The sequence below is a fragment of the Monodelphis domestica genome, chromosome 3 (genome assembly GCF_027887165.1).
Source record: "Monodelphis domestica isolate mMonDom1 chromosome 3, mMonDom1.pri, whole genome shotgun sequence".
Taxonomy (NCBI): Eukaryota; Metazoa; Chordata; class Mammalia; order Didelphimorphia; family Didelphidae; genus Monodelphis; species Monodelphis domestica.
The window spans coordinates 199,979,397-200,051,485 of NC_077229.1; positions in this window are offsets into that span (position 1 = coordinate 199,979,397).

Below are 72,089 nucleotides of genomic sequence, written 5' to 3' on the forward strand. Positions count from 1 at the left end.
GCAACTTCCTGTAGTCTTGGCTACAAATGGGTAAGTGAAATATTACTGCATTTGTCCTACAGACTTGTGGGATAGAAATTACTTTAATTGGGCCCTGATTCAAGGACCTGTTATAGGTTTATTAGAATTTTTTCACATAAGACTTTGATAGTCTATATTTCATCCAGAAGTTATCTTTTCTCTTTTATTTGGATTTTTTTTAATGTTTTTTATTTCTTTTGCCAATTGATTCATATACCTCATAACTCAGCCATATATCCCTAAATGATCCCTGTGTTTTTCAACACTCTCTTCAGGAGGAAATGTATTATTATTCTAAAATGCAAAGTTTAAATTCTTTTTGAAAGTAATTTTAGGTTAAGAAACATGTTACCTCTCCAAATCCAGAAAATGAACTGTTTGGAAAAGGCACCATTAAGATGCCTGCACAGACCACACACTGCACCAGAAGATCCAGAGTGAACTTTGGGATATGGTGATTTGAACTGTGTGGGGTTGAATGCATTTGTTTTGTATGTATACTCTTATGCTGAAGGGGACTGCCCCCTAACTGGCTTTTTGTCATTGAGCCTGGCAATCATTGGTTTTGTTCTCTTTTCCTTTTATCCCCAAATTATTATAATTTAAATGTTGGTTATGCTGACAAGATCCATTGGAGAGACTAGTCTTCCATGGATCTCAGGGGGGAGGGATGTATAATTGAAAATCTGTTACCCTAAAAAAGTACTACATTTCCCAGGAACCCACTGACTTCCTGTCATTACATACTTCCTATAGACAGGGGATAAATATTGAGTGGGCGGTCATGCTCAGCTCTTTTTGGCTTGCAGGGAGCTTGGTGGCAGTAAGGTGGGGCTTTTGAACTGACTGATCAGCCATGGGCACGTGGTCTTTATTTTGTATTCACTTTATTCCTTGATTTCTAATGATCATCAATAAATCTCCTAAAATATAAATATTTTTAAGTTATTTGAGATTAGTTTTAATATTTACAGCTTTTATTGGTAAGTTTTCTAAGAAATATTGCAAAATTATCCTTGATATTTATGTTTTCTCCTAATTGTATAGTATTTCAAATTTTGTCTCATATACAGTTCTTCATAATTCTAGTAGGTGGTATACTTGAATCAAAGCAGCTGCTAAAATTTGATACTTAAAATAAATATAGACTCTATTTTCTTTCCAAGCCCAAGAGGCTGTTCTGCCTATGTTTTTCTTCCCTGGTATTCTGTTTTCAGTCTTGATTAGGAATAATGGTGACATTAGAACCTCTGTCTCAAGGGAAATAAAGTTTATATATGTATATAGTGTAAAGAATTTAAAACTAGGAGTCAGGATACTTGGGTTCTAGCTTTAGGACCTTAATTAGTCAAATATGTAAATTTGGAATAGTCTTTTAATGTCTGAGTTTCAGTTTTTCTATTTACAAAATTGGGGAGATGGGCAAGATGATCTTAAATGTCCCCTTGCACTCTAAAATTCTGTTATTCCGTAATGTCCACTGGGAAGTAGGCATAATTCTTGTTCTTTGAAAGAGCTAGCTGCAGAGGAATTGGCATAGTTCTCTTATATCCAGATGATCCATGCATTCCCCTGAGCATTTTTCCTCAGACTACTGTGCAAACTAGCCATATAGATAATTTGTCAGGGGGAGGGACAGTCACTCCCATTACTCCCCAGTGGTACAATGAGAAAATGGTTATAGATCACTTTATCAGTCTTCTCCCTATGCACAGTGAGAATCAAGCTACTTAAGTCCAAGGGAGCAGAGAATGTGAGGGAGGAGGAGGTTGATAAAGTATATTTTGCTTAAAGGGATCAGTGTCCTGTCCATTTGATGTGGAGGAATCTATATGAAGACCCTCCCTCACAATGAAAATAACTTGATAAATTGATTCTGTCAAATGGAACACTGCTCTAATCTGCTGTTATCATAGTCATGTTTTAAATCCACAGTACCTTAGGTTATAAATTAAATGTCAAAAAGAATTAATTTGGCATATGAAACATGAACTGGATGACTTTCCTTTGGAGATGACCTGACAGCTTTATGTATGTCATATTGTCATCTGCTAAAATGAGCTGTACGTGGTAGAAATTCTTATTGTGTGAGCATACTTTTCGTGTCATCTGGTCATTTTTTAGTTTTAAAAGAGTAATATTTTCAATGATTTAAAAAAAACAACAACTTCCATTTAAATTGTATTAACTATGTGGTATACAGAGCCATTATTAGAAATTTGGATCCTTGGAACTAATAAAGGCATAACTGACTTCAAGACAAGACTTTTTAGGGGAACAAGACTTTCACTAAGTGAGGGGAGGCAGAAACCAAGAACATATCAAGCCTGCTACTGAGGAGGCTACTCAGGGTAGAAATAGAAAAGATATTACCTATCAGGTATGAAGCTCTTGGAATCCCACTGTGGCCAGTTCCCAGAACTAGTGCGTTAGAGTGTAGAATTCAGTACTCTGATTTGGTGTGTTTGTACTAGAAAAGAAGTAGTCTAACTTCTTGAGTATAATCCGTTCCTACAGACTCTCTCCTCCCAACTCCAAGGAGGAGAAAAGGTTGGGAGAAGGAGGTAATCTGTAGAAGTAGGCAAAGTTGTTGCAATAATTATAATCTTTGGTTCTGTGTTGTGAGAAAAATTATCTGTGTGGCATCAGTTGGCCACTGTGGCCCTGAAGACAGTGGCAATCTTTCAAGAGTTGGCTGTCTAGGGCTAGGCAAAGGAGCTAAGGTGGTTGTGTATTGGATGAGGTGGTCCCTTTAAATGGGGTAAGCAAAGGACCTCAGGGTATAAGACCAGCAGGGAAAAGACATTCATCCTTCATGTGAGATGTAGTGAGGCACCATGGATAGGGATAGCAATCAGCTTGGTTCAATATTAAGCCTGTCTACTATAGATCCTTTTTGGATATCAGTATAATTGACCTGGTTTGTATTGTGCTATAGGAACAACTATAGGGGTAATTAAGATATAAGATCTTGAGTAATATGAGTTACTATTAATCACTGGTAAATTAATCAGGATTGCTGAGATGGTGCCTTTAAGGGTTTTGTAGTGTTGGCAGAAAAAAAAAAGAAGAGATTACTTCGTTACTCTGACATGACACCAGGACTTCCTCAGTTCAGGCATTTTACTAGCTGCTCTGTAGCTATTTCTCATAAGATATAGCATCCCTCCATATCAGCTTCTAGAGACCACACTCCACCCACCTAGGGCAGTTAATTTACTCAATTTTGGAATTCTACTTTGGGGCTAGATTGTTTCTTTTGGTGAATTAGTACAAATTTACATAATCATATTAAATCTAGCCAGTTCCATCCTTTGCTTCTTATTTCATCTGCCATATGTATTTGTATATACACATACCCACACATATATGTATGTATATACACACATTCCATTAATATTGGAAAGGGCATAACTACTTCCTTATAATTCTACTCATAATCTCTATGACTTCCCAGATGAAAAATTCCCTGGCTTGGTATATAGCTGACACTTAATAAATATTTATTGACTGAATAACTGATTTCCTTCCTTTCATCTTTTTATTTTTTCCTTCCTTCCTTCCTTCCTTCCTTCCTTCCTTCCTTCCTTCCTTCCTTCCTTCCTTCCTTCCTTCCTTCCTTCCTTCCTTCCTTCCTTCCTTCCTTCCTTCCTTCCTTCCTTCCTTCCTTCCTTCCTTCCTTCCTTCCTTCCTTCCTTCCTTCCATTGCTGAGTTGGAACTGAATGCCCATTTCTTTTTGTCTTTTGTCTTGGAAGTGGCAGGGCTGTGTTGAATTCCCTTCTGAGAGCTATCCATTCATATGGTAGTTTCAAGTACATGTCTTGCCTAGGTAAGGTTGAACCTGGGTTGGAACCACCTCTCTTTTATGTTCCCTTTCTTTAATTGGTGACTCAGCATACACCTCAAAATAGAAGGCAGCAACCTTGTGAATTTGGACGATTTAAAAGTCCTACCAGAGATCTCATCAGTACTAAAATTGTGGCAGAGACATATACCAGAGTGATCATACTTAATGCATTTGCATTGGGAGTAAAGAGACACAAGAGGAATATGGCCAAGGAATGATAGTCATTTGAGAAGATTGTTTGCAGGAGCAGGACCTCTCATGACCCTTTGAAAAGTGTTATCTATGGACTTTACTTTTGTATTTTAAATTTGAGCCAATTCTCCTCAGGAGTCCTTGTGAATATAAGGAGAGAACATGTTCCAGATTTGAAGAGAATGTTTTGAACCAATTGTTCTTGCTATGTTTTCTCAGTCAATCCCTTTTCTAATAGTACCAATCTGTTTATTATTGATGGAGAATACACCAGTGGGGGCTCAAGAGCTATAGTATAAGCTATAGTACAGCAACTCAGGACTTTAGGGAAATGAAAATTAAAGCCTAGTTAATGGGCACTCTGTTATAGAATCATAACAGTGGAGATCTGTGGTTGGTTTATTACTAGAAAATTCCAAGATCTCTTTATTTCACTAGAGTTGAGAGTGCTTTGCATTTTGGAACACCAAGAGTTGCTGCTCATGGGTGGCTGCTTAATCTTCAGCAGCTATTGTTTGGCAAGAAGTTTGTTTCAGATAAAACAATGTTGAAATGCTTTCAGCACCTGAGGCTGACTTAAGTGGTTCATCCTCAGCAGAAGACTCCTAGATTGGCCATGTGGGGCATGATAGCAGTTAGTCACAGATATTTAGTGACAGAGCATTTTCCAGATGCCCTCAGCAATGTCCTTAAAGAGACAACTCAGCCTGTCACTGCTTCTGAAATATATTTGGAACCCTCTCTACATATAGGCAAAGTGGGTATAGTATGCAGTTCTCCATATGGTGTTATTTTAGGGGTTCCGTAATGGTCCTGCATTCCCCACAAATATCACTTCTATTTCCTTTCCTATAGTTCCATCATCTGTTACTACTAGACCTGAAATTATAACCATTGAATCCACTTCTTGAATTTAAACAACAAAGGAGGGTATATTATTTCCAAAAGATTATTGTTCAAATGTATCCATTTCACCTAGGGACGGGAAGGGAATGAAGGAAGGGCATGACATTGTTCTTGTTCAGTCATCTTAGTTGTGTGTCTGACTTTTTATGACCCCATTTTAGGGTTTTCTTGGCAAAAGTAGTTTGTCATTTCCTTCTCTAGCTCCTTTTACAGATGAAGAAACTGAGGCAAATAGAATCAACTGACTTTCCTATGGTCACACAGCTAATATATGTTTGAGGATGTATTTGAACTCTGGAAAATGAGTCTTCCTGACTTCAAGCCTTGCACTCTACCCAATGAACCACCTAGCTGTTCTAGGTATAATATTACTGTCTAATAAACATTAATTGCTGATTAGCTGTTAATAATGATTAATTGATCAGATTAACCAGTTATTACCTAGGAAAGTAGGACCATGTTGAGTTGGGAAATGAAATGTTTGTGCAGTAAAAGGCCAGGACAAGAGATATAAGGGGCAGAATGGATGACTATATGGCAAGGAAGAAAGATCCAGATATGTAAGTGAAATGGGAGTACTGAGGGCAGTTGGAAGATAGCATGAAATCACTCACCAAACTATAAAAAGATGGTAGGGTATTGATAGACTTGTGATGAAATGGTTTAAGTCATACTTTTTTTGCTTATAATGCTATAACTTTTTTGATTCTTATTAGGTGGTGGTATTCTATTATTTGTAACTATAGAGATTACTAGGATAGTGTTTATGCTAAAGAAATAGAATTTCTTATAGTCAGAAGATTAAAATAATTGAAAAAAAGACTATTTGGAAAAATATCTTGGGCTTTAATGACCTAAAAATTCAATGAGTCAGTAATATAATGTGTTAGTCAAAAAAGCTAATGCAACTCTGGACTACCGTGAGATAAATTGGTTCTAACAATAGTAGTTATATCTTATTCAATTCCATCCTCATCAGACCTCATTCAGAGTAATGTATTCAGTTCTGGGTGCCATAGTTTAAGACATTGGTAATCATGGAGACTATCAAGAGCAAGAAGAGTGGTGAAGGGCCTCAAGATCATGTCATAAAGATATTTGTTGAAGGAATTGGGCATATTTAACCTGGAGGAGAGAAGACTCAGAAGATATGACAGTTGTCTTCATGTATTTGAAGGGTTGTCACGTACAGTGATTAGTCTTGTGCTGTTTGACCCCAGAGGGCAGGAGGAATGGGAAGGAAATTACAAAGAGGAAAATTTAGGTTTGATGCCAAGAAAAATCTTCCCAACAATTTGAGCTGTCCAAAAGTGATATGGGTTGCTGTGAGAGGCTGGGTTCTAGTTCCTTGGAGGTTTTCAAGAAAAGTCTAGTCAACCACTTGTCAAGTGGATAATAGCGGGGATTCCTTTCATTTGTAGATTAGACTAAATAGATAGATTCTGAGGTCTTTTCATTCATCTCTCAAATTTTGAGATTTTTGTGAATGTATTGTATAATTTCCCAGTCTTATGTCTTCTTTCTGCTTAATTCTGAGTTCAGTTTATTGTACATCTAATTCTTGTCCTTGGTATTAGTACTAATGGACCAGCCTGTCTGGCTCTGTGGCAAAGTCTAGGAAATATATTTTTCAACTACTTATTTTTTACAGTGAGGGTAATTAGGCCAATGTCTTGAATTTCTATAGATTTCCACTGAGGAGCCTTTGTAATATTTTGGGATATGATACAATTATGAGATTATCTATGAATAGACATATTTAGAGAACTTCGCCAACAATGTGGATTATAGATTTAAATTAGCAAAGTACCACCCTCTCATTTTGAAGATGGGGAAATAGAGGGCCAAGGAAATTAAGTGGAATTTCTCCTTCTCCTTTGTCTCCAGTTCTCTTTCCATTTTACCATATTGAATCCTTTTGTTTGGATTCTACACAGGAATGACACTGGCAAACACCTTGACTGAGCCTGTCTCCCTGCTTTACACCTAGCTTAATCACTGAACAAAATCATCTCTGTAATTATATCTGTAAATTAGATATATCAATCTGGCTTGTCAAAATGTGTAGACATGTGGGTAGCATTAAAGATATGATGTTAAGCCTGACCTGTCTCTGTGGAGAAAATTAGAGGCAACAGCTTTGTTACCTGGGGGTGAGGTATAGCTCAGCTCTGGGAGTGCTGGGAAAGATGAGTATTCTTTAGTTACCATGAGAAGTATTGGGCTACAATTATATCTATCCATTTCCCATCAAACATCTCCAATCCAAGGTATGTATTTGAGTTAAAAAGGAAAGCTGTTTCCCTAGTTATTCTTTTTTTTTAAACCCCTACCTTCCATCTTAGAATCAATATTGCATATTGACTCCAAGGCAGAAGAGAGGTAAGGGGCTAGACAATGGGGTGACTTGCCTAGGCTCATGCAGAGAGGAGGTGCCCAAGGCCATATTTGAACCCAGTACCTACCATCTTTAGGGCTGGTTCTTAATCCACTGAGCCACCTGGCTTTCCCCTTACCCTGGTTATTCTTAAGGGTCCAGGTAGTCATAAATTTATGCTTAGTAATTTGGCTTCTTCCCATCATATTGGAATTAAAGTGCTTATTAAAAAATCATCACAAATAGTGATTAACTGGTAAACTCATTTGTTCAAGCCAATAGTAAAAAGAAAATGGAGAAATTATGTTGATTTCAATACAAGAGAGAATGAACTCTTTATCTGGGAGCAAGATGAGATCTCATCTCAAACTATGGGAGAAAGAATAATCACCCATAGTAGGTAAATTCAAACAGTCTCTAAAATTTCCAGCTTTTTTCCCTAGAATTTTTAACAAATACAGAATCATGATAGTGCCAACTTCCCATACATGTCTACCATTACATAGTCTTTCTCTATTCCCTAGAGTATCCTCTGTCCAAATAATGCTTGCCAAGAGTTTCTGGAACCGACATGGTTAATCCCTTAAAGAGGTATGTAATTTTAACCTACATATGGAGGCACCATTGTTGAGGAGAGCCTTGAAGAGGGCTTCATTTTGAAAATCAATAAACAATACACACAGTGAACTCATGTTTGCTACTCTTCTCAGTCAGTTATATGTAATAGTTATAGGGTCTGCTGTAGAATTATTCAGTCCAATCAATAAGAATTCAATAATGTCATTGCTAGAAATGCAGTTTAGTAGAGGGGAAGGATTGGGTGGAATATGAGAAGTTCAATTTTGGATGTGTTGACTTTGACTAATAGGCAGTTGGTGAAAACAGGACTGAAGCATGGAAGGGAGACTAAGGGTAAAAATATATGTATATATAAATTTATGGGAAAATATATTTTATATATGTTTATTAAGCATATATTACAAATATCTACCCCTCTAGACCTGTAGAAAGATATTGTTGAAGAAATTTTCTCTTATTAATTGACAATAATTTTGTGACCTAAGAGCCTTTAGAGAGTTCCCTGGGGCATTGAGAGATTAAATAACTTGCTAGAGTTCCATATATAGCTTGGTTATTTTAGAGTAGGGACTTGAACCTAGATTTCCTTGATGCTAAGGTTTTCTCTGTATCTACAAGGCTGTTCTACCTCTTTCTATATATGCAAACATATGCATTTATGTATTGTAGTTGTTCAGTTTTCAATTTATTTTCTATTTTTTTTAGTAATGAGCTCTATTCTTTGTGACCCCATTTGGGGGTTTCTTGTCCAAAATACTGGATAAGTTTCCCATTTCCTTCTCCAGCTCATTTTACAGATGAGGAAACTGAGGCAAACAGGGTTAAGTGACTTGCCCAGAGTTACACTGCTAGCAAGCATCTGAGGTCAGATTAGAACTCAAAAAGAGGAATCTTCCTAATTCCACCCATAGCACTCTATCCACCAGGGCCTCCTAGCTGCCCCCATATATATATATATATATATATACATATTATATATATATATATATATATATGTATGTATCGATAATTTCTTTTTACTCCTTTTACTAAATTTCTATTGCTTTCCCCATCTTTGACAATTCCCTAGGAATCCCAAATCTTTTCTTTTCAACTCCAGTGCCTAATCTTCTTTAGTTATTCTAAGGCACAGAGGGGGAATACGGTTATAAGAGGACAGTTGATCTATGAGAAATGGAAATGACTATGAAGTTAATGCACTGAAGGCTCTGACTGGAGAGGACTTAACACCACCTGAGAGAGAGACTAAAAGAACCACAGTTCTGAGCTGTATTTAAGTTTGGAGCCTAGAGGCAGTGTGGCCGAGGCCTTGCTGTGCTACTAATGCCTCGTACAGGCCTCTAAATGATAAATGATTGTTGATGAGGTATTCTTGGAAGTAAACTTTTTCATGCTTCTCACACATATCAAGAGTACTAGGGGGCAGCTGGGTGGTTCAGTGGATTGAGAGCCAGGCCTAGAGATGGGAGGTCCTAGGTTCAAATCTAGCCTCAGACACTTCCCAGCTGTGTGACCCTGGGCAAGTCACTTAACCCCCATTGCCTAGCCCTTACCACTCTTCTGCCTTGGAGCCAATACACAGTATTGACTCCAAGACAGAAGGTAAGAGTTAAAAAAAAAAAGTACTGCATAATGTGAAATTACTTGGAGAACATGGTCTCTATGGTCTCTTCCTGCTCTGAATCTGTTAATCCTCTTGTTCTCTATCATATGCCTTTAGTTGCTATATTCTGATGCATTTTCTGGATTTAGGAAGCAGAATGCAGCATAGAAAGTAAAAAGAATTCCGTGTTATAGTCAGTGAAGATAGGAGAATCAGGGCTCGCAATTTATCTCAGACAAGTCCTATGCAGTCCTTGTGCTGCTTTTCTTAGCTTCTTTTTTGACAATGAATAAATAGTTTAGAATGCTTTGTCACTTTTCTTGTGCCCTTTTCAGGAAGGAAGTCCTGTATATATGTTGTTTGGAGGCTGCTACTCTCCTTACCAAGCTTTTACTGTTACCTCCTCTGCATTCCACATGATAGCAGGTATAGTTGTTTTCCTGTTTCTCTTTTGAGTTGGGGTTAGAAGGGGTGTAAAAGCTTTATGCATGAGAAGGAGGTTGTTGCTCTTACAACAGATCAATGACATTTTGAAAAATTTGCTTCTAAAATTACTTGAGCACACAATTTGAGGCACTGTAATTGGTTTTTACTCCACAGGGGCCTACATGGGGTCCAGGTAATAGTTTATAAAATAAACACAAAGATCAAAGTCGTTTGAAATTCAGACTGATTTTCTATCTTTTTTTTTTTTTGAGAGGGGGAAGTAGTGTGTGGGGGGGGTAATGAAGGACCCTTTGAAAACACTTTCATTTAAGACCAGTTCCTGCCAGCAAGGGAAATTTAATCCACTTAAAACTACCAAACCATTGACTGTACAGTACATTTATTCATTAAAGTCATCAATCAGCAGAAATAGGGCTTTCTTTTTTATCTATATTAAATGACAAAAATTATGAGTTCATAACCATGTCTGGGAATTTTCATCTCTATTTCTTTTCTTAGGTCAGCTATTTAAAATTGTATTATTTTGTGTGGGATTCCCACTTAGTCTGTCTTTCTCCATTTTATATGTGCGTGAGAGAATGTAGCTCCCTATTATTTTTATCTTCTCAGAGTTTCCTTCTCTCTTTTCCTTTCCTCTTACTACACATATAGAGGCCTTAGAGATTGGAATTAAGGGAAGAAGACAGAGGAAACATCAAATACTAGTTGGATCACGCTGCCTCATCTTTAGAATCAAGCACAAAAACATCAACATCTGTGCATTTCGGGAGCTAGGATGCTGAGCTGTAGCTTGTGTGTTAATGCATTCATAGATCAGTTCTGGCAACTGCTAGTGTTCTGGTTTGCTCCTGCCTACAAGTGTGTCATGATCTATGCTCATTACCCCTTGTGCAGCCGGCTTTCCTATATCATGAAGAACACTTGCAAGGAAGAAAGTCACTCATGGCCCTTGCCTATCATAAGAGGATGATAAGAAAAATCAACTAGGCTGCTATCATTTTTTCTGTCCTATAAATAATGTAGATGGTTTGCTTAGAAAAAAATTCTTTTGTAGATGTTTGACATGGAAAAATACCAGTTCTACATTTCAAGTAGAAAGGAAATGTTAATGTGGAACACTGCAAAGATTTGGATGTATTTGAAAGAATTGAACCGATATTCATTTCGTCTCTGAGAGGTCAAGTTATTATTCATTTTAATACTTGAGCTGGAAATTCTCTCTCTGAAATGCTCATACTCTTCCCTTTGGTAATTGAAAAATGCTTCTTTAGGTTTCTGGAGTCACTGAGCTAGATGGAACCATGAGAACTCATTTAATCTATTCCCCACCTTCAGACAGGGCCCATGCATAAACCATTCTAGATGGATGAAAGTCAGTTTCATTATTTTACATATGCAAATACAATAGCAGGATTTAATTTAATGTGTGACCACACTCATTGACCTACTCTTTTACTTTATCTTTTATACAAATGTGCTAGGCTATTATTAGGAGGGGCTGTGTGGTTAAATGGATAAAATGCTAGACTTGGAGTGACTATGGGTAATTCACTTAATTTCTCTCAGCCTCAGTTTCCTTCTCTGTAAAATGGGGAATTGTACTTCTCTCACAGGATTATTGTGAGGACACATGTAAAACACTTTGTAAAACCTGCTATATAAAACAGAAATTATTAATATTATCACACAAAATCTATCTTTGACACTTAATGGCTTTGTGAGCACTGACAAACAACTTGAATTTTCTGAGTCTCATCTGTAAAATGAGGCTTGCATTTAAATGGGGCTTAAGGTTTGCAATATGCTCTACATTTCATTTTCAAAATCTTGTGAAATGAGTGCTATCCTTATTTTACAGAAGAGGAAATTGAAGGTCATAAAAGTTAAATTACTTGTCCAAGGACACAGAGTTATATAACTCCTGGAGGAAGGATCTGAGCCTAAGTTTTTCTGACTCCAGGTCTATTTGGACTGTACTACTCTTATGGGAAATACACTTTTTTTCTCTCACACAAATGCACGGGACTAGAGGGTAAAATGATCAAGGTGCTAGACTTGGAGGGACTCTGGGCAAATCACTTAGCTCTCAGCTTCATTATTCTCATCTGTAAAATGGGGATAATTATTGTATTTTCCTCATAGGGTTGTAAGGCTCAAATGAGATAGCATATGAAACTGAGGTACAGAAGGCATCCCTCTCACCCTAAGAGTTCTCATCCCTCTCACCCTAAGAGGACTGAGTTTTACCTTGAGGAGGCTGACCTCAAAGGAGATCAGGCTTTACTCACTCTCTCTGACTTGTTATGATCCCACCTAGAAATATTCCAGGAAAACAGTAAGGTTGCTTAGCTTGATTCATAGGTAATAAGTGTAGGGCCACTTTTTATTTCTTCTACAACAAAAGAAATCTTAAAACACAAAAGATTCCCAAGCTCCCATTGACAAATACTTAAAACATGAAACAACTTGTCAATGCTAACATATTTTCCTGAGAGACTTAAGGACTCAGAAATTCATAAATATAAAAAAAAAATCCAACCCAACTCAACCCAATTGTTGATTATATTTACTTTCCTAAAAACTTGGGAAACTCGTAAAATTGTGAATGAAATTCTATTTTTCTCCCAGTCTCCACTGCCTGAGCAGAAGATGCTAAGGTTCAGATTTTCAGGCCAGTAAGGCATTCATCAGGCAGGTGGTGATCTGAGAATCTTTTCCCAAGAAGGGTGCGGTAAAAAAAAGCATATACTGTTGCTAGTTAGTACTCAGAAAGTCCTGAACTCACAAGGCAGCCACCAAGGCTAGTCATCTTCAGATGAGATATCCAGAGTCACATAGCTCTCTTTAGGGAAAGAGCCATAAAACACATATACTCTTTGTTATCTATCAACAAATAAAGAATTAAAAAAAATTATTAAATATCATGTGCTAGCACTGTGCTAATCTAGGGATACAGTCTTTGCTTTCAAGTTGTTCATAGTCTAATGAGGACAAAACATGCAAACTACTATGTACAAATAAGATCTCTATATCTGCATATGTACATATATATTTATGCATATATAATACACATGTAATCCATACATATACAAATATAGAGATAACACAGGAAAGAGGTAGTGTATTAGCTATATATGTATCCATATATAGATAGATCTCATCTATCTGAAAAATCAGATTAAGGGGAGCTAGGAAAGGCTTCTTGCAGAAATCTGGGGGCAGGATGGGAGGCATTGGAACTTTATCTGAGTCTTGAAGGAAATCAGGGAAGTGAGGATGCAGAAACAAGCTGGGAGAAAATTCTAGACATGGAGCCAGGGAAAATAATCAAGTTGGGAAGTGGAGTGTCTTACATGGAGAATAATAATGAGACCAGAGCCATTGGACTGAAGGATGAGTAAATTGTAAGATGCCTGGAAAAGTAGGAAGGGGCTAGGTTATGAAGGAATTTGAATTCAGAGAATTTAATGTTCAATCTTGGAGGTGTTAGGTAGCCACTTGATTTACTGAATGAGGGGATAACATGGTCAGATCTGCACTTAAAGAAAGTAGCACAACTAAACAATACATCAGATAAATCTGAAAAGATATGTAATTTACTATACTCATTGACTTCCCACCTCTGAACAAGAGTGGAAGAAGGGAGAAGGCATCTCATATCTCTTCTTTGGAAATATTTTAAAACATTCACTTTCAATTATTTTGTGGTTGTTAGTCTTTCTGTTTACAGTGTTATAATCAATGTATATATTGTTTTCTTGACTCAATTTACTTTATTATGCATCAGTTCAAGTAAGTCTTTCCATAATCTTGGAAAGACTCTGCTTTCATCATAATCTTCATTTCTTATAGCACAATGATATTCCTCTGAATTCATATACCAAAATTTGCTTAACCATTTCCCAGTTAATGGGCCCCTATTTTGTTTCCATTTTATTCCTTCATAACATAACAAAATATGCTGCTATAAAAAATTCAGAGAGGAACATTACGTGTATTTTCAGATTTCTTTGATGTATTGATCACTTTTGCCAGTTTTCCCCTTTACTTCTTTAAAGATATTCTTTCTTATATGGGATGGCTTTCTGGGAGGGGGTGGTATGCGGGAGGAAATTTATATCATATAAAACCCCAAAATCAATATAATTTCAATTTTATAAAAGAAGCCTCATCCCTTAACATTAAACCTACAAAAATAGATAACCTAAAATGTTTTTTTTTTTTTAAACACTTACCTTCCATCTTGGAACCAATACTGTGTATTGTAAAGGCAGAAGAGTGGTAAGGGCTAGGCAATGGGGGTCAAGTGACTTGCCCAGGGTCACACAGCTGGGAAGTGTCTGAGGCCAGATTTGAACCTAGGACCTCCTGTCTCTAGGACTGGCTCTCAATCCACTGAGCTACCCAGCTGCCCCCAACCTAAAATGTTTTATTTCATCTATGTTAACCTAAAAATCATTGTCTAATCTTATACTTTAAAATGTAAATGACTATATTTGTAACATTTGTTTAAAAACTATATGGTGTTGGGGGGGGAAAAAGGACTGGATTTGGAGTTAAGAAGATCTGTGTTTGTATGCACTTCCAACTCTAATAAGTAGCCTAATTAAAAGTTTTTCTCACAAAGGTCTTATTCTCAAATATAGGCATTGAGTCAAATTTATAAGAATACAAGACATTTCCCAACCAATAAATGGTCAAAGGAAATGAACAGGTAGTTTTCAAAAATCAAAGCTATCTATAGTCATATAAAAATGCTCTAAATCACTATTGATTAGAGAAATGCACATTAAAATAATTCTGAGATACCACCTCATACCTATCATATTGGCTAATATGACAAAAAAGGAAAATGATGAATGTTAGTGAATATGTGGGAAAATTGGAACATTAATGCTTGTGGAATTATGAGCTGATCCAAACATTCTGGAGAGCGATTTTGAACCAAGCGATTTTGAATTATGGTCAAAGGGCTACAAGAAAGGTGATTACTATTTGATCAGCAATACTACTACTATTAGGTCTATACCCCAGAGATCAAAAAGGGAAAACGACCAATTTGTACACAAATATTTATAGTATCTCTTTTTGTATTGGCAAAGAATTTGAAATTGAAGGAATTTTCATCAATTGGAGAATGGCTGAACAAGTTGTGGTATGTGATTGTAATGGAATACTATTGTACTATAAGAAATGAGAAACAGGGTGATTTCAGAAAAAACCTGGAAAGGCTTACATGAACTGATGCAAAGTGAAGAGAGCACACCCAGGAGAACATTGTGCATATTAACATCAATATTGTTTGATGATCAACTGTGAATGATTTAGCTATCCTTAGCTATATAATAATCCAAGACATTCTTAAAGGACTTTTGATGAAAAAATGTTATCCAGCTTCAGAGGAAGAACCAATAGAGTCTAAATGCAGAACAAAACAGATCATTCTTCATTTTATTTTCTTCATGAGTTTTTTTTTTTGTGTGAGATGGTCTTCTATAACATGATGAATATGGAACTATATTTTACATGATAGCACATGTATAACCTACCAAATTGCTTACTGTATTAGGGAGGGGAGGAGGAAGAGAATTTGGAACTCAAAATGTGATAAAACAAATGTTAAAAATTGTTTCTGCATGCAATTGGGAAAAATATTACTCAAAGTATACAGAAAACGAGTGGCTTGATTTTGGGAAAATTATTTTCCTGAGCATCAATTTCCTCTCTTCCCCATTCCCATGTTGCACTGCTGTTGTAGGGAAAATGGTTTATAAATCTTAAAATACTAGGTTTTGAGTATCTGAATCTCAGTTTCTTAGAGTCCTGGAACTTGAGGGTTGGAAACAATCTCTGTGGCCATTGAGTCCATCCCATACTCAAATATACAACCTACTTGGCTAATGGTCATGCAGCTTGTGTAAAGGGAACCCCTTCCTCCCAGGGTCATGAACTTTCTGCTTATCGAAGCCATCCATTAGTGTGAGCTGGAATGCTCCAAACAGAGACTTTGATTGGCTCTTGAGATGTGATAGACCAGTGTACAGGGAAAGGAAGTGAAGTGGAGAAAGAAGATTATAAAAAATGAGACCATAGAGGAGGGGTTCTTCTTGGGAGGACTTTGGCTGGGGTGGAGGGTCTTTCTGTGATTTAGCATTGGTGGATTGGGCAAAAGACACTCGTATGGACTGGGAAGATTAGGGTGGTAGGCTAGAAAATATTTTTTATTTCCTTCCCTCCTTATTTCTTTCATAGATTATATATTAAAATTAAATTGTTAAAAGCTACTATCATCCTCGTGACGTAAGGGTTAATAGTTTTATAAATGGTGACCACAACAATAATTTTTAAACTAATATTATATTTCCAAACCAATTTCTAAATATTACATTTAGCATATTACAAACTTTTGCTTGAAGGCTTCCTTTAAGGAAGGTAAATCCATTATCTTTTAAGGCAGCTCATTATACTTTTAGACAGTTTCTTTTGTGGGAAGTTTTCCTTGACATCAAATCTAAATTGGACTCTTCACAAATTCTTCGCAAAACTCATCCTCTGTGGCCAAGCCAAACAAGTCAAATCCCTTCTATCAATGTCAGTCATGGAGAAGCTAGATGGTACTGGGCTTGGAACCAGGAAGACTCATCTTCATACAGACTAAATCCTATTAAGGCTACTAAGCCTGGGAAAATAGCCTCAGATTATCTTTGATATTCATACTTAGGCAGGTTTTAGGGACTAGAATCTGAATTGACCCTAATTTATTTCTTCTCCATCGTCCTATGACTATTACTGCTTTTAATATCTCACTACTTATTATCCCTACCACCAAAGGAATGGGCAGAGGAAACAAAAGAAGGTGAAAGAAATCAATTTTCAGATGAGAGAGAGAAATTCTATAAATGGAATAAGTAACTTTAATTTTTGTTATAAATTTTGTCTTGTGAAAATGAAAATATCTTTCTTCCACGTGTGAAATAAATCATAACTTGGTAAGATTGAAAAAAATACAATAAACCGGTGTGAGAAGCCCTCATCTAGGAAAGGTCATCTTGGAATGTATTGCAATCTTTGGTCTTAATTAGAACCAAAAATCAGCTAGGTGATGTGATGGATAATTGTAGTTGAATTCAAATCTGGCCTCAGATACTATCTAGCTATATGGTTATAGGGAAGTTGCTTAACCTCGGTTTGGCTAAGTTTCTTCATCTGTAAAGCAGGAACATAATAGCACATACTTGTCTCGGGGTTATTGTAAGGACCAAATGAGATAAGTTCAGCACTTAGTAACCCTTAAAATACTATGTAAATACTAGCTATTACTGTCACTAGTAGTAGTAGAGAAACACAATGCTAGCATTCAATAAATGCTTGTTGATTCATTTATTGAATTTTAATAATTGAATTCAATTGAAGTTGGTTCAGTAATTCAGTTGATTTAATGTACAGAAGACAAGGCATAGATTATCCATGGTAATTGTCAATGGGAATAGCACAAAAAATGGAAACCCAAAGTAACATTTGTCTAATATTTTTATGAACTGTGACTTCCATGCTCCCTTCCTAAATGTCAGCAAAAATAAATTGGCTTGTTTCATTTTATTTTACTTCCTTTGCTCCTCCTTTTGATGGGATTTCACTATAATAAATAGTGAGACATTCTCAAATACAATCATAGAGCAAAACAAGAACTTAGGATCATAGATTTAAGACTGTAAGGAACCTCAGAGGTCATCAAATCAACCTCTAATTTTAGAGATGAGGAAATTGTAGCTCAGAAAGTTTGAGACATTTTCCCAGAGTTAGTCAGCCTGTAAAATAGTAGAGTTGGAATTTAATTGCAGGCCCCTTCATTTGAAGCTTAGCATTCTATCTGCTATATCATGATATCTGAAATCAAAATGCTTGGTCAATTTAAATCCTACTGCCTAAAGTAAAATTTTGTAAAAAGAACATATTATTTACCTTTACTCCCTAAAAAAACAAACAAACAAACAAAAACCAAAACCACTTTCTATAAATCCTTGGAGAGGCCTTTTTTATGGGTCTCTGAGGACTATTTGATGGTAGAAAGGTGATTTTCATGGAAAAATTTCCAAGAAAGTTTTTTTCCTACTTGAGAATTTATTATATTGTCTGATACTGTTTGTGTGTGTGTATGTTTATGTGCATGTGTTTTAAGAACATCAATCTAATCCAATCCAATAAATATTATTTAATTTTGTCGACTATATGCCCAGAGCAGTGTTAAGGCCTAGGGATACAATTAAAGAAAAGAAAGGGAATTTCTGCCCTCAAGGAGCTCACAATATGTAGTGGAAGAGAACACACAAAAGTAGGCAGGAAATTAGGGTATGGGAGGTACAAGCAGGGACCTTCCTTGGAGATGAAACCAAGCAGGAACTATTGATGAAATAAGCAAAGGAGTCTTACCAAATTCTTTTTTATGACACAAATATGGTACTGATTCCTAAGCCAAGGAGACCAAAAACAGAGAAACCAAGCAGGGCAAAAGATGCAAAGTAGAGTGAACTGAGAGTCAGTCCAGTTTCTGCCCTCTCAACAGTAAAGCAGTAGGAAGAATCTGATACTCTCTTCTCCAGTCTTCCAGAGAGAGGGAAAAGAAGGTCAAGGGAGATCGTCCTAATGAAGGCTTGTGTTTGCCGCACAATGATGAGTTTGGAAGTGGTATCACATCTAGGTTCATTTTTTTTTGTTTTCATCTGTGGAGGAAAATGATTTTAATTTTCACAATTACAATTTAAATAAAAAATAAAAATAGTTTTTCTCTTCCACCAATATTAAAGGACTTGGATAATCACAAATAATATTATGTTTATATATTAATACAGGCACCTAGAATATTTCTAAGCCTTTAATATTTTCAAATTTCATAACAGTCTAGCCTATAAATTCTTAGCAAGTTTATACTCTTATTCTTCTTTCTGTTACCCATACAATATGTTAACATGCATTATATGCCAAAGTTATATTAAAAAATGGAAACTACTCTAAATATACAGTAAAAGGAGCATGTGAAGAAAACATTGACTTGATTTCTTGATGATCACAGTTGCTTTTATTTTTGCCATGGTCTGGTTTCTTAACTTCCTAAACTCTAATAATTTGAATGGATGTATTAATATCTTTAGAACCATTCAGAATATTTGTAAACTTATCGACTCTGGGGCAAATGAGGGATTTCATAGGTACATTCTACATTTGAGCAGGAATAACCCTGAAATATCTCTGAAAAGCAACAACGCATTTTTCACTTGAAGACCTCCACTCAGTTACCCATTCTACTTTTAGACAGTTCTAATTCTTAGAAGTTTGCTTTTCAGCTACTCTAAATCTGATTCTCTTCAAATTCTACTGATTGTTTTTTATTCAGAATTCTAAATGTAATTCTTTCTGATCACAGCAGAGCACAGTAGAACTATTATTCCCTTAATCCTTGGCCTAATGCTTCCATTAATATGGCATAAAACATTATTAGTACTTTTGACTGATGTTACACTGATGACTCATCTAAAGACTGTTCACATGAATTGCTGCTTAGCCATATCTTCTCACATCCTAAACCTGTGCAGTTGATATTTTTAACACAAATGCAGAGCATCCCATTTATTATCTCTTTTCATTTTCTTCTCATTAGTATTAGCCTATTGTTCTAATCTTAAGATCTTTTTGAATCCTGCTCCTATCATTCAACTTGTTGGCTGACTCCAATTTAATGTTATCTCTGAATATCAATCCATTTGACAAGCATGCCATATAGTTTTAAACTGATAAAATATTTAACAGGGCAGGGCAAAGGGACATATCCTTACCTTGGACTTTCTATTAGAAAACTTGCAAATTGATTTGATTCATTAATCATTAATCTTTGTGTCTTTGGATCATTCAACTAGTTTTGATTCCATCTTCTACAAGAATCATCTAGTTTAAATCTTTTCATTTTGTCCACAATATCATGAAAGACATTGTAAACTACTTTGCTGAAATTCAGGACTACTAGTTCATGATCTAATTCTAACCTGTGAATTCACAAAGGACTTTGACTCTTATCAAATCTAATTAATACTCATTCTTGATATATGAAATCCATGAATTCCATTGAATATTACTATACCTCATGCCTTTTAAAAGTTTATATTACAATAAAACATTAGGGACTCTATTTCTCAGTGCTGCTTTTAAGTTTGCATTCCTAAGTGGTGAGCATTCTGTTCTAAGATTATAGGAACCGCCTACAGTTCCTATATAATGAACCTTTGGGTGGTGACCTGAGAAGGAGAATGGAGACTGGAGGAATATGGATGAATAGATTATAGATAGAGGGAGAAAGGCAGGAATAAAGACTCAGAGACAACTAGTTACAACATGTGGGGAGTCGCAAGCTCTGTTAATACCTCTCTAGAAGAAGATAACAAGCAGAGAAATTAGAAGTAGGAGAAACAAGAGAACATGTGGGGAGCTGAGAGCTCCAGGATACCTCCCATGGGCCAGAGAGCCAAAAGATTAATGGGAGATATGTGGGGCAACTGCTTTGCACAAATCAAGCAGACATGAGGAGCAATATAGGCAAGACCAAGAGATGTAAGATCAAGGGGTACAAGAGGCAAGAGCAAGAGCAAGGGCAAGAGAGGCAAGGCAAGAGATGTAAGAGGGAGGCTCGCACGTGTTCCCCAACTTTTATTGGAGATTTTAGGAGTGTGAAGTGGGAGGTGATTCATGAATATGTGACATGACATAGGTTTTAACATTGGTTGATTTGACAATCATGAAATCAAAGAGGAAGAGATTAATCTAAGATGCACTTTGTGAAGGAATGTGGTCTGACAAGGCTTGAGCTAGGACACTGTGGCCAGCAATGCCCCACCCAGGAATTTGCTTGTCCTTTGGACTGTCTCTTTCCATACGATGATCATTAAGTGATCTGACCATGAGTCTGGTAAATGAATACATAGGATACAATATCAATATATGGATCATACTTCCAAGATGCTAACATTCCTGGTATGTTACACAGATGTAAGAATTTAAAAAAAATTATTGAAACCATTTTGGAAATTTAACTCAAGGGCAGAGTTTGAAAAAAGTGTTTTTTGTTGGTTCACCATTAACTAGTGTGGTTTTTAATTTTAACCTTGAAATATGGACTTGAACCAAAACACTTCTAGTCATCTTTCTTCCTTGGCTACCTCAAAGGTATCATATTGGAGCAGAGTATTCTGTGGGTATCTCAATAATGTCATGTTTATATAGCACTTTATAGTTTAAAAAAGTCTTTTCCATAGTAACCTGGTAAACAATGAAAGTACCATTATCCCTATATTACAGATGAGGAAACTGGGGAACAGAGGGTAAATGACTTGGCACAGAGTCTGACACATAGTAAGCACTAGATAAATGTTAATCAATTAATTGATTGGCCAGGGTTGCACATTAGGTGTTAGAGCCAGATTTGGAACTCAACCAATGTCTCAGGATTCTGAATTCACTCTTCTTCATAACACATAGTTGATCTTGACTGTATAGTTCCATACTATTCTCTTTTAAATCACTGATTACAATCAAGCACACATGCAAACACCAGGTTTTGTTAAACATTCCTTTAATTAAGGGTATAGTCCCCTTTTGGGACTCTTTAAGGTCAGTCTCCTTTGAGACTCTTAGACTACAAATTTTCTTCAGAATTCTTCCAGGGATTTCTGTCTAGCTTTGAGAGAGAAGACAGAAGAGGCTAACTCCATTTTTAGTTGCTGAAAAGGTTATGGGAAGACATGATAAGATCTGGCAGTCTATTGTGTTCCAATTTACTACTCTAGAGACTTTGGGGAGTTTCCTCTTGTGTGAAATCTAACATAATCTCTCAGCTGAGCTGAGTTATCTCACTGCCAATGGAAGAGCTCCTTCATTCTTGCTTTGTCTAGTATGTATTCTCATATGTATACCTTCTCTGATATTTTTTGTTACCAGTTTGGATAAACAGATTTTTTTTTTTGCCATTCTCTTTGTATATTCATTGTCAAACTGGTATCTGATGGGCAAGAGGTCAAGCCTTGTATGTAGAATTTGGTGTCTTCCTTCCCTCACCTCTCCCCACAATGAAAAAAGTTAGATAATATCTCCTAGACTAAACAGTTTTTAAGGGAGCAGATATATTTCTAGCCCAGTATCTCCTCTCTCAGAGGAGAACAGTGATGGCCTCTGGCCTCAATCTCTTGCTTCTTCTACTAGCAAGAGTAAAAGTCTCTCTTGGAGAAGGGTGGAGTCAATGAGGGTGGAGATGACTATCCTACTTCCCTTGGAACCACACATAAGAAAAACTGTCTTCTTTACATACCCCTACCCTAGGCCTCCTAATTAATTCCCTAGCAAGACTTTCCCAGTTCATTCCTCAATAGTCTTACTCTCTTTCTTCGTGAAAATGGATGACATTGGATTAACTCATTATGGCACAAAAGAAAGGTACAGGATTTGAAATTAGAGAATATGGTTCAAATCCTGCCATCTTTACTATTATGGGAACTCAGGCAAGTCATATAACCTTTTTAGGCCTCAGTTTCCTCATTTATAAAATGAGGGTCTTAGGTGAGATGACCATTGAATTTCCTTCCACAAAAACAAAACAAAACAAAACAATACAACCTTTACCTCCTGTCTTGGAATCAATACTACTTAAGGGCAAGGCATTTGGGATTAAGTGACTAGCCCTGGATCACATAACTAGAAAATATCTGAGGCCAAATTTGAAGCCAGGACCTTTCTTCTCCAGGCCTGACTTTCTAACCTTTGAGTCACCTAGCTATCCTTTTACCTTGCATTTTAAAATGCATTTATGGTGAAATAAGGAACCCTAGTCCAACCAAATTCTACCCTTCCTTTGAAGACTAAATCAAGTTCTACCTCTTTCATGAAGCCTTCTTTGATGATTCCAGATTATATTTTCCATCTTCTCTGAGTCTGGTTACTATTTATATTTCGAGTGACCACAGTTTAGCATTTAACTTTCTACACTCTCCTGTTGTTTTTTAATTGTGTGCTAAGTCCCCCAACTTGTTCTGCATTCCCAGCATAGTATCTTGAAGAGTGCAGAGTGCACATTAGGCATTCAGTCAATATCTGTCAGTGGATCGATCAAGCTAAGAACTGCTGGCCTCTTTTAACTGAGAAGCCAGAATCTATTTCATCTCACATAAAGTGCTATGGCTTCCTACTTTTGAATACTTTTGGATGGATACCAGTCACACAGCAGCTGGTGGAATTTGTGTACACAACTTTCTAGGATATAAATGACACGTGAGTCAGAAAGGTAATGTCATATGGTAGAAAAAAACATTGGGCTTAGAGGAAGAACACCTGGGTTCAACTCTGAACTCTTACAATACTATTTTTCTTTTTTTTTTCATCAAACTTAAAAAAAATTAATGAAGAAGCATTTATTTTCTTTATTTTTTACCTTTCCCTTCCAAATCCTCCAAACCCCTCAAACCCCCACAATACTTTTAACAAATATGCATAATCACAAACACAAAAACTTCCCACATTAGTCATGTCCAAGAAGTATGTCACAGGAACGACCTGGACTTTTCTCCTCACCTTTACCCATGAAATAGATTTTCCTAGAGACTTATGTATTAAAGTTAGTATTATGAAATGAAAAAGAGCAGGTCACATTCTGTCCATCTCCTCTCTGTTTAGAGATAGGTGGCATGATTCTTCATTGGTCCTCTAGAATAGCTTATACATTCTTTTCTTGTGACTTTGGACATGACATTTAAGACCTTCCACAGTTTGTATCCAACTTCATTTCTAGGCTTATTTCACTGTAATTTACTTCATACATTCCTTATATTAGCCTACTGGTAAGGCAAGTTCACTATATTTTGATCAGATTCTATGTCTGGAGTGGGGATTGAGACAAAACCTAATATATCATCCTTTGTGTGGTTATAGTCACCTTGTAGGCTGTTTTTTCTGTTTCTTCTGACTTGACTGTGTCAATACATTTTGTCATATTTCTCTATATCATTCACAGTCATTATTTCTTAAAGCCTTGGTTGTTTTTCTATCTCTGTATCCTCTGGTGCCCAGGACAGTGCAATGAATGAAGGGATAAAAATGCATGCATAACCTATATGAGTTTCAGTTTCATTATCTTTAAAATGGGGCTAGTAATACTGGTGCTACATGATTTCCAGACTTGGTGTGAGAAGAGTGAATTATAAACTGTAAAGCATGCATTATGTGACTCAAATTATTTAGAGAACAGTTTGAAAATTACTAATTTCTATCAGCTATTTACCCAGGCTGTTTTCTGCCAACTGACCAGCTGAGGTCACTATGGGACTGTGAATTGAGGACTTCTAGTCTCAGAATTCAGAAAATCAGAACGTTGTTGCCGGAGAAGAGAAAACGATCCTCTCCCTCCCAGCTTCCCCTGGCCTGTATAGTTTATAAAATTGAGAACTAACTGACGGATATAATTTTGATGGAGATTTACCTGTAGGCAAGACTGCAATCAAACCCATACTGTTAAGGAGAGGGTGAATGAGATAATGAATATGATTGTCTGAGCTTAGCAAAAGGATAGAGTCAAGCTAATAATACATCAATTTCCTTTTTTTTCCTCTGATGTGCCCTCATTTCTATCTTGTTATATACATGCTAACTCCAGACGATAAAGGACTGATTAATCTGTTAGTAGATTATCCAGATCTCTGATTTTTCCTCTTCTCTCCTTCTATCTCCTTTTTATCTAGTTCAACTATTTGTTATAGCTTCTACCAAAGGAAAAGTGGGTCTCAAATCTGCCAGGTGGCTCTCTTCTCAGCTTTTTTTTTTTTTTAACTACAAAAGATATGTGATTTCATTTCCGTGGTATATCCCATAGCGCTGAGAGGGGATAGGGCTTGAGCAGTAGCACTTAGGGGCAGAGTCTCCATTAGAGGTGGAAGATAGGGAAGGGGTGTCAGTTCTTGTTTGGTCACATTGAGAAGGACAAAAGAAATTTCCATTAAATTAATTTTTGTGTCTCCCTGAAATAAAAAACTCATTGCTACACCTCTTAAGTTCTTAACATTTTAGTAGTCTGTTTCCTGAGCATGCCAAACAAACATGCTGAGTTAGGTAGGTTCATTGAGGACATTTCATTTCTGGGACTATCCTCCCGAGAATTTATAGCTTACTATGACCTTTCAGAGCTTTTCTTTGTTGGCATAGTTACTGAGAACCCAGAGTCACCTCTGTTTCTGGAATGAAGCATTGGAGTAAGACTTTAGTGAAGGCCTTATATTAGCAGAAATAGAGTATTACAGTGGACAGAGCTCTAATTCTGGAATCAGAGGGTGGGTTTGAATCCTGCCTCTACTATTTCCTTTCTGTGTGATTTTGGGCAAGATAATTAACTTCTTAGGTCTAAAATTCCTCAGCTTTAAATGATAGATTTGGATCAGATCATCCCTCTTGTTGAGTCATTTTTCAGGCCTATCTGGGATCCTTCATGACCCCCTTTGGTATTTTCTCTGCAAAGATAATAGAGTTGTTTGCCATTTCTTTCTCCAGTTCATTTTATAGATGAGCAAACTGACTCAAACAGGGTTAAGTGACTTGCTCAGGATAGCTGGTAAATACCTGAGGCCAGATTTGAACTCAGGAAAACTAATTTTTCTGATTCCAGGCCATCCCACTGCATCCCCTACTTGCCTTCCCTAGATGATCCCTGCCTATTCTAAATCTGTGATCCCTTTTTAGAAACCCAAAAACAATTTTATAGGGGAGAAGGCTGAAGTTAAGACTTAAATCGGGGTGTTGGGAATTATCCATATATTTAATAATTTACAGTTAGGTTTCAACCCCCCACACCACTGAGCAGGTCTCATGGGTCAGAATGGAAATGTTTAGAGGCAGCATGAGGGGTAGAGCCAGCACATATTGTGCTAATAGCAACAACTGCGGTCTGGGATGCTCAAGGCAGTTCATGATTTACTGTACTGTATATTACAGGTCCATAATTGCAGGGTGGTTGCCCAAGTGTCCAATGTTTCTAACATAAGTGCATTCATATCATGTCATTCAAGTCACAGTTACTTTTCCAATAAACAAACCATCTTTCCCCTGGGTTCCTGTCCTCTGGCCTTCACTTGTTAAGGAAATATCAAGACAGGCAAGCTTACCTTATCTTAAAAATAGGTCCCTGCGGGTTTGGTTCTAACTTAATGAAGTACACAGCATGCACATCATTCTGTTAGGGTTTGACTGACAAACAGGGCAGGACTAGGCAAAGAGGCTATAACATAGAATCATTTGAGTGAGTGCCTAAAGATTTAGCTCTTTCTGGAGGGAGGATGTGTGTTGATCAAGACTTACCTGTCTTTCCACAGCTCCAGAACACATGAGAAGAAAGAGAAGAAACCAAGGTCAGTAATGAGTATACAAGTTAAAAATTAAAGATATTGAGCCCAAAGATCTCCCACATACATTATAGCTACATATTATCTAACCATACACTATTATCACAAAAAATTTGGAGTTGATTATGCCCAGTAAAGTATTAAACCCTAATGGGTTTAATTTTCTGAAATCATTTTCAGAGGGAGAGGGAACTCTCTCTGCCAATGCAAGATGGCTTCTTTTTTGTAACTTACAGTCTGAGACTTATCTGGAGTGGGATAGATATGACCCTTCCCCTTGCATTGAGCTCTGATGAAGAATAAATGAAAGAACAGCAAAGGAAAACTGTGAATAGGGACAGAGAGCATGGTGCGGGAGAGAGAGCTAAGTGTGAAATTAGAGCATCACAGAGTTCAAAGCCTAGTCATGATGCTGCTGACTATCTGCCAGGCTTTGGTCCATATTTAACCATTTTCTCCTTCATAAAACAAGGCTGAAGCATAATCACTAAGGCCCTCTTGGCTTTCAATCTTGTGGCCCACAAAAGTTAAAAGAAGTAGCACTGTGAATTCCAAAAGTAAAGAAAATGATGCAGAGGGAGTACAATAGGAGGAGTGTGAAATTTAATGTCAGAAATCAGCTCCTGGATCCTATTTTCCCCACACCTAGTTAAGGACTTGATTTCTGTCCCTTTCCTCCGGCATGTTGAATGAAAGGCACTGGATTGGAGATCCTGGGACAACACTTTACCCATGATTTTAAGCCCCACTGAAGGAAATGTTTGGTGCTTAGTGACCTGGATTACACATCTGAATGAATACTTTGGGAAATTATTTCAGAATCAACAGTTCTTTCAAGGACAGGATTAACTCTTGGTGCAATTATGAAGGAGTTGGCTTGTTTTTAGCCTCCCAGACTTCTTGGACTTTTCTTCCCTTAAAGCTTGTCCCTTCCACATAAAACAAGCATTCAGTGACTTCATATCTTTCCCTCTTCTCTCAAAACCTGCCTTTCAGAAGGGATCAAAAGCTTCTTCCCCTGAGATGTCAAGGGATGACCTCCTTAGAGTTGTTTTTTTGTTTGTTTTATGTTTTTGCATTTCCACAAAGATAATACATTCTTCATTTTGATATTTATTTATTTAAAAACTCCTACTTTCTGTCTTATCAGTATGAAGACAGAAGGATGGCAAAGATTAAGCAGTTGGGGGTAGTCGGGGGTAGTTGATTTGCTCAAGATTTGCTCAAGACTTCCTTCTAGGAAGTTTCGGAGTCCAGATTTAAACCCAGGTTCTCCCGACTCTGGGCCTGGTATTCTTTTCACTGTGCTACCTAACTGCCCTTGCATTTTGGTATTTAAAGCCATTCACTACCTACCTTTGCGGGCTTCTTATATATGACTCCCCTTCCCACTATATGTCCATAGAGTCCAAACAAACTGGCTTTCTTACTTTCTCTAGAATATACTCCCTTCCGAGCTCTACCTCTTTACTTTCCTGGTGTTCTTCAAACCTCAGCCCAACTACTCATTTCCTAATTCCCTAGTTTCTTCCTTTGCCCCAATTACCTTGACTTTATTTTTGTATACATTTTATTTGTCTTTTCATATTTGTCTATAATAGTGGCTATAATAGTATGTTATATTTGTACATAATAGTGTATATAATAGTCAGTCTTGGGAGAACGCACAGGGGACCTAGCATGGATATGTAGTGAGGCTGCTTTTGCAGAGTTGTGATGATGGGGGATGAAGGGACCTGGCTGTCTTCCTCAGAAAATAAGTATTCCAAGTCTGCTTCCTTCCCACCTACTGTGAAAGTGAAGAAAAGGTCCTTGGGTTGGCTACTGAGCTGAAAGCGAGAGTGCTCATTCAGAGCTCCCCCAGAAATAAATCGCTCTTTCCCAATAAGGTAGAAGGATGACTCTTCAAGTGCCCGAGGGCTGGGGAGGGAATCAAGGCCCTTTCCCTATGAGCAAATGGGCTCCTACGGCTCTAGGAGAGGGTTGCCTTCTCTTTGTGACCTCTTTCCTTCTTATTCAGGGCCCATTGTATCTTTTCTTCATTCTAGTCCAGCCGGTACATCAGTTAGACAATACCTGTGCATGCCCTGAATTGGAGAGCCTGAAGGGACTTCTTTAACTCCAAATCATTGCAGACTTCCAGAAGCAGACTGGCCATTCTCCTAAGACTGAGGCCTCATTGGCCTCATTGGTCTACCTTCACAAGACCATAGGACCTCCCTCTCCAGAATGTAAGCTTCTCCAGAGCAGGTTTCATTTTTGTCTTTGCATCTCCAGTGATTGGCCCATAGCACGTGTTTAATAAATCCTTGTGGACTGATCAGTGCATTGAATCCCAGAACAAAAGTCTGAACAGTAGAATTTCAGCCATTAGCTATAAGGTAAGGAAGTTGGGGGAGGGGGTTGGCTTTGGTGGAGGAGTGGCTTTTGAAGTCAAACTACTTAGATGGTTGCCCTTGTTTCAGTATGTAAATGTAATCACAAAATTCATCCTGCTCAAGAGGAAGTGTACTTAATTTCATTTCACTTCTGTATATGATTGTGCGGATTCAATCTCTTTCCAGCTCCAGCACGTTTGTAAGGAAAAATCACCCCTCTCTTCCATAGCTGGGCACAGAGAAGGCCCTGCTATCTGTTGAGTTCCAGGGAATGATATATTAGGCATTACGACTTGCAGCGCTACTCTCTCCTTACTCTCTCTCATTTCCCATTTTTAAACATGTAATGGATGACAAGATGATCTCTGTGTGTTAGGATATGAAGCTGCATTTTTAAAGCCTCACCCTGCTAACAATAAAGAGAGATTTATAACACATTTGCTCATATTTCATTTATGCCCAGACTTATTCCTATTATCATGTACTGTAATTCATTTTATTTAAGTGAAAAATATTGCTATATCATAGATGCAAACATAAAAGAGATTTTTCTAATTTAAAAGAATTTTCCCTATCTCTTTCTCATTTTTTTTTATTGGATGTTAACACCAGTCTGCATGATTCTAGCCACCAGGCAATGTCTGCCACACAGAGAGAAGAACAGTGACTTATATTTATGTTATAGCACAGACTTGGTTAATATTGTCTGCACAACTGTGTGTTTGTCACGAGGTGAGCCAAATGTGATGTGAGGTTTGGGGAGAGAATGTACTGCACAGTGAACTACCACCAAATACAATTACTTTAAATTTAACCAGAAGTTTAATCAATAAAAATATCAGCATTAAATTTGCTCTGCTCTCTTGTCTTGTAAGCCGGCTGCCTCTTTTCTCTGGTTCTGCTTTTCAGACGTCTCCTATCATCCACAGAATGGTAGGCAGTCTCCTGGAGGGCTGTTTATAGCTCTAGGCTTGTAGCTCTTGCTTTTGGATAACTTAAAATTGTAAGTGAGTTATATGCATGTGTGGCTTTCTCGTTCACTCATAATTCTAGGAACCACAACCTGGTGCATTGGAAAGAGGGTTGAATTGGAGGTCAGAGCCTTGACTTCAAATCTCATCTCTTTTACTTACTGGGGCAGCTAGGTGGTTCAGTGATAAAGCATCCAATCAGGAGTTAGGAAGACCCCAAGTTTAAATCTGCCCTCAGATACTTAGTGTGACCCTGGGCAAGTCATTTAACCCTATTTTCCTCAGTTTCCTCACCTATAAAATGAGCTGGAGAAGGAAATCGCATACTACCTCATTACTTGCTAAGAAAACCCCCAAAATGGAGCCATGACTAAACAGGCACAAAAACCTCTGTGATCATTGGTAAGTCACATATATCTCAGTTTCTTTATTTTTAAAATGAGGAGATTGGTCTAGCCGCTTCCTTCTAGCTCTGAATCTACTATCCAAACAAGATGGATATGGGGGAGAAATAGCCATTCTCTTTAGTTCTTAGTACATCCTTTAATAAATATTATTACCATAAATTTTAAGTGAAAAGGAAAAGAGAATTAGCTGGTGTGCTGGCAAATGTTTAACAACCAGCTCTCTGAAAAAAAATATTTTCAAGACACATTTTAAGTTTAATCTTCATTACTAGCATTTTCTCCTTCATTTTCTTGTCACAGTCTTTAAACAATAAATCAAGCCTTGATTTGTATTCTTTGCTGATTTCTGAGGTATAAATGGTTGAACTGAAAATTTAACAATCAAATTTCAGACCTAGTTTGAGCTGGCTTCAGCACATTCCTGGAAGAAGAGTTCCAGTTTTTTCTACTTCCCTGAAACCCAAAGATGGTTTCCTTTGAATAATTGGCAACAGCCTGAGCTCTGAATTAGGAGTGTCATAGATATGGTATTCAGATATCCTCTCACGAAACCTTGATCACATTTCAAAGCTTCCACACATCTGTTTCACTGTGTATTCTAGTCATTGTATATGTTCAGCTCATCCTTTGGATAGACATATGGTATTTGGACAGACTTGTTAGAATTGTCCATTGAGAATTAGAGCCATTTGGGGAGATATAAAGCAATGCTATAAGAACAGCTCACATTTATCTGATGCTTTAAGATTTAAAAAGTACTTAATAAACATTATCTCATCTGAAACTCACCACAGTCCTTTTAAGTAAATGATGTAATTATCTACCATAGAGTATTTATTATTTCCACCACTGCGCCAGTAGGAAAAAAAACATTGGGGTCAGATTGATCTGAGTTCAAATCCTGTTTTCTTTGACACTTACCAGCTCTGTGACCATAGGCAAATCGTTTTACCTCTCTAACCCTCAGTTTCCTCATCTGTAAAATGAGAATAATAATAATTGTGTTGATACCATTTTAGCCATTATACCATTGTAGATTCCTCAGGAGCAGGGACTATCTTTTGTTTCTTTTTGTGTTTCTGGAGCTTAACAGAGTTTGATAGGTTTCTTTTGAGGATCAATTGAGATAATGTATTTGATATACTTTGCAAATCTTAAAGCACGATGACTATGACTATGTGTCATTTTCTAGTTTGAGAGTACTTTTTTGTGTAATTCAGGTTCCTCTCTCTAGAGGAGGGTGCTCCTTTGGTTTCCACAGGGAAAAATTTCTCCAAGTCTAATTCCATAAGTATGAAAATTATCATTACTTCAGTAAAATCTCATTTTCATGGAATGGATTGGAATCCAAAGTTATTCTGTCAAATTGGATTTTCTGCGAAAAAAAAGTCAGTTGCACTTAAAGTTTTATTGAAAAAATACTCTTCAATTTAACAAGTAATGAGAGGTAATATGTCATTGCCCATCCTTTAAAATGAATCAGGACATATAAAACCTTTAAACAATGAAATAAAAAATGAAATGAAGTAAGAAGTATTTCCATCTTTTTAATAACCAGTCATATTTATGCTGTAAAACCAACCATTTCCATTAAAATGGCTCTGTGCCCAAATGGGATTTCACCCTATCTTGGATTTTCATATGGGAGCAGGGACAGGGGACAGAGGATCTGAGGGCTGTGTCCAATCATATTCTGTATAAGAGCCGACCTGACAAATGATTACAATGAAAATTTGGAAATTAGGAAATCAAAGCAGAATGCCTACTGTGTGTAAGGCTATGTGCTGGGAATGTAAATGTAGAAGTTCAGCCCATGACTCAGGAGGTCAACTGCCTTGGACTTCTCTTGGTTTCTGCACTTGCCCACCTTATCCAGCCCCCTCCCTTTTTTCAGTTTCTTATCTCAGTTCTCATGTAAAGGAGGAGAGATAGTCCACTTTGAGCAGAGAACAGTCTCTGACAGAGACTAGCTGAAGAGAGAGTGGGGGAGGAGCAAGAAGAAAAAATGGAAAATTCCAAGAGAGAACCAGAAGCTTAAGCTTGGAGGTCCAACTGGCTGGCCACTTCACTTCTTCCAGCTGGGAGTCTGAAGAAGGAGGTAGATCTCCTAGGCTGAGAAGAAGTCTGTCTCTCTGGAGATCAACTGTCTCTTTCTGAACCCCTGGTTACTACTTCTCACTCAACTCTCAATAATATCAATCTAAAGTCATGAGAGGATTTTGTGGACTGGGACTTTGCAGAGAGCCATCCACAGATTCCTTTCAAAGATCTCCCTCTTTAACTCTCCCTTACCTGTCCCTGGATTCCTATATTCAAGTTAGTTAGCCTAGGAGTATGGACCAACAGGCAGCTGGCAAGAAGAGGGATCAAGGCTGAGAATCCTTGAACCCCTAGACTCTTGAGGGCCAATCTGCCAGAGGGGGCAAGTTGTAAGCTTCCCTGTTCCCCCATTTCCCTTACCACCCTTTCCCTGCTTGAACCCAAATAAATCACCAGTTACTCAAGATTTAGGTCTGTGCCAGTTTCTAACAATAGTAAAAGGGATTGAAGATTTGAGGAGGGTCACATCTCTCCCCAAAAAGGGGAGTTGACTTCTGGATCCCAGGGATCCAAGACTGCCAGACCCAAGGAATAGACATCTCTCCTTGGCAGTGGAGTAGCCCCAAGATCCTGAAGGGGACTGACAGCGAAGTCCCTGGGGAAAACAGGCATAAGAAGTTCATTTTGCTTCTCAAGGATAGATTGGACCTCAAGGGGGCATCTTGTCATATTACTAAGGCTTCTCTCTCTCTGTCATCCATCTTCCAGAAAACATTCTCTGAGGAGACATACTCCCTCTTTCAAGGAGACAGGACTTGTCCATCTTCCCCCAGAAGGAAGGGAGGGGAAGAACAATTTTTCTCAACCCCATTCACTCTTTCTCCTCATCATCCTTATCCCTTCCATTCCCTCTATTAAAAGAGGTCAACTGCCTTGGACTTCTCCTGGTTTCTGCACCTGCCCACCTTATCCAGCCCCCTCCCCTTTTTTCAGTTTCCTATCTCAGTCCTCATTAAGCACAGCAGGAGATGAGCTAACTGATTCCCCCTTGCAGAAGAATTAACTTGTTACATTCCACTAAATGAATAATTAGTTTGTCATGAAATTTAGCAGCTGGATAGTTTGCTATAAGATGTTGATTATTTGCTGGTTGTGCTCTGGGCATGAAAACTGATGTAATGCATGGGAGGAACCTGAGTGGGGCCTGTATAGGCTTAAACTTCCTATATTTGACCCAGAGATTTCTTTGGTATGAGGCCATCATCTATTTCCCCTCTGTCACTAGATCAGCTCAATCTGCAAACACATGCTTTTTCCTTTGCAGGCAGTATGGATATTTCATTCATGTTTATGGAATAGCACGCCTTTAGCCTGGCTTGGCATTGTAATGGTGTACTTCAGTTGCATGTTATTAAAATTTTCATTATGTTTTCCATTAACCTTTAATAGGTGAGCTGTTCATAGTGGTGCTTTAGAGATGCTTTATCCCCATTTTGTGCCCTCTCTGTCCATTACTTTATTTCCCTGTCCTGGATTTTTATCTCTTGAAATGCTAATGGCATAGTTTTTGTAAGAAGTTCAGCTAGAGAATAGAATCTTGTCTTTTGTTGTGCACAGAATTCCAACTGCAGGCCACAGCATTCTTGAGCTCACCAAGCAAAGCCTGCAGGATTGTATTGGGGCTTCTGAGATAGAAAAGAAAGACCATAGGCAGGAAGCCCAGAGCACTTGTTGTCCCTCTGTGGGAAACACTCAGAATTGGAAATGCAAGGTGATTAGTGAAAGCTCAGTGATGAGACTGATTCTTTCCTGTTATAATTTTTGATTTGAAGAAATAGATAAAATAATCAGGCTATAAAAGGGAAAATTACTAGCACATTTTCTGTCTTGGCAGAGGTCTAAGATATTCTGTCTTGTCACCTTTGCCTCTTGGTATTTACTAGCTCCTTTCAAGGCTTAACTTGGGCTTTATTTTCTTTAGGTAACTTTCCGGATTCCTCCAATTATTTACAGCACTACTGCCTTTCTCTTTTTACTCTACCCCATCATGCCTCTGTTTACAAATCTGTAAACCAGTATTCCCTTGTACAAGGGTTCTTAATTATTCTTTTTTAAATTTTGATTTAACTTTATTAGCTAACTATATATATATATATATATACACACACATATATATAGTGTTCTTTTCCTCTCCCAGTTGTTCTTTTTTAATCTTAATTTTATTAAAAATTTTTTTTCCAGGTTTCCATGGTTAATTTTCTTTCCTTTCCCTCTCCCCTCCTTTCTTCCAGAGCTAACAAGCAATTCCAGTGGGTTGTATAAATGTTATCATATTGATACCTATTTCCATATTGTTCATTTTTATCATAGAGCAATCTTTTAAAGCTGAAACTCCAAATCATATATCCACATAAACAAGTGATATATGCTTAATTATTCTTTTTAACAGACCCTGTTGGCAGTCTTGTCCAGTCTATGGACTTCTCTGGGTAATGTTTTTAAATGAATAAAATAAAATGCATAGGACCACAAAGAAGCCAATTACATTGAAATAGTTATTGAAAGTTCATGGATCTCAGGTTTAAGAACTTTGTGCTGCATAGAATGTAAGCTTCTTAAAGATAGGAATTGTGTCATTATTGCTATTTATCATCCCTAGTGCTTAGCACAATCCCTGGCACATACCAGGCAATTAATGGATCCCTTGTTTGAGTGATGGATTACTTGCAAATAGAATTGATTTGTTGGAAAAACTTGTTAAGGTATCCTTTGTGTCATCAGCATGGGAGAGCAGAGAAGTTTTGGATTTGAGAAACTGGGTGCCCAAGAGGACATTCTCTATATTGGATGTTGATTAAATATTGTCTAGCAATTGGAGATTTATAGAGAGGCACAGGAATTTGGACTCTAAGCTAGAGTGGGGCCTGTGGTGTAGAGGCAAGCCCCTGTGATCAGGAAATATGGTTAAAAAATAGATTTAGCCTGAAGCTCTACCTAGCTGAGAATATCTCTAGAGAGCTTGGCTTCTAGGTCAAGGAATCTTCTTCTGATGTAAAGCCTGTTTTTGCAGAAACTCTGAAAGACCATTACCAAAGCAAAAAAGCCAGGGTCTTTATATATATATATACATATATATATATATATATGTATATATATATATATAGTTGTCTAAGAAGGATTTTTGCTAGTCCAGTGTCTGAGTATGTTAAGGTTGCTTATTTCTGAAGGAGCTACAGGGAGCACTGGGGCTTTAAGTTAGAAAAACATGATGGAGCTTACTCTTATGAGGAAGAGATAATAGTCTAGCTAAAGATTTCAAATGAAGTCACAAGTTGGTGTCAATCAATCAATAAGGATTTATTAAGCATTTAATATGGGCTAGGCAGGGTTAGGTGGTGGGCTTGCAAAGACAAAAAAACAGAACAATTCCTGTCCTCATGGTGCTTAAATTTTATTGGGGAAATTCCAGGTAAGCCTGGAGCATTTTGCATGACTCCAAATTGGTAAAGAAAATGATGACTTGACACTGAATCTCAGTGAAGGATAGAGTTGTGAGAGCTTTGAAGAGGAAAGATGTAGCATTCTTTCTTTGAGAGAGAAAATGTATAGTCTCAGATTATTTTTGGGACAAACTAAAAAGAGGAGAGATTTTTAAAAAAGACCTTGGAAGTAGAAATCATATAGAGAAAGTTGCTCCCTACCCAAAAACTTTCGGGAATGAAATTGGAGCCTTCCTCTCTCTTGCTTGAGTGAGATCTCAACTTGATTCCATCTAATAAGCTTTTGTTTTTGTTTGTATATTCTGAGCTATAGAACTTCTATTTTTGTTTTTATTTTCTTCTTGGAGAATTTTATTTTTTGCCTTTCCATTTTTGTAATGGCCTTTTGTGTAACTACGATTTGGTGGTGAGTAGTCAAACCAGTGCATGTCAGCTTGGGATGCCCTACCTCTCTAAGAGATAGTGTATGGGAAAGTAACTTTTTGAACCTAAAAAATCATGCCCCTTGACCAGTAATATATAGATGGCAAATAGATATAATTAAGGTTGGCTACCTCTCTCTCCCAGAGGATAACAGATTGGCCCTTGTTGGCCCCTTTCTCAGTTCTCCTTAAGTCAAATATCACACTCACTCTTGGAGAAGAGAGGGAAAATTCCAGAGATGTCTATCAATGCCTCCCTTCCAGCTACCTGTCTAAATATTCCATGGGGACATAGACATCTTACCTAGGTAACACACAGCTTAACATACATAAATAATTATGTACAAAATAAATAAAATGTAATTGGGGTATGGTGGAAGGAACCAGCAGGCTCCATGAAGGTGTTGAAAGAGTTTTGAAGAAAAAGGGGGATTTTGATATGTAGATATGAGGAGGGAGTATATTCCTGACATAAAGGATAGTTAGTGCAAAAAAGCATAAAAAGAAGAGATAGAATAGTGTGTCTGTGAAAAACAGAAAGAAACTCAGTTTGTCTGGATCAGAGAAATTGAGAGAGCAGCACAAAATCCAATAAATTCAATCCAATAATTATTTATTAAGCACTTACTATGTTCCAGGTACTGTATGAAGCACTGGGGGAAACAAATAATAATAAAAAAAAGATAAGGAGCCTGTAGCCTAATGGGAAAGATAACACACAAAAGAAAGCTGAAAATGGGGAGGTCACCAGAGGGGGACCTGGTGTAATTAGGTATTATATTCCATAGAGTCAAAACCAAGCTGACTGGCTCCTGTGGAGAATGTTGAGTTACCTGAAAAGTTCTGAAAGTTCAGATTCTTCTCTAAAGAGAAGCTTTTAGAGAAGTTTACTGCTCCATCCTCTACCTTCAGATCAAAGGGGAGAGGCAACTGAGGGAACTGGCTAGAGAAAGTGAAAAAGAGAGTAACATAGAATAAGATTGAAAGGATAAGCCAGGACTGGATTTTGAAGGACCTTAAAAGTCAAGATTTACATTTGGTCATAGAGACAAAATGGAAGTTTTCAATGGAATTTGTCAAGGAAGGGAGTGACATAGCCAGGCTTACCCTCTAGGAAAATCACTTTGGAAGCTATGTGGAGGATGGATTAGAGAGAGCAGAGATTTGAGGCAGGGAGCCTAAATAGGAAATTGTTTCAAAAATATAGACAGGAAGGAAGGAGAGAAGGAATAAGCATTTATGAAGCATCTACTGTGTGATGGGACAACTAGATGGGCAGGTAACATAAATCATTTGAGAATAGTGTGATGACATCATCACTGCTGGGATCCTGTAGCATTGAAGGCATGCATTATATCCCCCGGAATGTGACTTTCTACAAAGGTGTGCTTTGGCGATATATATTCCTTATTCGTTTGTCTTTTGAGATAATTTTTAATTTATTCAATATCTATATATTTATATATATTATTGTTGTTCAGTAATTTCAATCATGTCTGACTCTTTGTAACCCCATTTGGAATTTTCTTGGCAAAGTTACTGGAATGGTTTACCATTTCCTTCTCCAGGTCATTTTATAGATGAGGAAACTGAGGAAAATAGGCTTAAGTGACTTGCCCAGGATCATAACTAGTAAGTGTCTGAGGTTGGATTTGAACTTGGGAAGGTGAGTGTTCCTGACATCTAGCCTGGTATCCCATCCCTGTTCTGTCCAGCTGCCCTTAGTATATACCTCATTTGTATTAAATTGAATGTTGTGTCCCTTATTAAACAGCCTATGAGCTCTTTGAGAGAAGGGACTAATTTTTGCCTTTTTTTTTTTTGTCAGCTCAATGCTTTATCTCAGTGCTTGTAACATAACAAGCCCCCTGCCCCCTTTTTAAACACTTGCCTTTGGTTTTAGAATTGATACTAATTATCAGTTCCAAGACTGAATTGGAATTAAGTGACTTGCCCAGGGTCACACAGAAAGAGCCTAAGATCAGATTTGAACTCAGGATCTTCAGGTCTGGCTCTCTATTCACTGAGACACTTAGCTGCCCCATGTAATAGATTCTCATTTTTTTTTCTTTATTAAAACCCTTACCTTCCATCCTAGATTCAATACTACATGTTGGTTTCAAGGCAGAAGAGCCATAAGGGTAGGTGACTTGCCCAGAGTTACATAGCTCGGAAATGTCAGAGGCTAGATTTGAATCCAGGACTTTGGACTAGCTCTTAATCCACTAAGCCGCCTAGCTTACCCCATATAATAGGTTCTTAATGAATGCTTATTGAAGGACTAATAGACATGTACATATCTACTTTTCCCATTTATGATGTTGTATTTGTGGGAGAATGTGCCCCAGGTTTAAGGGGGGAAATGTTTGCTATTTTTACCATACAATTTCATTAAATGCCTTTTCCCCCTGAACTAATTATGACCTCTGATTGACTCACAGAAATAAACAGATTTGTGGGGGCTCATGAGCTATGATCATTAGGAGATGTGGATCACATAGAGTACCTTGAACCTAGGATAACTATGTCTGGGAGGCAAATGCATGAGTTTGTAGATGCCTTGCATGATGAAGAAAGCCATAACAGAAAGAAGGGAGGGCTTCCAGTAGGAAATACTACTGCATGAACTGAACCATGCAGGAAACTTAAGGATTCTAAGAGACAGAAATAAGGAAGAAATGAAGTCCAAACAAGAACCTGGAAGAATAAGATCCCTTATATGTTCACTAAAGTACAATACCCAGAGAAATATGCATCAATATCCCTGTAAGAACTTATTACAACTTTGTGTTTTTTCTCCAGTCTTTTCATATAGAGGAATAACAGAAAAGGGCTCTATTTCTCTTCTACCTCCAATTTGGGTCATGGAATTGGGCTTTACTTAGAGTGAAATGCCCAGTAAAATGCTTTAGTTTATCTAGAGGCACAAAGTAGTAATACCTATGGGGCTTCAGGCTTTAAGGTGCCTCTAGGCAAAAGTCTTTCTGTGCTGAAAAGAAAGTGCAGCAATGCGAGAGTCTTTTATGGTTCCTAACCGGTTTTCCTTGAGATAACTGTCAGATTGTCAAACAAACTGTCCAATGGGATTTGAACCCTAGCCACATTAAACTGGAATCCAATCTTGTTACGCTGGCCTCAGCTAGCGGATAGTCCCTCTGTGAGAGTAGATAGTTGGATTGAACTGCCTTCTGTTTCTTCAACTTAAGCTCTGAATGTATAATCATATTTCCTCTGGAAAATGACTTGTTTTTCTTCATTACAGGAGCAGGATTGATTTTCCTACTGTGCGTTAGAGTTGTAAAAGCAACCTTAACAAAATTTTAGGGTTATGTTCTGACATAAATCATTCCTGCAATTAAAATTGTTAACTATTTTTCAGCCTAACTGCTGCTCTTCACCTCCCCTCCCTTGTCCTACCCATCTCATAAAAATAAACTTCCCACAAAGATTCCTAAGCTAACGGGCTTGTAACAGTATTTCCCCTCTTGTGAATCTATGTGTATGCTTCTAGAGGATACTGTTCTCTTATTTTGTCCCTATGAACTTTCATCATTATATAGTCAACTGGGCATAAGACAGATGTGAAATACCCTGATTAGTCACAAACCAAATAAAATTCCACTTCCTAAATCAAACAAAATATTTTCACTTGTTATTGTTTAGATAATAAAAAAATAGTTTCATCTATGTATCTTTTTAAAGAATGTGCTTATTCCCTTGAGCAGTTTCTCTTTGGCCCTTTCACTTCACATGGCTTTCTTTTCTTCCTTGGTATTCTCTTTTCTTTAAGAAAAATCGATTTTAGTTTCAGGTAGATGCAATTGGGTAAGGAGTGGGAGGACAGTAGAGATTGTCTTTGACATCAGCGCCTGATTCCTATACTGATTCAGTTTGCCCTTAGCTACCTAGATGCTTAGTGACTAGTTGTGGGGATAAGGCTAGCCAGATTGCAGACTCTGTTTGGATGAGACCATTTGTGGCATGTTCAGTGGAAGTGTAGGGACAGAGAAGAGATGTGGGCAAGTTTGAGGCAGGAGAGCTGGAGCTAGGGGAGGGGAGGAAGAAATGGGTATGGGGCTAGGAAGCTTGTCATTAGGTACCTCCAAATCCTCCAAGAGTGGCAGAAATGGTGGTAAGAAGCTCACATACCCAAGATTTGCTGCTGGGACCATACAGACCAAACATTAATTTGCACAATGCTTTCTAGTGGCCATGCTGAGAAGTACTGTATCATAAATGTCAAACTCAGAGCAGCAGAGAGCAAACCCCCCCAAATTAAAATGTAATTGGGAAATATTTAACAAAATAAAAATACAATGCAACATAGATAATGCTAATTTATAGTTTTCTAAATCAATATGTGGTCTTTGAGGTTCTGTTCCTATTTGAGTTTGACACCATTACCCTATTAATATGGTTATGTTTTAGGGATGAAAATATATATGGTGGGAAAAATGTATTATTTGATAAATATCAACCTGGGAAACATAACATTGTTTTATCTAAAATTCTACTGAAGGGTAAGTATATTTCTAGTTGAGAAGAATAGGCTCATGTATTAGAAGTGGCCAACTTTTATGAAATCATTTATGATCATTCCTTTAATCTTCATGTGCTGCTCTAAGATCTGAGAATAAAGTTGAAAGGAAAGAATTAACCAATAATTAATTGTCTGACTTCTGGACTGAGCTTATGAACTAAGTCATATAATTATTGTTAAAAGTTTCTCTTCATCTTTATAAAAATTTCATGTTTTCACCAGGAATATCTGGAGAAATGCAATTAAGTTAAATTGATAAGTAAAAAAAAACAGAAAAGAGAAGTATAAAGGTATTACAATAAGTAAACATTTATTAAATAGTTACTATGTATCAGACAGTATGCTAAGCATTGGGAACACAATAAAAATAAAGTAGCTTTTGCCTTCAAGGGTCTTAAATTCTCTTCAAAGTGGTAAAGCAGGTAGAACCTCCATATTGTTAAAATGTTAGGAATTGTTTACCTTTCCAGTGGAAATAAATCCCAAAGGCCTAAGGTGAGTAGAATGAATGATGACTTTGGAGTCAGATGATCTAGGTTTAAATTCTAGCTGCCTGTTATCTTTGTTACCCTTGCCCCTCAGATTTCCCATCTGTAAAACTGGTTGGACTAGATGACCTCTCATGATCTTTCCCAGCTCCACATTTATGTTTATAATACTATGAAGCTCACACAACTAAAAGAAAGCATAATCTGCTATACAAAGTTCTTAGCATCTTTCTATAAATGAATTGATATGTTTTTCTACTGTTTTGGACATTGAGAAGAAAAGCAGATCTCATTTACTAGTCCCTGAAGGCTTGAGAGATGGTGGTTCAGAGATTTGGGTAGTTTTAATCCCTATGTTATTTACTTTGCTTTTGTTTTAAGTAAATGTCTTCGACCTTGATGTTCTTTATGTCTTTCATTTTGGTCTTGGTCCAACAAGGTTCAGTGGAGATAGATGCTTGTCAGTATGATTTTTGAGTAGGTGTTGGATCCATATAGGTTTTTAAAAAACCAATGGGATATTATATAAATGTTGTCAAGTCATTTTTCTTTCACATCTGACTCTTTATGATCCCATATGATATTTTATTGTAAAAGATACTAGTTTGCCATTTCCTTCTTCAGCTCATTTTATAGATGAAGAAACTGAGGCTAAGATCACACAGCTAATAAATGTCTGAGGCAGGATTTGAACTCAGGTTTTCCTGACTAGAGCTAAAGTCACACCCAGCAGCCCTATTATATAAACGTTAATTGGAAAAAGAAGAAAGGGTCAAAGAGAGAAAAGGGAACATAGAGAGGAATATGATTCATCAAAAAGGTGTTTGAAATGTAAAAAAATTTAATCATATTGATTATTTCAAAATGAGTTGACTAAAATGCTTAATTTTATCACATACAATTAAAAAACACTTAAATTCCATTAAACTGGTTGTACAAGATGGACAGAAATTTGTATTCTGACAATTACATATATAGATACATAATTTTATACAAGCTTCTGGGGGGCAAAGATCTTTCCTATTTAAAAAGGATCTAGCAAGCAGAGTCAAAGATAAGGTTTGTAATATTAGGACTCCAGAAATGATGATAGCACACCAATGTCTTTGGCTAACTGAGCCATCAATAAACATCAAGCCATAGAGTGAGAATTTTTATTGGTTGCTACACCCACCAGTGTCTGCTCTGATATTGACTGACAGATTAGCCAACTAGTGATCTCTTTTTAAATTTCTGGGTTCTTTGTTGCCTCACCTAAGAAGGTCCATTTCAAAGTTTGAGGATGCAAATTGCATGATGCCACTTTGGGAAAAACAACAATACTAGATACTCTTGAACTCTTGCACTATTACTCAGTGTCTCTTTTACCATCTTGTAAAGAGTTGGAGTGGTCTTAGAGGATGAGACTGATCTTAGACTCTGCTAGGCTATGAGTATCTCTAAATGGGCTAGAGTCCCTAAATGCCTTAGTGTGATTAAAGTCCTTTAACACAGTGGCATAAAAGTGACTTCTTCATAAATATTATTGTTCAGATAATAGATTGTCCCCCTAATTGTACGGGAAGACAGGCAAGTTTTAATGGTCAAACCACATTCTGCAGCTATTGGGTTTTGGTTGACGGGAATGCCTATGGGTGGAGAAAATGACCTTGCCTCCTTCATTTCCCTTTTGTTTTGGCTCAAGTTTATTTCTATGCTAAACCAGAGAGGATCTGGGGAATGTCAAAATTATGTAGTTGCCTGCAACAGATGATTGATCTTTCCCCAGACACAGGGATCATCAGTTTAGAGTTTAAAGAGACCTTAGGGATTATCTTAGAGATGAGAAAATTGAGGCTTATAGAAGTTAATGACTTGCCCATAGTCACACCGCTAATAAATATCAGAGGCAGGATTTGAATCTAGGCTTCTTCATTCCAATACCATTCCTAGATACATTATACCATATTGCCTCTTGAAAGAAAAGATGGAATCTTCACCTGTGGTCCTTGGGTAGGGCTTTCATTAGCTGTGTGTGGTGGCTAAGACTAAAGAGATATTGGCTCAGGAAAAGGTTCTAGACCTTATCCTCTAGCAAAATGGACCTGAGTTGGAAAGTGGGTGGCATTTAAGAGAAGAGCCTAGAAGATGGCAGCAGAGATCAAAGCCCAAATGTCAAGTGTCCAGTCATATGTGAAAAGCCAATCACCTTGAGACTGGCAGAGCAATTTGCCTAGAGAGGAATCTTCATATCTAGCAGGTGCAATGAGATCACCTTAATATTGCTAGAAGATAGGTATGTGAACTCAACTAAGTCAAGTCCAGAGGTTTTTAATGCCTGTCCCTAATGAATAGCTTTCTCATGCTATAGATAAACAAATCTCCTTTTGTTTTTTTAATTAAACCCTTACCTCTGTCTTGGAATCAATATCATGCATTGGTTCCAAGGCAGAAGAGTGGTAAGGGTTAGGCAATGGGGGTCGAGAGACTTGCCCAGGGTCACACAGCTGGGAAGTATCTGAGGCCAAATTTGAACACAGGACCACCTGTCTCTAGGCCTGGCTCTCAATCCACTAAGCTACCCAACTGCCCTCCTTTTGTTAACTCTTGAATGAACTGTGATTATCTTATTTTCTTCCAGGATTGACCCAAAACTACTGATCTGAGTTTGGTTTGCCCCCAAGTAGAAGGATAATATGAATTAAGAGACCAAAACCAAATCTAGAAAAAAATACTGATAATTTGTATTTATAATGTTTGAAGTTTTACAAAATACTCTCCTTACAACATTGATGAAGTAGGTAATGTAAGGATTAGTAGCTCCATTTACATCCTTCAATTGAGGCAGTGGTATCTCAGTGGGATAGGAATTTACAGATAGCTAGCAAACACTGAGTTCAGAATTTGAATCTAGCTCTGTTTTAACTGCTCGGGAGTTCTCTCCATTCAGACTAAATCATAATAGGTCCTTATCCTTAAAATCATGTCATGGTAGACTTTATATTCTTAACCAACCAAATAGTTGATTTTGATGATCATTTAAAAAATTTGATTCTTAACATATAGTGATTGTTAATGAAGCCTATAAATCCTTTTGGCTCTAGTGTGCAATAACTGATGGTGATGTGTAGATTTTGCTAAAGCTATTTGCAGTGTTTATGCAACAAAAAGGGAAACAAAGAAAGCAGTAGCTCCATGTTAATAATCTAATATGTTTTGCCTGCAGTAAAAGCAATAAAAAATGGCTTGCTAGAAACAAAGGAAAGGATGGTTTTGTAATACCTGAAATGGAAATTTGAAATAGCCAGGTTAGAAGAGGAAAGGAGAGAAAATTTCTAAGTATTTAGTGATCAGGAGGCCTGGATTTTTAATCTTGGTTCTAATCTATAAAATGTAGGAATTGGACCAGATGACCTCTAAGAGCCTTTCTACCTTTAAGATTCTTTACATTTTAGTCTTGATCTGTGACTTCATTGCTGTAGAGAACACGGTTTGAGGAGATTTTCTCTATGAATTCAGTTTGGTAACTGCTCTCCAAGGATAGGAAAATTTTCCATGGTCACTGTAAAAATTAAAATTATATCTTAATAATAAAATATTATATTTTATGAGGTTTATTAAATGATCATTAGAAATCAAGGAATAAAGAGGATACAAAATAAAAACCATGTGCCCATGGCTAGTTAGCCATTTTCAAAATCCTCACTCACCACCATCACTGCTGATTGCTGTATCATGCCCAAAGAGAGTGTGTGGGAGGTGTTACTGCCAGTTAAATACCAATAATGTGATCTTGCCAACATGGAGATGCAGGAGAGATTATAGGGAATTTTGGGAAATACTAGGACTTCTGGGGAGTGAAGTCAAATGTTCAAAATCTACATTTATGCATCACCCTGCAATAGAATGTTTGATGGGAGAGACTTGAACCCAAGTAATTATGACTCAACTCTTTATGACTTTCTAGGCACTCAATATACAAGGATATTGTTATGTTTGTATAACTTACAACAATTTATACAAACTGAGATGATGGCCTTCTTAAATTACTGAAAAAAATCTAAAATATAGAATACTTGAAAAGAAATGTAGTTTTATTACTTTCAGTGACATATATAGTAACTTAAAATAGGCTAATGAAGTATCACCTAGTAGAGGCCTTTAGAGGAGTTACTTTAATGAATAGATAAGGTTAGTTTATAATTAGCATATCAATTATATATACTTGAATATTTCCCAAATATTTGAAGGTACTTTCTTTCTCAAAATGTTTTAAGTATTCTGCTTATAATTCATCTTTTAATTTTTAAAGGAAAACTTGTATAGCAATCATTTCCCAGACTTTCATAAATTCTACATTTAGTAGCATATAAATGAATGAAACGTTATCCTATGTTGAAGTAACCCATGGAGTAGATAGAAATGTCAGTTATTTTGGTTCTTTCCCAGAAGGAAATTTGTTCAGTATTTTTATGCTTATTGTATCAGGATGAGTTGTATAATAGATTGCAATGAAAATTCCCTTGGATTCATGCTAATAAAATGATTTAGAGGTCAATGACACGAGTAGCTAAATCCCACACAGCACTAAGTCGCATGTCTCTCATAAACCAGATCCAGGACAATGAACTACATAAGAATTTTCAGAATAGTTCATGGGATCTGATGTACTTTTTCCCCCTCCCCCCAATTTCCCTTTCTACCTCCCCCTTTTTTTGACGAATATTAAGTATGAGTTGTTGAAAGACAGAACATATCACTTTGATCACTATAAAAATGTCTAACATTGGAGAAGCTTTTTTTTACTATTAGGGTATATTATTAATTGTGTTAAGGACTAAATAGTGAGGATTCAAGTTTTCTTGAATAGCAAAGGGAAAAAAATGACCCAGGAAGAATCAGACCGGAATGAAATTTTTCACTGCTGCCTATTCCTCTAAACCAAGTTGGCATCTTGAGAGTTTACATTTAGAAGGAAAGTTCCTGCCCCCTTGCTTTAAGCAGATCTGCCTGTTATTTTGTTTAGAGTGAGGGTGTTATTTTGTTGACATGGAGAGTTTTGATGACATGCCACTGTAATTGCTCAGTCCTCTTGGGAAGTACAAAATCTGCAGCTACAATTCTAGATGACATGTTTTTGTGCTTCTTGCTGTTATCATTTTTCACTAACTGATCATCATAGCAAGTCAACCTGCAAATAGAAACTCCTGAGCCCTTTAATGAGGAGGCCCTGATCTGTAGCCAATTTTGAGACCCTTGTTGGACTCTTTTCCATGTCTCCCTTGTTGAACCTCAACAACTCTAAATAACCTTCCTATTAAGTGGAATGCATCACTGTCAGAGATGTCAGGTTGAGGGGTGGCCAGCCTCTGAATCCAGTTACTGCATCATTCCTTTGCTGGCACAAAGTACAGGGCTTAGCAGAGTGATTAGAGCAATTCCTCAGCACTGTCTGTCACAGGAAATCAGATGTGGCCCGTCTGACTGTAGAAAAATGACCGAGACTTACCTTCCCAGGCAAAGCATTATTATTGGATGGCATCTCTGCCTTCAGCATCTCTTAGTATAAGCTGAAGTTTGAAACATTTATTGGATAAACTTAACTTCCTAGCAATTATTTTTCTTTTCCATTTTATTAGGTATCCAACTCAGATCATCGGAAGCACATTTTTTTCTCACTTTTTTTCTCCAGGTCTTTTCTCTGTTGTTGTAGAAGATTCTTCTAACTTCATTGCCCTGGATCAGAGGAAGAATTTTTTTTTCCTCTGAATTATCAAAAATTGACCTCTCCCTAGAGAATATTTGATTCATGACATTATTTAAGGAACAGAGAATACTGTTTTGTAGTATTCCTTTATATCCTTGTCTCTAGAGAACAATGATGAACAAATTGACCCAAAAGTGTTCTCTAGACTATGGATGAAACAAGGAAGAAAAAACTAAGGGAAATAAACTTTTCTAAAAAATAATATATACATATTTGTATGTGTGTGTATAAATATGTGCATATGCATGTGTATGTGTATATGGGTGTGTATATACATCCAGCCTCTTGCCATCTTAGATCAGGCCCAAGAGCTCTTTAACCAACTGAATGACCAGAGAAGTAAGACCTGTGAAAAACACCAGGAGATTTTAGTGAGTTTCAGGGAGGAAGCAGAGGATCCTATTATTTGTTAAGTTCCAACTATATTTGATGTAGTATCATAACTGCATTCTTACTTTAGTGTTTCTGCCTCCTATCCTTCTTTATGTGCCCTATTTTGTCTTTCTATCTTTGGTTCTCTTTCTTTAACCTTCTTTGCATTCATTTCCTTTTTTTGTCTTAAAAAAAAGTCTAGAAAGGACAGGCTCATGAGATTATAAAGAACAAAGAAAGGGAAGACACAGAACATGAAGACAAACTACTTCCTTACAGTTTTGCCAAGGCATTTCTTAGGCTAGCATAAAGAAAACAAAACCAAAATATATATCCATCTTAGGGGATCAAATGGTCTATTTTTAGGGAATATTGAAAATAGCTCATCTACTTGTAGAGAAGATGGACAGTCACATATTTTTAGATATTCCTAATTAGGTCTCAAAAATATTTCTACATATGATATCAACATCATAAGAATATACAATTTTGAAAGACTTAAGAACTGATCGACTGCAGAGGACTCATGATAAAGAATGCTGTTTGTCTAACAAAGAGATAATGGACTAATATGCAAAATGACACTTTTTTTGGACATTGCCAATATGAGAATTTATTTTGCTTAACTGAATATTTTTATGAATTTTACTTTTCATCCCCTCCCTCCTAGTGGGAGAGAGGTAAGAGAGAGGGATAAAAAATGACATTCCTGATAATTGGGGAAAATTACAAAGAAGAAAAAGAAGCATATTAGAAATGAAGAGCCAGCTCAATAGGTGGTATTAATTAGAAAAGGAATTGCTTTTCAGGACCATAATATATGACTTTGAGATTATGGGCTACTGATACAATGGGGACTATCTCACATAACAATTGAGAACATATTTAGAAAGAGATTTACTGACCTGATCAAGAGGACTTTAAATTAAATTCTAAATGGAACAAGAAACAAAAAGCTAAAACTATAAAATAGGTTACTATAGAAGATATTAGATATAACTTAGGAAGACAGTTCAGGAAACACACAGTCATTCTCCAGAAAAATTAATTCTAATACAATATAATATAAACAGTACAAAACAATGCAGTAGAATATAGTACAATCCAATAGTATATATTTAATGAAGTACTTAATAAATCCTACTTTCCCCTTTCCCCTTCCCCCTTTCCCTTGACATTTTCTTCCTATCTTTTCCAGAATAGCAGTTTAGTGACCTTTCACAAGTTCAGTTCTCGTTCTGGTTAGCACAGAAGTTTTGACCTTCTTGATTTCAGACCTGGCCTGGTTTGTCTCTTTATAGACAGTATCATGACTGTTGGACTTGGTGAAGATACCAAATTAACTTTAGCTTTACTGTGTGGCTCAGAACTTCCAAGCTGAAGTAATCTACTATCCTCGGTCTCTCTCTAGTAACAGGTATTATAAGTGTGTGCCACTAAATCCTGCTTAATAAATGCCTTTCATTATTTTTAAAGGGTTGACTGAAGGCTCATTTTATCCAGTTTACCTGCTCCAGGTTCCAAAATGAATAATCACAGCTATGGCATCATAGAAGACTTTGTGGAGGAGGTAGAATTTGAACTGACTCTTGAAGAATGGGTAGGATTTCAACAGATGGAGATATGGGGGGGGGCAGTATTTCAAGCACCAAGTGCTGACTGGGCAAGGGCAAGAGAGATGGAAAGGCATGGCCAAGAGATGGCACATAATTCAGTTCAGCTGGGTTATTTTCCAAATTAAAGTTACTCTGCAAAGAACTACCATTTTTTACTTAAAAGCAAACTTGCATCCTAGTAAATGTCTGAAAATAAATGCTTTTGGATAGTTGAGTTGTTCCCTTGATCCTTTTCTTCATTCAGCTGTGTGCAATGCCATAAAGATCTAACATTGTTCTCCTTTCTATTCTAAATGTTTTGACACACTGCATTCAAAATCTCTTTGAATTAGCAATGATTATGGCCCCAAATTTTTGATAAATGACACTGTTATTCCCGTGGTCCACACATACAGCATCTTTACTAATCAAAATTTCATTTTTGAGATAACACCTTTGGCTCTTTATGCTCTCCATTCCTCCCCCCCAACCACCCCCAACACTTGTTCCCACATCCTCTGACAGTTGTGTCCTCCTAGGCACCCATTCTCACTCAGTACCATCAGTTATAGCTGGAGAAGAACAATAACACTTTTAAATGGAAGTGGTATTGCATAAGCCTGGGGCACATGAATTAAAGTCCCTACTAGTTGGCATAATTTGCCTGGTCAAGTAGCAAGACAATCCTTCTGCTACCACTACAAAATAAAATAACTTTGGGAAAACAGCCACTATTGCATTTTTCTGTGCTATGCCTAGAAACATTCTTTTCACAGCTTGGTACTGGAAAAGAGACCAATGTGATTATCAGAAGAGAGGAAACAAAATCAAATTTGAGTGACTGAAGCCATGGCAATCATTTAGTAAGCAGTATGATCACTCTGTATGACATTTCAAATATCCTGAGTAAGGCAAAGAATCAGGATTGAACTAACCAGCTTGTTGCTACCATAATTAACCAAAGCCTTTAGTATCACAGCCAGTTCATTTTATAAGAGATAAACTGATAAATGTTATGCTTACATTGGTATCATTTTCAGGACTGTTCTACTATATCATTTTCCTTCTTTTCTTCTTCCTCCTCCTCCTCCTCCTCACCTTCCTCCTCCTCCTTCTTTTCCTCCTCCTCCTCCTCCTCTTTCCTCTCCTGCCTTTCTCCTTCACTTCTATTACTCCCTCCTTTTTCACTTTCTCCTGCCTCCCTTTTGCTTAAAAAAAATTAGGTTTCTAAAATGTCTACCCTAGGTAAAACTTGATGATACATTAAATAAATTGCTTAACATTATCAGCTAACAATTAAAGTTGCCACAGACCTTTAAGCATTCCACAAAGCTTTTCTGGGCAATTTTCCTTAGTGCCAAGCCACTGGGGTTATTTTTCCAGGCTTCTAGGGCACTTATGTTTGCATAATTCTTTTTATTTCATATAGTAGATGCAGAGCTGGAAACCTTTATTTTATAGATGAAAAAAATATTGAACCCCTGACTTGATTTGCCAAGTCACACAGGTTTCAGAATAGGGATTGCAGCCAAATCCAGCACTTTTTTTTTTAAACCCTTACCTTCCGTCTTGGAGTCAATACTGTGTATTGGCTCCAAGGCAGAAGAGTGGTAAGGGCTAGGCAATGGGGGTCAAGTGACTTGCCCAGGGTCACACAGCTGGGAAGTGTCTGAGGCCAGATTTGAACCTAGGACCTCCCATCTCTAGGCCTGACTCTCAATCCACTGAGCTACCCAGCTGCCCCCTAAATCCAGCACTTCTAAAAATGAAAATGATACTCTTTTCTATCCCCTTTACTCAATGTGAGGTTATCAATAGGCACTCTTTTGGTGGCCCAACTCAGGAGGACATAAATTAAGGTTTGATTTCCCCTTATGTGGAAAGGAGTCAATAATTTTCACCTACTTGCCACCTAAGGTTGTCAGAATTGGTCAGATTGAAAAAAAAGCACTTTGGAGATTCAACACATGATTGACAATGGGGAGAGGAAGAAGTTACCACTAATTAGTTTTTTGATCTTGGGCTAGTTACTTAATCTTTATGGTCTCACTTTCTTAATCTGTAAAGCAATTTATAGGTTTAGATGGTCTTTAGGTTGTAAAATTCTGTGATACAATGCACTTTCCTCAGACATTTTGGTAATTACTGAAATTATTTAGTTTCCAGAATCAGAACTATAAAAAGAAAATAGCACACTCAACACATTGATTAAGGTAATGATTTTTGATTTTTCCCATTACAGAAAATTTGGATTGATGAACATATTAACCCACTTTCACCTATTAAAAGAAACCAGACAATTGGTTTGATCAACACTAGAAAGCAAACTTGAAAGAAATCCTATTTACTTTTTCTTTTGCTGGTTTTACCAGTATCTCAGTTTTGAAAGGACTTTCCTGATTGTGTTTTCTAGGGGGAGATATTGCTGTTGAATTTATTCAACATTTTGTTAAGGGAAAGAGATATACATCTTTTAAGAATATTTTTCTTTATTATGATCTTATCTAACAATAGTCAATAAACAAACATTTCAATATGCAAAGAACAGAAAAGGGGAATGTATATGAAGGCATGGACTTCTGAATCTCTATTCCATTCTCCACAATGGTTGTACCAAACCTCTTCTCTTCTCAAGCTCCCTATAGCATCCCTTCCCCACCTTTGAAAAAGATTCCTTTTATTTTCTCTTACTCATTAAAAAATGCCCATCTCTTCATTTTATACTCCCTCAACATCATCCCCCAACATTTCTTTTGTTGTTTCAATCTCTCATGAAGAGGTGGCTCTACTCACTAGGGTCAACCAGTCCATCTGCACCTTTGGCCTTATCCCTTCACATATTTTTTATGTCTTTTCTAGCAGATTGTCCTCATTATCATCCCTCCTCTCCCTTCAACTAATCTTTACTTTTCTCTATCTACTGACTTCTTTCCTGGTGCCTATGAATACTTCCAAGTATCTCTTGTTCTTAAAACAACTAATGCTTTTGGATCCCATTATCCTTGCTACTGTAGTCTTCCATTCTAAACCAAATTCCTTGAAAAAGCCACCTAAAATTAATACCTTTCTTTTTCATTGTCTTATTAATTCACCACTGTCTGATTTCTGATCTTATTATTTAACTTAAAATTCTCTCTCCAAAATAGCTAATAACATTTTAATCACCCAATATGATGGACTCTTCTTAATCTTTATCCTTCTTGATTTGTCTACAGTCTTTATCACTACTGACCACCCTTTTCTCTTTTTGGTTCATGGCACTGTTCTTTCCTGATTCTCCTCTTTGACTACTCTTTGGTATCTTTGTTTATGTCAAGCTCACTAAGAATGAGTGTACCCTAAAATTCTGCCTTGGGTCCTCTTCTCTTTTCTTTTATACTTATTACTTAATGACTTCATCAGCTCCTTTGGATTTAATTAGCATGTCTTTGAAGACAATCCCAGGTCTCTATAACTGCCCCATGTTTCTCCCCTGAGCTCCAATCCTGCACCACCAACTGCTGAATGGATATTTCAAACTAGATGTCCTAAAGGCACCTCAAACTCAATATTTCTAAAACAATTTAATTCCCCTAAACTTCCTCATTTTACCTATTTTGAACTTCTCTATTTCTAAAAAGAGCACTGTCATACTTGTAGTTGTACAGATTTTAAACTTGTGTCATTTTTAACTACTCACTCTCATTCCCTCCACATATCTAATCATTACTATATTTTGCTCTTATATACATACCATCTTCTCCATTCCCAAGGCCACAACAATAGTTCAGGCTCTTATCACCCCTGCTTGACTGTTGCCTTCTAAATCATCTTTCTCCCTCAAGTATCTCATTACTCTAATTCACAATGTTTCCAAAGAGATTTTCTTTAAGTGCTGGTCTGATCATGTCACCCTTTATCTTTACTTAATAAACTCAGTGGCTCTGTTACCTCTAAGATCAAATGTAAAATGCCTCTATTTAGCATTTAGGCTTCCTCATAATCTGGCTCTATATTGTCTTTCTAATCTTCTTGCATATTGCTTTCTTCTATAAATTCTGTACTGGGCATTTGTCTGGCAAACATAACACTTTATCTTTCTTTTTGATTTTTCAGTGTTTGCCATTGAAATAAGACACTTTTCACCCATGCCTTGAATGAACTCTGTTTTCAGTTCTGTCTCTTGGAATCCTTTGGGTTTCAATCCTTTCTTTAAATTCTCAATACTCAGCAAAGTGCCTGGAGTATAGCAAGAGTTTAATAAATGTTTTTTGATTGAATGATCAATTGATTACATTTAACAAGGTAGTGACAAAATCACTTTGTGAACCTTTCTGAGTTTTTCTTGTTCCCATCTGTGTATTTAAAAAGTGTTTTATTGATGCACTTAAAAAAAGTTGACTTCTGACCTACAATTTTTGACTGACTCATGCAGGTAATTAATTGCTCTAATACTTCTCTGATCTTTGGCTATTGAGGTTCCTCTTCTAGGCTCTGTTTGAAAACTTACTGTGATAACTTTGAAAAGAACTTAGCTTCTTTCAGGAAGAATAAAAGTCTCTATGTCTGTGAAAACACTTGTTTGCCTTTGTAATAATGGTTAATAATTCATGACTGATAAATTCCAACGTTAATGGCTCAGGCCAAGAAATAAGACATCATCTTTTGATTAGCCAGTTTTCTTACTTCAGTGATAACACAGATTGAGAAGAAATTTAAGAATTTTTCATTTACACTAACTACTGATTTATTATTTAGCAAGGAAGACATTAGTATGATTTACACTTGGATCCAGAGCATTAAAGGCTAGGTAAGTTCTACTTTATTAGGAAGGCAAGTAGTGTTCCTGTGGTTAAAAGACCACTAATATAAAAACTTCAAACCCCATCATCCATTCTTTCTTTAGCCACTTTGTGTAGCACGCCAAAGGTAAAGGAGGTCAGGAATACTGATTGAGATCTCCTAATGAAATTACCCTAGTATTCTTCAAAGTATCACAGCTGATAAAATGACATGGTCTATGTTTTCACAGGGGCCTGGAGATTGAAAATGGAAAAGTTAAATATAAATCTTCATGGAAGTTTCAGTAATTTTTAATAATTTGTTCTTTTGTGGCATGCATATGTGAATGATATATTTGTCCTAGAGCAATACAATTCATTTCCCCACATCTGTAATATCTGCAGTAAGCTAAATTAAAAATGCATTTGTACTTGTACAGTTAAATGATCATATTTAATGAAATGTCAGAGATGAATCTTAGCAAATAGTCAGGAAATTATTTCAGAGAGTGCAGCATTTCATTACTTGAAGTCAGAGAAAAGCAAAGTGATTAAACAACTGGTTTACTACTCCACGGAAGTAGCTATGCAGGAAGAGAGCAACACCTGTGTATGAAAATCATAGACTTAGAGCTGGAAGGACCATTAAAATTATCTAGTCCAACTCTCTCATTTTATAGATGAGAAAACTGAGGCCTAGAGTGACAGAGTAGGGACTTGAACCTGAGATCTCCAAATGTTTAGACTTTGCTTTTTCCCCTATGCCATCTTGGGTCTAGGGATAGGAGAATGGAAATTTATTTCACAAGAGAGAGAGAGAGAGAGGCTATTAGGAAGTTGAAAATGAGTTTTATTTTCACAAAAAATTACAGTTGCTGAAGGCAGCCACATAGACTTGTATCAGGTAAGTAAAAGTAAAATGGTAAGTCATTTGGGTTGGAGGAGGAAGTGAGATATCAAAAGAGCAATGGAGGCTGAAACCAAGGATTTCTCCCATCTTATAGGAGTTAGAGTAAAGTTTTATTGTTTGACCATCATTTCTGAAGAAGACCAAGGACATGATGGGACAGCATCTTGATTTGCATGAAAATTGAATTTAAGTGAGGCAGAATTACCAAAGTTGTTAACTTCACTCTCTTCCAGTCATCTAAGTCCAGGGGCAGACAAAAGTCAAGACAACTGGCAATGGCCCAGGATATAGTGGATGACTTTGGCATCTTTGATGTCTAACCAAGCTCTAAGTGCTTAATAGCATCTACTTCAGTCATCTTCATGACCTTTGGAACAAATAGTTCTCAAATACTCATTCCATTTAGGTAAGACTTCACATGCTTTGGGTAGACATCCTCCTAACTCACCAATGGGTTTGTGGCCTGCCAGTTGCTCTCAACCTGGCTTAGTCCATCTGCCAAGATGATTTATCTAGGTGTGGCTGCTGTGTATGGTACAGCTCCTTGGGAGGCACAGGTGAGAGTAGAGTTAAAGGTGGACACCAAAGGTGGGAGAATAGCCCTGGAAAGGGATCAGGAAGCCCTTGTACTAGAGGTGACTTGGAGTCAGTAACACAGGAATTCAAACCCTGCATCAGATACTTATTAGCTATGCAACTCTGGGCTGGTCCTATGACTTCTCTCTGCCTCAGGTTGTAAAATGGATATGATAATAGCACCTATCTCACAGGGTTATTATGAAGATTGTGTGTATGCCGTTTGTAAAGCACTTTATAGACGATAAATTTCTATTTTCATAGGAAGTATTTGCCTTAAATAGAGATACCTTCCCACTGTTTCTTCCCCAATACTTATCCATTTTGACCCAAGCACTACTCCTTCCTCAGTTCCTATTATTCCTCAGTTTGCTCTTTCCATTGGGCTTCTTATCATTGATATCTTTTTCCTACTATGTGCCCATCCTACCCTCTTACATGAGCTGAAACCTGCCTCTCCCCTAAAGATTCCTCATTCTGGCCATCCTCTGTATTTCTGGCCACTTCTCCCACTCAGTTTTGCTCCCAAGTCTTTGAGATGGAATGCTTCTTGTTTCCCCCCAACCCTTGCTCCCCATGAACACTTCCAGAGTCTTGTTCTGCTACCAGAACTCAACAAGCCCATTTGGGAAGTTCATATCATCTAGTTAACTCTCCCTCTGGCACAGTATTCCTCTCTACCTTTCCCTCATCATCATCTTCTGAGAGACATCTGTGTTGACAACCTTTCAGACAATCTGTCCTCACCATGCCTTGATTTCCTTGGATTCTGTGACCTCTATTTCCAGTCAACTTTAACTACTAATCGGGATGGTGGTACCCTGATGAAACATAGCATTGTGTAGTGGAGAGAGCCCTGGATTTAGATTTAGGGAAGAACTAGATTTGCATTCCAACTCTGAAATTTATGATCTGTATGACCATGGGCAAGCCACATAAACTTTCCAAGCCTTACTTTCTTTCTATTTAAGATTGGGATAATAATTCTTAACCTACTTCATGTAGTTATTACACTTTGGAAAAATATTAAAGCATAATATAAATGTGAATGACCATTATCTCACTCATCACTCAGAGGTTAAAAATCACATTCAAGATAAACTTTCCCTTTCAGAATATACTTTCTTTCAACTTTAATATAATAGATTTAGAGATAGAATATGACCTTAGAGGCCAAGGAGCCTAATTCCTCTTTCCAGCCCCCATTTTATGGATGAGTAAACTGAGGCACATATAGGCACTGGGGGTATTGTAACTTGTAAAACTATCTGAGGCAGGATTTGAACCTAAGTTTTTCTAACATGAGGTCCTGGGTTCTGTCCACTACACCATACTATTACTTACTGCTACTGAACGTATTAAAAAAAATAACTCTTGCCTTCTATCTTAGAATCAATACTGAAGAGCAGTAAGGGCTGGGCAATGGGGGATAAGTGACTTGCCCAGGATCACACAGCAAAGAAGTGTCTGAGGCTAGATTTCAACCCATGACCTCCCTTCTCTAGGCCTGGCTCTCAATTCAATGAGCCACCTAGCTGCCCTGCCCTGTGTTAGGTGCTTTTTACAAATATCTCATTTGATCCACACAAGAAACCTGAGAAATAGATGCTATTACTGTCAAGAAGAAATGGAATCAAGAAGAGGTTAAGCGAGTTGTCCAAAGTCATAAAGCTAGTATGTTGTCTGAAACCAGATTTGAATTCAGGTCTTCCTGATTCTGGACCCACCTCTATATCCCCTGTACCACTTACCTGATCCTAATTGCATTATCCAATTAAATTTACAATATGTACTCTGTAAGTACTGACTTTCCTTGATTGTTGTGCTACCTTCTATTGTCTTTCTACCTGTGCAACTCAGCTTTGAGATTCGGCTTTTTTTTTTTGCCTTTATTTCCTCAGTACCAAGGACAGTTCTTGGCATATAAGAGATGCTTATTGATTGATTAAAGGAAAATAGTCAAGCCTTCACTCTAAATTGATCTAACTGCAAAATTTATTGAAAGACATATAAGCCATTTGGATGCATTCATGCTTGCAGGAGGGTTATAAGAAGACATTTACACCTATCTTTCACTGTCTGTTGGGTCTCCATGTTTTGTCTAGCTCAAGGAAATGAATCTTCACAGAAGGTTAGCTCTATCTAGACCAATGGCTTGATTCCATATGGCCTGAAGATCTCAGGGACTCTGTGGTTTATACTGGGCTGGACAAAGGGAGCCTGAGCCTCTTACAAATACATTAGTAGGTCAAATAAAGCTTATCACAAGGGTTGGTAGGATCCTGTAGGCATCAGGGGCTATATATTTACCAAGCCTTATAGCATTTTCTACCTATTTCTTTCTCTTTCTCTTGGCAAAAGAGGCCTGGTCTAATTACCCTGCCTTAATGCCTATTCCCACAGCATCTTATTTATTTATCCTCACACACCTTTGCTTGTTGGAACTCTTTCTTCTACTCAGATGGCTTTTTTTCCATGAATATTTCCATAAATGTGTCCCCAGATAAAAGATCATATTTGTCAGACTTTTACAAAGGCAGGAAAATGTGCGAACCTTAATAAACTCTTTTTGGTTCAGAGAGTTTGTGTGTGTGTGTGTGTGTGTGTGTGTGTGTGTGTGTGTGTGTGCATGCATGCACTTGTATGTGGATTAATATTCACTGATAAATTCCTGTCACAGAGAAACAGTAACAGTTTTAACAAATTCACAGTCAAAATAACAGATGTTTCTTAACTGTGACTGTATAAGAAACTGATTATTCATAGAAAATATGATCAAGGTAAACCAGATAAGATGTGTTATCTTAAAAGGAGAGTTCTGTTAAGCATCCTTCAGACATGGAAGTTTTATAAAGGAAAGAAAACCTTCCATAATACCTACTGGTGGCTAGGGGTAAAGACCTCTGGTCTTTACCACATGATAGTAAATTAATATAGCAAAAATGATTTCTAGCTTCTAACTTCTGAAATCACATCCTGGAAGCTCTTTGGTATTACAAAGTATAATAAATGTAGGTCTGATTATTTCCTAATGAAAACTGACTAGAGACTATAGGACAGAGAATCATTGGTCTTTGTTGATGGTTAATATTCATTAAGTACCTGGAGTTACTACAAAGCTTAGAAAGACCACTAGTGGAATGCTTCAGTCCAATTCTTAATTCAGATTGGCTTGCTTTTAATCACTAAATTATAGCAATGAAAGATTCATTAGCATGTGAAGTCTAAGGTAGAGAAGATTTGGAAGGAATAGAGTAAAAGAAAAGACTCTCATTTAATTTCCTCTTACCAGCTTCCATGTCTCAGAAGAGTATGTGGTACTTGAGAGAAGGCAGTGGAACGGGCTAAGGGTGTAGAATTGTTTAAAAAAGAAATAAAATAACAAAGATAGAAACAATAGAATAAACAGTTCTCACTGAATTTTTTTTTATTGGTCCATTCTCTCCTTTGCTGCCCATTCTCTCAGTGGGGAGACCTCCAGGGAAGAGTTTCCTCAGTTTCTGGTTTTCTAGACATAGCATCTTCCTCCTAAAAATGCTGCAAATTATCTCCTTATTTTATATCAATATGGAACTGTCAGATCCTCAACCTTCAATGTCCCTGAGCTCGGTTCAATTGCAAAGGGTTGGAAAAAATGCACACCCACACATATATGAAAGTTTATGTCGAGATTTATTACCTTTGTGTTTTGATGAGAGGAAATATTTGATCAGATTGTTGCCAGAGAAAATCACAAGTCATTTATGTGTACATATAATGCTTTTAAAAAGCACGTGCCCTACAGGGAATCTGTAGAGTTTCACATTTGTTTTTGGTCTCTTAGATGAGAGGTTTCAGATATATTTACTCATCTTCATTTTTATGATAAAACAAATAATACTAAGAGAAAAGACAATTTGACAAGGTCAATCTCATGGTCTAGCAATCTTGGTCTCTTTCTTTGCTTTGCCATATCTTAGGAGATATACTGACCTTTTGATCAGAAAATAGAGGAAATAGGACACTAGTGATCAAAAGAAGCATCAGGATTATCTGAATTAGATATATAGGTATATCCTAATATCCAAAGTAAATAGAATTCTTGAAATGATGCTACCCATGAAATCCTTTAGAATTTTATTCAATAGCCATCTCCCAACTAATTTGTGGGCAAAAGATATGAACAGGTAATTTTTTGATAAAGAAATCAAAACCATATACAGATATGGAACCAGTATACAGTATTGATTATAAGATGGAAGGTTAAGGTTAAAAAACAAAGAAAGAAGGAATGGTAGGAATGTAAAGCCTCTACTACATAGATTACATGTCCCCTAACAAAGCAATGAAATGATTCTCAAAGATTAATTGGTCTAGTGAACCATGACTAAGATTGTTGACATTGCTTTCCAGGTGCATAAGGCATTAAAATCCATTGTGCAAATAGTTGGTGTTTCTCTGGCTTTCTACTATTGCAGAAGTTGCACTAATATATCTTTCTTCAGGGATAAGAAGAGCTGTATCCAATTGAATTAATGCTATGTTGCTACATATTCTTTTCATATTCTTATTAAGTAAATTTCTTTTGTTAAATGTCACATGGTCTAAAAGTATTTCATTTTGTTTTAATTTTGATCCTGAATAACTGGAATGATTTGATTCAGGCTTGGTCCAGAAAAGCATGGCATGAAGATTAGATGGTGTTTGAACCTTGACCTTGACTGAGTTTTTAACTTGTTTTGTCTTCAGCATTCATAAATCAGAAACATTCCCATATTTTCGACATCCTTAAAAATATTTCTCAAGGTATCCAATCATCTTCACTACATATTATTTTATATTTGTTTCCTTCCATGTATAAATTAGTTGAGAAAACCATCTACAACCAGAGCCTCCACTCTTCTTCCTTCCTTTTCTGAAATCTTGCTTCTAAATTTTTACATCATTAAACTTCTTCCTCCAAATTTATTATTATTCTCTGTTGCCAAATCTAGTGTCTTTTCCCCCTCAATCCTGATTCTAACTGATTCTCTGCAATGTTAATTACCTTCACCTTTTGCATATTCTCTCTTCTTCAGTTTTTTTGTGATTCTGTCCTCTCCTTATTCTCCTAACTTGGCCAGACTGGAGACTTTTGTCTCCTTTGCTGTTCCTTCATCAATGTCATGTCCTCACAATTGCGTGTCCCCCAATGCTCAGTCCTCGGTCCCTTTGTCTTTCTGCTTTATTCAATTTAACTTGTAATCTCATCAGGCCCCATGAGTTCAATTATTTATGTACATGATTCCAGATCTCTATATGTCTAGTTCTATTCTCAGCTGAGCTATAATCATACATCCCCAACTGTCTCTTGGACATTTAGACCTGGATATCCTGTGGACTTCCTAAAATCAACATGTCTAAAACAGAATGCGTTATCTTTTCTACAAAGTCCAAACTTTTCTATTACAGTAGAGGACATAATAATCCTCTCAGGCACTCAGGATATCATCCTTGACATCTCAGGTTTATGCACATCATATATTGAATCCTCCGCCAAATCTTGTGGTTTCCACTTTCACAGTATTTCTCATCTACATCTCTTTATCTTCACTCACACAGCCTCACACCTTGTTCAGGACCTTGTTGTCTCTCACTTGGACTTCTGTCATAGTTTTCTAACTAGTTTCCTGCTCTTTTCTCCAGGCCACCCTCCATTTAGCTACAAAGGTGATTTTCTTTCCTAATATAGATTGGGCATTGCCACCTCTGTTCAATGAAGTTCAATGGCTTCTCATTGCCCCTAGGATCAAATATAAAGTCTTTCCTCTGGCCTTTGTAGCAGTTAAAATTAGTTTCTCTGCTATAAGTATTATATTTTTATGCGGTTTATTAAAGATTAAGAAATAAAGAAAATACAAAATAAGAAAGCACATGTCTAGGAGGACCGAAAGACCCATTCAATTTCACTTACTACATCTTGGGAGACGTGTGTCCCTAGAAGCAGAACCGAGAGGGAGACCTGAAGTAGGTGGAGAGTCAGCCTAAATACAATTTCTGTTCTTGGCCAAGGTGGGAATTCAGGTGAGGTTACAAAGCATTCTGGGAAGTGGCCAAGGACTTCTGGGAATTGAAGTCTAGGGTTCAAATCTCCATTTTTACATTCCTCCATTTGATCGTTTGGGAAAAGATTTTCCCCCAAAGGATCATGAAAACATAATCAACTTAAGGATTACAATAATTTGAGGATAAGAGGAAAAAAGAACAAAACCAATAATTGTTAGATGCATTGACAAAAAGCCAGTTAGGGGGCAGTACCCTTTGGCATGAAAATATGCATACAAATAAATGTTCAATCAACCACACCCAAAGTTCATTCTTGATCTTCTCGTGAAGCTTGTGGTCTGGAGGCATCTTCATGGTGTCTTCTCCAAACAGTTTAGTTTCTGGATTCAGAGAGGTATCATGTTTCTTAACCTAAAATTCTTCTCAAAAGGAATTTAAACTTTGCAATTTAAAATAATAATATTTTTGCAGTTCCCCATGAAGAGGGTGATTGAAAAGCACAGGATCACTTAGGGATGCATGGCTGAGTTATGAGGTATATGAATCTATTGGCAAGAGAAATTAAAAAGACATCAGAAAAAACCAAATAAAAAAGAAAATTTCTGGATGATAATATAGACTATCAAAGTCTTATGTGTAAAAATTCCAAGTAAAGGAAAAATAAATCTATAACAGGTCCTTGAATCAGGGCCCAATTAAAATGATCTAAGAAATGATGCATTAACCCAGGCAGTAGCCAGGACTACAGAAAGTTACCACACTATGAAAGACAGAAAAAGGGACCAGATTATAGGAACCAGGTAGGAGCCAAGGTTTGGGGATACTCATCTGTAAGTATTTTCAGAGTGAGTGTGGATACAAGGCAGGCCAACGTCTTAATGTATGTTTTGCAACCTTGAGTCTTCACACTAATATATCCTGCATGTTCTTTGTGGCACTAATCAGGTTTAGCTTTGTGTTTCATTGGCCCTGTGAAATGGCTCTTTCTTGTATATCTTGTCCTGGTATCAGGCAGAGCCATTAAGCAAAGTTCCATAATTTTTTAAAAACAATTTGTGGCATCATTTTTATAGTCTCAAGCTCTTGGGGTATGTATTGACATTATAGTAAATGTATTTTAAACTTATATTACATTAAAAAGTTAAAGAAAATCTTAATGCTGGTGACATGTGCTTCAAATATAAAAAGGAGAGAAAAAAATAAAAAATTGAAATAGTATATTGCATATGCAAGAAAAATATAATAATAAAAGAGTTTTAAAAATTCAAAAATATAGCTTATAACCATTGACACACTGTGTCAGCTAAGAAAATATAAAATACAAGGCTTTCTCACCAAAAATGAGATCCATTTCCTCTTCATGCCTGGCCATGATCCACTGTGAGTACAAGGCAAATGAATTTCACAAGGTTTCAACATTTTTTTATATAAAGAACAGTAGTACAAATATGTAGTTATCAATATCCCCCAAATTCTCAATAATCCAGTTAATTACAATAACAAACCACTATCATTTTTTTCACATAAGTTGCTGTATGGCATTTTAAAAAGCCTATGAACTGATGGATTTTTGTCACAATTTTTTACAATCATGGCAAATCTTTCAACATAGGTAAACATATTTTTAAACAAAGTAAAACTTATTTTGGGTTTTGAACATCAAGAATTCTAGATATCATTCTGGTGGAAGTAAAATGAGCTGAAGAGTATAAATGAGAGATGCTCCCATTTTTTCCTTTGGGAGGCTTCTAGGGGTACATGCCCTGGGATTAACTGCCCAGCTTCCATTCACATTTTTTATAAATGTGGAAGGTTGGGGGTTATAATTGTATTTTACTTCAGCTACTAGAATGGGCCTTACCTCGTGGTAGGGGCAGGCAAAATGACCAGAGATTGTTAAGAAAAAAATTCTAAAAAACGTGTCTAAAGAACCCTTAAAATTGATGTGAGATATTTAGCTCATTAAATTTTCCAAAGGTTGTTATAGCAATTTTCTGATGGAGTCCATCTATCCTCTAGGTGACAATTTACAAGGTCAAAAATAGAAAAGCTATTTTTATATGGGCTTACTCAAAAATGTTTGTTCAGTATAGTTATAGGGGAAAAGCAACAGTTGTTAAAACCCAGTACATTAAACTGATTCAGTGTAACAGAATAATATTGAATGCAGTAATAAATGAAGTTAAAATCACAAAGTTAAACCTTAAACAAAACAATTAGCAAATGCAATAGAATACAGAGATTTTTAATATAAAACATTGGAGTCTGAAATGCCTTAAAAATATAACCTCCAGTCTCTTTAAAGTTCCTTGGGTTTTTTTTATCCATTTACATGCCTATTGTCAGAAGGCAGAAGATTGGTAATGGTTAGGTAATGGGGGTTAAATGACCTGTCCAGGGCCACACTGCCAGGAAGTGTCTGAGGCCAAATTTCAACCAAAGACCTCCAGTCTCTAGGCCTGGCTCTCAATTCACTGAGCCACCCAACTGCCTCCCCAAATTTAGCTAAAGAGTTGCAGGGAGCTGATTTTTTTCCCTGGCACTCAGGTGATATAAATGAAAGAATCAATATAGTCAAAAGATATCCTTTTAAAGTAGCCATGCTTTAAGTTCCTGTTCAGAAAAGTCTTTTTCTTCTTTCCTTCTTTTTCCCTCCCTGTGATTCCCCTGCCCCCAGTCCATGTGGAGGCTAATTGTAGCCTAAGGAAAAAACATCCCCATTTTTTACCAGCTGTTAGAAGTGAGTCTTGGGCCTGGGGTGATGAGCAATCTGCTCTGAGGCCAGGGTTGCTGGGCCGGGATCAGCTGGACCAGGTGAGCAAGAGAGAGACCAGGAGCAGGAGCCAGAGCAAGAGTGGGCAGCCAGGGTGGGCAGGGCCGGGACCAGGTGAGTGATCTGAATCAAACAGGTCCACATTATAGGCAACAGTAGCCAGCCGGAAGGGCTGGGACCAGGTGAGCGATATTGAATCAAGAAAGTCTGAAGCGGATGGCTGCCAGCAGGAGCTGATCAAGATGGTTTTCTAAAAGAGCATCTTGGAGAAACGTGGCTTAGAAATCATTATCTAGCCTAAAAAATTTGAGAAGTTCTCATCTAATCTGGTGGTTGCCATAAACTGTAGCAATTGAAATTAGTTCCTTTGCTAAAAGCATTATATTTTTATGGGGTTTATTAAAGATTAAGAAATAAAGAAAATACAAAATAAGAAAGCACATGGCTAGGAGGGCCGAAAGGCCCATTCAATTTCACTTACTACATCTTGGGAGATGCGTGTCCCTAGAAGTGGAAGCTGAGAGGGAGACCCAAAGTAGGCGAGAGTCGCCTAAATACAATTTCTGTTCTCAGCCCAGGTGGGAATTCAGGTGAGGTTACAAAGCATTCTAGGAAGTGGCCAAGGATTTCTGGGAATTGAAGTCTGGGGTTCAAATCTCCATTTTTACACCGTTAAAGCTTTTGACATAATCTGTCCCCTCCTACCACTCTACCTTTCTTAAAACTTACTTCCCTCTATCCACTCTGTGATTCAGCCCCATTGGTATAATTGCAGTTTCTTAAGTATATCAATCCATCTCTCATCCTCATGTCTGTACAATGACAATCTCCCATGCACGGGACAGCTTGCCATCTTGCCACTGTCTCTCAGCTTTCCTGGCTTTCTCAAAGACTTACCTTCTGCAGGAGTCCCCTAGCTGCTAACGCCCCTTTTAGATTAATGGCATTTATTCTCTCACTTTCTTTTTTTCTCTGTATATATGTGTGCATGCATACAGACACATAGATCTATGTTCCTAATTATTTACACACTATCTCTCCAGCTAGAATGTATTTTTCTTGAGAGATTTATTGATTATTACTGTTTTAGTCTTATTATTAAGTAAGTGGTTATGCTTAAGATGTAAAGTTCTCATTGTGAGTGACTGGTTTAGTGGGAATGGGAATCACACAGGGGCAGAGGGGATTTGAAAACTATAGCGGTAGGTAGGGAATGTGTATTCTCCCCCAATAATATTATTGAGAGAATTTGAATAGAACTGTGAGGTGATAGCCCTTTTCTAGGAATTCAGACTTGTCAGTATAAGGGGAGGTTGGGGTTAATGAACTAGTCTGGAGGTTGAAGTGGGGAAGGCCCACCATATATGTGTTACATATCCAACCCAAGAAAAATAAAGAGATGAGGAATTGTTTAGTGACATGGGAAACATAGATGTGCTAGGATTGTTTTCTTTATAAATATAGGTATTAAAAAAAAAACCTTACCTTCCATCTTGGAATCAATTCTGTGTATTGGTTCCAAGGCAGAAGAGTGGTAAGGGCTAGGCAATGGGGGTTAAGTGACTTGCCCAGGGTCACACATCTGGGAAGTGTCTGAGGCCAGATTTGAACCTAGGATCTCCTATCTCTATGCCTGGCTCTCAATCCACTGAACTACCCAGCTCCCTCTAAATATAGGTATTTTTAAAAGGCTTCCCTAGTCGTTAAATACAACATTCTCTAAAGAATTAAAATTCAGTACACTCAAAGGTAATGGAGAGGCATGTGATGGTTGTAAGAAGGCTAAAATATGTAACAATTAACAACAATGACATTCTTTTGTTGAAGCCCAATGATCAACAGCCTTACTTTTTTATTATCTCCAGGTTTCTCAATTGTTTAAACATATAGCAGAAGCGAGAGAGCAGTAATTCGTTAGTGCTCTATAATTCTTCTGGGTCCATAGTGGAAAACCTGAACACAATCACCACCAGGGAATATCCACATAACAGGAAGTAGAGAAAGATTATTAATGGAAGAGATTTTTGGATAATAAATTTAGAGCTGTAAGCAGGTAAATGTTTAACAACTAACCTTCCCCAAAACACATAGCAGACTTAATCTGAATTATTAGCAATTCTTATATCTTATCACCTCTTATGAAGGACAATCAACAAAACAATAAATGAAGCCCTGATATCCGAGGTGTAAATGCTCTGCTAAAAATTTAACAACTGTCTTGGGTTTGACTGTCCTGGTTTTGCAAGAGTTGGCTTCAGCACACTCTTGGTAAGAAAGGACCAAAGAAGCCAAACCATCACTTTACAGATGAGGAAACCGATGCCCAGAAACTTATCCAAGTCCACACAGGGAGTAAAAGAAGCAGGATTTAAACTCAGATCCTCTGATTTCAGAACTAGTTTTTTTTTAAAACCCTTATATTATGTCTTGGAATCAATACTATGTATTGGTTCCAAGGCAGAAAAGTGGTAAGGGGGTTAAGTGACTTGCTCAAGGTCACACAGCCAAGAGGTGACTGAGTCCAGATTTGAATGTTATTTTTTAAACTCTTAGTTTCTATCAGCTATTTTTTATTTTCTTTTTAATTTTCTTCTTATTACTATGTAAAACACATTCCATATTTGTCCTTGCTATAAGAGCACACTCATACATAACCAAAATTCCAAAATAAAACCATAAATACACTGACATGAAAGATATTATGTTTTGATCTGACTCCAGCAGTTCTTTTTCTGGACTTACTACCAATTGTAAAACAGAAGAGTAGGACGAGCTAGGCATTTGGGGTGAAGTGACTTGCCTAGGGTCACACAGCTAGGAAGTGTCTGAAATCAGATTTGAACCCAGGTCCTTCTGACTTCAGCACTTCAGCCACTGTCCTACCTAGAAGCCCCATAAAGCTCTTTTCATTGTTATCATACTGCCTGGAAGCAAGCAGTCTCCACATGACTCATTAATCTAATAGCTAAATGGGAGAGAGCTTGGGAGAGCTATGGTCATCATTAGAACGTGGCATATTGATTCTTGGTGTTTGTGACTTGATGGCTTCACAAACACTTTCTGTTCTCTCTGCCACCTCCATTGCTGATCAGAAAGATCTGAATGTGGATCAGCCGTGGCAAGGGTGACAATGAAAATGGGAGACCAGACAGTCAATGCAGGCAGAGGGGGAATTGCCAGAAGGGTGTTGTGTGAAGTTGGCAAGACTCTTCACTCTGGAGAACTAAATGCCCAGAGCCCTCACTGTACCATTCCTACTCTCATCCCTGCTCTGCACAGCAAGCATGACACAATTTTCACTTTTGGTGCTCCTATAAAGTTCATCAGTGGCAATTGTGAAATGAGAAAACCAAAATTCATTCATTTTACTTTTTAATTTCTCCCTAACAAAACTTCGAAAAGCTTAGGATACTTTCCATGAGGTTACCACTGTGGACCACAGGGCTTTAGTTAACATTGATTTTGGTTCAGAGGACAGTTATTTGGAGTTTTAGAATGAGAGAATGGATTCAAAGTCTGCTTCCATCACATTACTGGTGTGACTTTGGGCAGGTCACAACCTCTCTTGGACCCAAGTTTTCTTACCTATAAAATGTAAGAATTGGAGGAAGGGGTCTCAAAGGTCCATTTTAGCTCTAAACTTGTAACCCTATGATTGCCAGGGTTCTAGATCTTGTGCCTGGGTAATAGAATAATGAATGCTTCTTTTCTAAATCTGGCTGAGTTTAGAGCTACTTGACTGCTCCCAGCAATCTTTTTTGTTCTTTGTCTTAGTTTACTCCTAGGGGTTTCTTATTTCATCTTTTACAACCATCCTAATGTACACAAATCACTTTTAGAGATAGTGTCATGAGTATGAAGAAAGCAATTTATCAATGTGGACATTTCTTTGATGAAGGATAGTTTGTCTTTACAAGGCCTGATAGCCTCCACTGAATTTCAATTTCCTTTGGCATGTAGGGGATTTGGAAGATTAGGGTTGGTGAGAGACTTTAAGCATCCACCAACTTATTATTACAGGAGGAGGATACAATTTGAAAACCTTGTTTGTCTTGATTTTTCTTTTGTGGCTGAAAGAGGAGAGGGACACACCAGAGAAGAATGCAGTGAATCAGTAGATGGGTGTGCAGCAATTAATTCTCTTTCCCTTTCAATCACTTGCTACTGTTTTTTTTACTTGATAGATGATCCCCAATAAGAATTCTGTCTAGTTTTTCTCATCCTCTAAAAACTATTAGGGAGATAAAGACCAATAACTGTAAGCTATTCATGTTCATATGACAGAAAAATGAAAAACAAAAGGCTGGAATATTTGGGAAGATCTCATTTGCCATGTTTTTCACATGTGTGTTTCTACATGTCAAAAATAGGCATAAAATTTCTCATTTACATGTTCCATGTTAAATAGTAGAGCGGGAAAAGACCCAAAGGAGTCTAGTGGCTTAAAGCTATGCTAGATACTTGGCAATACCTAGCACTAATTACTGTTAATAACAAGAGTACAGCAGATTAGTTACCATGTATTCTAATATTAGCACCCATAATTCTAGTTTGTTATCATAATCCAATTAAAGAATAGATTGCGCAACTTGAATCTTTTACAGTCACTGGAAGTCCACAGGGTGAAGCTAGCAATAGGAAATTTGACTTATTGGAGCTGGTCCATGGAAATTCTTGGGGCGAAAAATTGTTTCATTGGCCATTGTGAAAGAGAATTCAGTGAGAAATTGGTGACTATTAAAAAAAGAATTGTCACCCTGCCCAAGTTAATTTTTGGATGACTTCAGAGTTGTGGGCATAGACAATTTATGGTTTGGTCAGAGATTTGAGATTTTTAAAAGATGAACCAATAGTAATCTTATAAAGATTGAATAGAGTCATATAGCTAAATACAGTTTGGGGCTAGATTTTCTTGGGCTCTCAAAATTGTTAGAGAAATCCTCAGGACAGACCCAGAAATGATCTGACTTCCGGGATGAAAGGACATGGTACCAAGCCATGATGGCTAGTGATGTCCCTAAATTCTCTTTCACGCTGTATCCTTGTTCTAAGTACAAAATAACTTTACCCTTGATTGCTAAATATTTTATTTCCACACTACAATGCTCATGGAATCTTTATGTTTTGATAAATACCTAAAATGTGGTATTCCATTAATGCCCCTTAATTCATCTCTCTCTCTCTCTCTCTCTCTCTCTCTCTCTCTCTCTCTCTCTCTCTCTCTCTCTCTCTCTCTCTCTCTCTCTCTGTCTCTGTCTCTCTCTCCCTCTCTCTTTCTTTCTTCCCCTCCTCTTCTTCTCCTTCCCCACCCCCTTCTATCAGAAAAGATATAACCATCATTAGGGGAAAGCAATTTCAGAGAAGAGGCTAATCTGAGTGTGTATTACTGGGTTATTTCCTCCTCCTCATCACTTTGTAAAAATGGCTAGATGATTAGCAGGGCTACAAGCAGAAATTTTAGCTTCCATTTCAGACAGGTGACGTAAGAGAAATGTAACTCATGATTAAGAAAAATGAAATTGTATAAATTATAGCAGGAATGCCTGTCATCACCCATATTAGCTGCTAAAATGCCTCCAGGGGGTTAGATTAGAAAAAGAAAATTACTTATCTGTAATTCTTATTCTCTTTAGGTAGCAATTATAATAGATATACACTCTTGGGTGTAAGTCATTGGTGTGAGAGCTAGAAGAAGGCTTTGGAAGCAGGCTAAAGAATTACAGCCCTCGAGGAAGATGTGCCAGGGGACATCAAGGGCATAATGTATATGGAATATCATTGCCCTCAAATACCATTCTTATCTGACCACTGAGAAAAGTATATGAATTCAGCTCCTCAAAAGGGAAGAAGCCTGGTTATGTGGGTCTATTATTATCTAACATTGAATATATAAAGAGCCAACCTTAGGCAGAAATTAGAATTAGGTGAGGTTTACCTTAGAAGCTCCTAATCTAGCTCCTTCTATTTCCTTTTTACTCCTCTGTGATACCAGTTGGATCTGTAGAGCATCTGTACCTTCATGCTTTCCCCCACTTTCTACTCCTCTGTATTCACATTGTGTCTTTATCTCCTTCCTATTTCAACTAAATACACCCCCCCAATAAATAAATAAACGATTCTAGGAAGGGACTTGATAAATTCACCCATACTGAGGTATCAATGACTGATTAGTCTTAAAGTATTACCCTTCCTTAGTAGTATTTTAGCTTTAATAGACCTCACTGATCTTAAGCCAAATTTTTTATCTAGGAGTTTGGAAGGAATTGGGGGTAGAGAGCAGGGGGATAGCAGAATCTTCTCAAAATCCCTAAAACAGGGGACTGCCTGCTCTAATACATCCAGAATGTACAACAGATATTTTGAACAAGGGTCTATATACCATGTTCTGGTTGGATTCTTCCAGGATACCAGGGTATCAGTAGAGCACAAAGGCAACAATTTACTGAGGATATTTCCAATGACCAAAAAAGGCAAGAGTTACTTCCTGAAGAGAATAATTTATTTCAAACAGGTCTTCTATCACTAAAGAAATTCCTTTTTCCTTTTTGATGTGCTTGGAGCACAGAGAGGTCAACTATGCTGGATTCAGAGGTATTCTGTGATTATAGGAAGATAAATCGCGCCCATTTTCCAGGGCATTATCTCTTTATTGTCTGGAGTGAATTCTATAGGAGAGAATAGCTGATAGTTCTAGCATGGGTATGGAAAATGGAACAGAATTACTTTTATCCTTGGTTATATACATACATACATACATATATATATATAATTTTCATTTATTTTGTTAACTTTCCCAATTACCTATAAAAAAATTCTGACAATCATTAAAATTTTTTTGATTTCCAAATTTTGTCTGTTCCTCCTGCCTCTCAATTTCATTTTGATTATATATGTGAGGTCATGCAAAACATATTTCCACATATGTATATATACATATATTACTCTAGAAATTATACTTCTTTCTTCAATATGGGGAGAAAATGACTAGAGGAATTTGCATTCCAGATCTCATTCTGATCAATAAGGAAAAATATCAGCTATTAATATAGAAATGATTGGAACCCTGGGAAGCAGTGACCCTGGAACCAGAGTCAAAGTTGTAATATGGGCAAAGAAACCGGGACTTTGTCTCAAGGTTAAACAATTTATCAGTTCCTATCAGCATTTAAACTTCTCTCCCATTTGGGAAAAACATACCTTAGTGATTATTTAAAAGGCAAAGGAATAAGCATTTATTGAGTACCTACTAAGAGCCAGGCACTGTGTTAAATGCATTACAAATATTATTACATTTGATCCTTGCAATGTTATTGTTCCCATTTTACAGCTGAGGAAACTGAGGCAGACAAGTTCAATGACTTCTCCAAGTATCACTCTGTCTAGTACACATCTGAGACTAGACTTAAAGATAACTGCACCACCTAAGTACCTCTAGGGAGTTGCAGGGTGCATTTTTATCTTAGTAAATACTGCATGAGTTAGTTCCTTTCTCACCCAGCCCTGCTCTGCTCCTGCCTCCGTGATGGCTTTCTTAATACTGTGGAAATCCTTTGCCTCTCTTGAGGTCTATGTGTCACTTTGGGGTCTCGTTTCTAAGATCTCTCTCCAAGCATTCTGATCTCCTTACCAGAATTTTTCTTTAAAACTTTGTTTGGCAATTTAGCAGCAGCTACTTTGCATGAGGGTTTTTCCTACTTTGAGCTTGAACAGATAAGAGGGAAATTTGAGAATTCTCTGAACTTATCTTTGACTTTGAGAGAGGGAATTTTCAAGTGCTCAGAGGAATAATAGGTAGAGTACTATGGCCAAAACTGTTTCTTAAAATGTAATTTAATTTTAAAAATTCAACCAAAATCTATTTTTATTTTCTCCCACCTCCGATTGGGGGAAAACATTAAACAAATAAACTCTTGTAATGAATATGCAAAACAAATCGTGACATTGACTATGTCCTATAAAAAATATCTTAATTTACATCCTTAGTCCATTACCTCTCAATCAGAAAGTGGGTAACATGTTTCATCCAATGGGATTGTGTTTGGACATTTTATTATTCAGAATTCCTTCAAAGTTGTTTATTTTTACAGGGTTGTGTTATATAAAATTTCCCTTGATTTTGTTCACTGCACTCTACATTAGCTCATACATTTCCCCACATTTCTCTGAAACTATATGCACATAATTTCTTATAAAATA